This window comes from Gossypium hirsutum, chromosome D03 (assembly GCF_007990345.1).
Source record: "Gossypium hirsutum isolate 1008001.06 chromosome D03, Gossypium_hirsutum_v2.1, whole genome shotgun sequence".
NCBI lineage: Eukaryota > Viridiplantae > Streptophyta > Magnoliopsida > Malvales > Malvaceae > Gossypium > Gossypium hirsutum.
The window spans coordinates 53,424,938-53,496,669 of record NC_053439.1 but is presented as its reverse complement, the minus strand read 5'-3'; the positions used below and the strand labels follow the sequence as shown (position 1 = coordinate 53,496,669).

The 71,732-nt window shown below is 35.7% G+C and overlaps 6 protein-coding genes and 1 long non-coding RNA gene across 7 annotated transcripts; 6 read left to right on the top strand and 1 right to left on the bottom strand.

Moving 5' to 3' along the window:
- Positions 1-14,098: 14,098 nt before the first annotated feature.
- LOC107932357 (disease resistance protein RPS4) lies at positions 14,099-20,045 on the bottom strand. The gene is made up of 6 exons (XM_016864329.2): positions 19,527-20,045; positions 16,713-17,063; positions 15,751-16,629; positions 15,212-15,659; positions 14,561-14,691; positions 14,099-14,481 (listed from the first exon to the last, which is right to left on the bottom strand). The coding sequence occupies exons 1-6, from the start codon at positions 19,581-19,583 to the stop codon at positions 14,374-14,376; spliced, it is 1,974 nt and encodes a 657-aa protein (XP_016719818.2). The 5' UTR covers positions 19,584-20,045; the 3' UTR covers positions 14,099-14,373.
- An 8,277-nt stretch (positions 20,046-28,322) lies between these two features.
- LOC121215620 (uncharacterized) lies at positions 28,323-30,552 on the top strand. The gene is made up of 2 exons (XR_005911552.1): positions 28,323-30,046; positions 30,121-30,552. It is a non-coding gene; the product is annotated as an uncharacterized lncRNA (long non-coding RNA).
- Positions 30,553-33,170: 2,618 nt separating this feature from the next.
- On the top strand, positions 33,171-38,804 carry LOC107932358 (uncharacterized). The gene is made up of 10 exons (XM_041090576.1): positions 33,171-33,206; positions 33,345-33,427; positions 33,522-33,590; positions 33,867-34,116; positions 34,299-34,558; positions 37,200-37,247; positions 37,325-37,373; positions 37,484-37,568; positions 37,649-37,877; positions 38,408-38,804. Exons 2-10 carry the CDS (start codon positions 33,368-33,370, stop codon positions 38,558-38,560), a joined length of 1,203 nt encoding a protein of 400 aa, XP_040946510.1. The 5' UTR covers positions 33,171-33,206; positions 33,345-33,367; the 3' UTR covers positions 38,561-38,804.
- Positions 38,805-45,800: 6,996 nt separating this feature from the next.
- Positions 45,801-47,284, top strand: LOC121215619 (TMV resistance protein N-like). The gene has a single exon (XM_041090575.1). It carries the CDS (start codon positions 45,847-45,849, stop codon positions 46,372-46,374), a length of 528 nt encoding a protein of 175 aa, XP_040946509.1. The 5' UTR covers positions 45,801-45,846; the 3' UTR covers positions 46,375-47,284.
- A 190-nt stretch (positions 47,285-47,474) lies between these two features.
- LOC107932359 (disease resistance protein RPV1-like) lies at positions 47,475-48,848 on the top strand. The gene is made up of 2 exons (XM_041090574.1): positions 47,475-47,773; positions 47,860-48,848. Exons 1-2 carry the CDS (start codon positions 47,555-47,557, stop codon positions 48,706-48,708), a joined length of 1,068 nt encoding a protein of 355 aa, XP_040946508.1. The 5' UTR covers positions 47,475-47,554; the 3' UTR covers positions 48,709-48,848.
- A 4,595-nt stretch (positions 48,849-53,443) lies between these two features.
- On the top strand, positions 53,444-55,928 carry LOC107932344 (uncharacterized). The gene is made up of 4 exons (XM_016864313.2): positions 53,444-53,753; positions 53,837-54,284; positions 54,908-55,038; positions 55,123-55,928. The coding sequence occupies exons 1-4, from the start codon at positions 53,640-53,642 to the stop codon at positions 55,294-55,296; spliced, it is 867 nt and encodes a 288-aa protein (XP_016719802.2). The 5' UTR covers positions 53,444-53,639; the 3' UTR covers positions 55,297-55,928.
- A 7,700-nt stretch (positions 55,929-63,628) lies between these two features.
- LOC121215433 (uncharacterized) lies at positions 63,629-64,465 on the top strand. The gene has a single exon (XM_041089916.1). It carries the CDS (start codon positions 63,629-63,631, stop codon positions 64,463-64,465), a length of 837 nt encoding a protein of 278 aa, XP_040945850.1.
- The last annotated feature ends 7,267 nt before the right edge of the window (positions 64,466-71,732 follow it).

The following is a 71,732-nucleotide window of genomic DNA, read 5'->3' as shown; positions in this document are numbered from 1 at the left end:
GCAAAGCTTGTTCTTTGAAAGCTAGGATTTTAGCTTTCGGGTTTTCTATAGGGGTTGAGAGTTGTGAGGTTCTCGGGTTGTGTCTTGAGTGTAAAACACTTGTAATCTTCATCTTGTTATAGTGAAATTTCTTTTCGCCTCTGCCCGTGGACGTAGGCATTAAAGCCGAACCACGTAAATCCTTGTGTTCACTTTATTTTTCGTTCCGGTCAATTTACTTGTAGTCATATCGGAGTTCTCGAATCGATCCTTTCCGCAACAAATTGGTATCAGAGCGTAGTTGAAGGAGTGATAATATTTTCTGAATTGCCCTGTGACTGCAGCTTTGTCTGATCTTTCACATCAGGAAGAAAATATTATCATTCATTCAAAGGTTCCAAATTATGGCTACAAGTGTTTCATCGACTAAGTATGATGTCGAGAAATTTACCGGGAAAAATAGTTTCAGTTTATGGCGCATCAAGATGCGGGCAGTGCTGGTTCAACAAGGATTGCTAAAAGCATTGTCTGGTAAAGATAAATTACCAAGCACGCTTTCGGAAGAGCAAAAGGATGACATGCTAGAAAGAGCACATAGTGCTATTCTGCTATGTCTAGGAGATGAAGTGCTACGAGAAGTAGCGGATGAGAAAACCGCGTCCGGTTTGTGGCTCCGGTTAGAGAGCAAGTACATGACGAAGTCATTGACGAACCGGCTCTACCTCAAGCAAAGACTCTATGCCCTGAAGATGGAGGAAGGTACACCTGTTTCCCAGCACCTGGATAAATTCAATTCCATTATCATGGATTTGAATAATATCGATAACAAAATCGATGATGAGGACCAAGCAATAATTGTTTTGTGTTCTTTGCCTCCCTCGTATGAGAATTTTGTTGATACAATGATGTACGGTCGTGATGACCTGACTCTAGAGGAGGTGAAAAATGCCTTAAGTTCCAGTGAGTTGAGGAAGAAAATCACTGGTAAGGTGGTCGAAAACAATGAAGGCGAAGGCTTGGTTGCTCGAGGAAGATCCAAGGCAAAGGGTGGAAGTTCAAGTAAAAGCCATCCTAGATCGCAGTCCAAGAAGAGAATACAGTGCTACTACTGTAAGAAGTACGGGCACATGAAGGTAGATTGTCCGAAAAGGAAGGAGAAATCAGAATCACAGGAGCAACAAAATGATCGTGCGAATGTAGCTGATGCAGATTCTTCAAGTGATGCCGAGATCGTTCTTGCAGTATCCGACTCTTACGCTGGTGGGAGATGGATTCTTGATACGGGAGCTACATTTCATATAAGTACTTCGAAAGATGCATTCTCAACATACGAGAAGCATTCTGGTTCAGTACTAATGGGAAATGACCACGCATGTCAAGTCATGGGGATTGGCACAGTTCGTATAAAGATGTTTGACGGTATTGTTAGAACTCTAACTGATGTTCGGCACATTCCAGAAATGAAGAAAAATTTGATCTCTTTGAGTACGTTGGACAAGAAAGGCTTTCGGTACTCTGCTGAAGGTGGAGTTCTCAAGGTATTCTCGGGTGCTTTGACTGTGATACGTGGTAATTTGGAGCGGGGCCTTTACTTCCTCGATGGTTCCTCGGTTACAGGTGTTGCGGGAGTGTCATCATCAGATGATCTAGATTCTGACACCACGAAGTTATGGCATATGCGGCTCGGGCATATGAGCGAGAGAGGCTTATCGGTGCTAAGCAAACGAGGATTATTGTCTGGGCAGTGTACAGGAAAGTTGAATTTCTGTGAGCACTGCGTCTTCGGTAAGCAGACTCGGGTAAAGTTCAGCACTGGGATTCACAAGACAAAAGGCACAGTGGATTACTTCCATTCTGACCTTTGGGGGCCTTCTCCGACAATTTCTAAAGGTGGTTACAGATATCTGCTTACCTTTATCGATGATTACTCGAGAAAGGTTTGGGTGTATTTTCTGAAGAGCAAGTATGAGGTTCTCATCAACTTCAAGCAATTTAAAGCTTTGATCGAAAATCAAACAGGAAAGGAGATCAAGCGATTCCGGACGGATAATGGCTTGGAGTTTTGCTCAGGTGAATTCAATGAGTTCTGCAAAAATGAAGGAATAGTGAGACACCGCACTGTTCGTCGAACACCACAACAAAATGGAGTTGCAGAACGCATGAATAGAACTCTCTTGGAGCGAGCTCGTTGCATGCGATCAAATGCTGGGCTCGGTGAAGAATTTTGGGCTGAAGCTGTTAATACTGCTTGTTATTTGGTTAACAGATCTCCGTCAACAGCTATTGAGCTGAAGACTCCTGAGGAAGTATGGTCTGGTTCTCCTGCTGATTACTCTGGTTTAAGAGTGTTTGGCTGCCCTGCGTATGCTCATGTAAATGAGGGAAAACTCAAACCGAGGGCGAAGAAATGCATATTTCTTGGATACGGCCAAGGGGTGAAAGGATACAGGTTGTGGTGTCCTGATCCGGTTTCGTCCAAGTTCATCATCAGCAGAGATGTGACTTTTGATGAGTCATCCATGCTTCGATCCACCACAAATTCCCGGGAAAAGGAGGAGTCAGATAGAATGGGAGATCACGGTGTTGAGAAGCAGGTGGAGTGTCAGGTGGACGCTCCAATTCCTACGGAAGGTACTTCAGTCCAGGATGATCAAGTTGAGGTGCAAGATTCCGATGAAGATGAGTCACCTCAAGAAAAACCATATAGCATTGCCACTGGAAGAACGAAGAGACAAATCAAACCAAATCCGCGTTACGCTAATCTGGTGTCTTTCGCGCTCAGTGTGGCGGAGTCCATTGGTATAGAACCTTCCAGTTATAATGAGGCTGTCACGTGTGATGAGTCGGCACAGTGGGCAATTGCTATGAGTGAGGAGATAGAATCTCTTCACAAGAACCATACTTGGGAGTTGGTTAAGCCGCCAAGTAACCAGAAGATAGTTGGTTGCAAATGGGTCTTCAAGAAAAAGGAAGGCATCCTAGGGGTTGAAACAACTAGATTCAAGGCACGATTGGTTGCTAAAGGCTTCACTCAGAAAGAGGGGATTGACTACAATGAAGTTTTCTCCCCAGTCGTAAAGCATTCTTCCATTCGTGTATTACTTGCCATGGTGGCCAAGTCTGATCTAGAACTTGAGCAGCTTGACGTAAAAACGGCGTTCTTGCATGGTGAGCTCGAGGAAACAATCTACATGCGTCAACCAGAGGGTTTTACAGTTCCTGGTAAAGAAGACCATGTCTGTCTATTAAAGAAGTCTTTATATGGATTGAAACAATCCCCAAGGCAGTGGTACAAGCGGTTTGATAGCTTCATGATTCAGCATGGTTACACAAGATGTGACTATGATGCTTGTGTCTATCATCGGAAGCTCTCAGATGGTTCGCACATTTATTTGTTGCTGTATGTTGATGACATGTTAATTGCTTCCAAAAACATGTCGGAAATCAACAAGTTAAAGTCGCAGTTGAGTGGTGAGTTCGAGATGAAGGATCTGGGTGCTGCCAAGAAAATTTTGGGCATGGATATTCACAGAGATCGCAAGGCGGGCAAGCTTCGTGTGTCGCAGAAGAACTACATTGAAAAGGTTCTTCAACGCTTCGGCATGGATAAAGCGAAAACTGTGAGTACTCCGTTGGCACCACATTTCAAACTCTCTGCAGAGTTGTCACCACAATCTGATGAAGAAAAGCAGCAAATGTCTCACATTCCATACTCGAGTGCAGTTGGAAGCGTGATGTATGCAATGGTTTGCACTCGTCCAGACATTTCACATGCAGTTAGTGTGGTCAGCAGATACATGAGTTGTCCTGGCAAGGAACACTGGCAGGCCGTGAAATGGATTCTCAGGTACTTGAGAGGTTCTGCAGATTTATGCTTGGTATATGATCAGAGTGACTGCACTAGCAGTGTCACGGGCTATGTGGACTCTGATTATGCTGGAGATCTGGACAAAAGAAGATCTCTGACGGGTTATGTTTTCACTTATTCTGGAGGAGCCATTAGTTGGAAAGCTGTGTTACAGTCTACCGTAGCCTTATCTATGACTGAGGCGGAATATATGGCGTTAGCAGAAGCAGTGAAAGAAGCATTGTGGATGAAAGGTCTAGTAAGCAGTTTGGGTTTACAACAGGATTTCACTGTTGTATTTTGCGATAGCCAGAGTGCCATACATCTGACTAAAAATCAGATGTTTCATGAACGGACCAAACACATTGATGTCAGATATCATTTTGTTCGGGAACATGTTACGCAAGGTGACATTGTTATCAGCAAGGTTGCTACCGAGAAGAATCCTGCAGATATGTTAACTAAGGTGATCCCTGCATATAAGTTCAAGCATTGCTTGGACTTGATAGGTATTCGGGATTGATTAGCACCAGAGAGGCGTTTGGAAGAGGTGATCCAGTTCGAGGAATTCACTATGATGTTCAGCTTGGTAAATTTCAAGCCAAGGTGGAGATTTGTTAAGAAATGGCTTAAAATTGGTAGTGGATTGTTGTTGTTGGTAGTGGGTTGTTGGTGGTAGTGGATTAGTGGATGGTTGTTGGTGTCCATTTTCAACCACAAATCTTTGCCAAAGTTTTGGACAATTATGTCCTTGAACTCTCTTATAAATAGAGAGGTTCATTAGCCATATTGATCATCCCAAACCAAGAGAGAGCAAAGCTTGTTCTTTGAAAGCTAGGATTTTAGCTTTCGGGTTTTCTATAGGGGTTGAGAGTTGTGAGGTTCTCGGGTTGTGTCTTGAGTGTAAAACACTTGTAATCTTCATCTTGTTATAGTGAAATTTCTTTTCGCCTCTGCCCGTGGACGTAGGCATTAAAGCCGAACCACGTAAATCCTTGTGTTCACTTTATTTTTCGTTCCGGTCAATTTACTTGTAGTCATATCGGAGTTCTCGAATCGATCCTTTCCGCAACAAGAAGTTTATTCATCTCAAACCTAAAGACAGTAATTTATGGAAATTATTACCCGTAAGGGAGAAAAAAATATGCATGAAAGTGGGTGGAATGTCATGGAAAAAATTTGTTGATGCGAAGAATAATTTGTTTAAGACTGATAAATGGAAAAGGTTTGTTGATGCAAAGAATAATTTGTTTAAGACTGATAAAGTATTTGGCAAAGAAAATATTGTTAGGTAGCGTTCAGGAATTGGTTATATTATTGATTGAATGTTACATTAAATCATAATAACAACTCATATTGTAATATATTGGTCGAGTGTTCATTTTTCTTAAAAGCAATCGAGTTCGAATCATTGTACTAAATAATAATTTATAAACTTAAGTCGGTTAGTTCTTTCAAGTACTCAAGTCCATTATTTCTTTTCACCTTATAAGAAAAATGGTTATATTTTAGATTTGATTTTTTTTACTATCGTTATAATTTGTTTGTCTCTCTCTCTCTCTATGTATATATTTAACAGAGTTTATACAGGGGAAGGACGTAGATGGTGGATAGTGGTTGAAGCGATGGATCACCCCTAAGACCTGATGCAGTTCAGTCTCCCAGTCTTGGTTTGATTGTTATTTAACTCATAAAACCCATTTAATAAGAAAATATTATCAATACAGATATAGTTATTTTTTTAAATAATTTTATTATACAAATATTTAGAAAATAGAAATCATAATCAAACTGAAATTGGAATTCCTTTTCCAACAAGGAAAAGGATTGAGTCACCACTGACTCTAATAATATTATATAAACCCAACGAGTCTCCTCACTGTAAATTGATATCATTAGCGATTTCAATTCATTTATTTGTTTGGATTACAAGAAATCATGTCATATTATCAAAGAAGATATCATAATCATCGAGAAAGGTACTACAGTCTGAAATTTACTCGACCCAAACTGAATGATAACGGTAATTCATGTGAACCATTACTTGCATGGGAGAAAAAATTCTGCATAAAAGTGGGTGCAATGTCATGGAAAAAATTTGTTGAATCAAAGAATAATTTGTTCAAAACCGATAAAGTATTCGAATGGGATGATTCAACTGGTTTAAAAGCTTTCCAGAAAGCCAAACAGAGATTCTGGGAATATTATCATCGTTTTCCTTGCACAAATAAGTTGCCAAGTAATGCAGCAGATATGCATATCGATGATATTGATTGGAACTCCAAAATCGACCCAAAACTTTTTTTGGAAATAAAGTCGATTTCTGATGATGAAGAGGAAGAAAAAGAAGAAGTTAAAAGGATTGATTCGTTTTCGATTCCATTAGAGCAAATTAAAGCCCCTGGATGGGAGTACGATGAACCTACATCACGCTTACCTACCATAGTTGGATCATAGAACAAACAAATACAACGAAATTGTCTTAAACACTCAGTTTTATTTTTCATTATTATTATTCGAATAAGATTATGTATGGTAGTCATTTAATTCAATATATATTAATTTTTACAATTTTGAATTTCTAAACTCGTTTATAATTCAATTAATATATATTAATTTTTAATATTGAATATCTAATCTAATATTTATTTGACACGTTTTAAATGACATTAAAATCCCAATTTATTACCATTTTACCTATATTTATTATTAAAAATATAACAAAATTCAATATTTATTTAATCACGTCAAATTTTATTATTCATGTGTGTGAATTGTGTTTCATTGATTGTATTAAAATTTTAAAACCAAATATTTTTGTTAATTATCATTAAAAAGTAAACATAAAGATAATAGTTTAAGATTTAAGTTTGCAAGTTAAAATGCGATTATTTTTTAAATAATTAACAATAAGAAAACAACAACTTAAAAATTAGTCAAAATGGAATTCCTTTTCCAACAAGGAAAGGAAAATTGAATTACCGCCTATATAATCATATATAAACTCAAGTCCCTTCTTTAAAATCATAGTTCAATTTCATGTCATTCATCGTCTTTTTTGGATCAAAACAAACCATGTCATATCATCAAAATATATATCACGTCCACTAAAAAAATTATTGAAATTTACTAATCCTAAATGGAAATATGGCAATAATTCATGGAGACCATTCCCTGCATGGGAGAAATAATTCTGCATGAAAGTGGGTGCAAGGTCATGAACAATATTTATTGATGCAAAGAATAATTTGTATAAAGCTGATAAAGTATTCGAGTGAGATGATTCGGTTGATTTAAAAGACTTCCAAGTTTCCAAATAGAGATTCTAGGAAAATTATTATGGTTTTCCTTTCAAGAACAAATTGCGAATTACATATTAAATAGATATGGTAAGAATATTCCTTGGAAAACATTTTGCTTCTCGTGGTTCATTTATTAGGAAAAAAAATCTATTTCATTCAATAAAAGTACATAAAAACCCTTCATGAATGTTGAAAAATATTAAACAGCTCTTTGCTAGTCGCCTTTAGAATGAAATTTTTTATCAATTACTTATTATCTAATACTTTTACCAAAGACTTTTACTTATGGACAAAACTCCTTGAAATGTTAAAAGAATTGATTTCCATACTGGCTACCAATTCACAACAATTTGGATTTGACATAAATATTTAAGAGAACTCTTATAAATAAACCCATATAATAAGACAAATTAGTGTACCACTTTAAAAGAGATATAATCCCTATTCGAATAATTACACTCTTGAGTCAGGGGATCAACTAAATTTTAGTTATGGAGTCACAACTATAAAATTGATAATTAGCAGCACTAGGTTGTAGAGTTCTATATAACAAACGTCATTTGGTCGCCGAGAAAGAATTGATTTGTTGCACTATGTTTTGGATAATAGTGCTACTCAATCTAGACTTTAGACCATTAGCTTGTTAGTATTTATAGAATATTTGGTGCTTAATCTTTCTGTTAAGACTATTATTTGAATAATTAAGGTATTGTATTTTCAAGAGAAATAGATATCTGAATTTTAAAGACAACATTATTAAGAGAAATAATCATAAACCTCAAATATAAAAATATTATTTGAATTGAGTTTTTCTTAAAATATTGTGGAGGAAAAAGTTGGGGGGCCGTAACGAGGAGAGTGTTAGCACTCAAGAGCGAGTAGTACCGGATTCTGGTGGAACTAAAGAGGTGGTTGAAATGTAACGTAAGAAATGTTTATAATATATTATGACTTTTCATAGTCTACTACTCTTACCTGCTTTTTCAGATCCCATATCAACATTAGCCTTATCCCATCGTCTTCACTACTTTAAATGCCGTGAAATCGATTAGCGCACGAATTTATTATGTTGAGTGAAACAGTTCAAGCAAAAGAATGAGAAAATTTTGATTTAATTTTTTAAAAATTATAAATATATAGACTATTAAAATGGTGAAATTTTACTTTTACTATTATAAAAATATATAATTTTATTTCAGCTCCTTCAAAAAATTGTTCAAAATTGATTTCCATCATGGCTATCAACTCGCAACAGTTTGGACTTGATATAAATCTTCGAGAGGGTAGAATAAAGTAATAATATATTCTCTTAAGAATTAAATATTTAAACCAGAACAATCAACTGATATTTGTTCGAGATTCTAAGAGAAGTCTTATGAACAAGCCCACGTAGTTATAGGAATTAGTGTTCCACAAATGGTAATTAAATCATCTCCCAAGAATGCTTTTTCTCGTTTTCTCCTTCTAATATTTCATCTCTACGATCATCACCTCCTAGCTTACCATTTTCAACTTTCTTTTGGTACACTACTCTTCCCTGAAAGCGAGCTAAGCTCACATTTACTTTACTTCCATATATACAAAATCAATTAAGTCTACTAAAATAACTCCGACATCTGATTAAAAGCACACGTTAATTGAATTACCAAGAACAAGGTGCTTCATTGAAGAACTTGAGCAAAAATCAATATCGATAGCATACATAAAAGAATAAGAGATTAAATATAAGATGAAATCAGCCAAGCCAAGGCGGTAATGACTAAACCAAAATATTCATTTCCTCCATTTCAGTCCTACGATAATCAGCATTTGACTAAACTTTGCAACCTATACAAGTTTTTTTGGGCTTTTGACGAAATAAGAACAAAAGTCCCGAAAAGATACTTAAAACATTTACTCATCCATGGCAACTGACTGAAAATATATGGGTTGTCATCTAGCTCATAATCATATACAAGGTCAATCCCAAATTCTAGTACAGATAAATTTGAAAGAACCCGAAGACTAATATGATCACCAGCTTCTAGTTCATCACCCCTAAAGTTCCAACAAGTCGTCCAGTATAAGGTATTCTTGGTTTCAGGAATTCCCATGAAATGTTTGGAGTAGGTCCACTTTGTACCTTTGGTCTCGTTCACAATTTCAAGGCATGGTAAAAATCCATATGTTTTATCATTCTTGGCAGAAAAAATGATAATCAAATTTAAGAAGCAACTTATCTTTCGACTAGAGTTTGGGGGCACTGATATTGTGTTGGTGCAAGAGGCAGTAACGGCTGTTTTGTATCTTGCTCGAATAGCAAGCCTCGAGGCTTGGTGAAGAAACAAACTCGGAAGCAGAAATAGAAAATGAAACTAGCTAGTGAAAAAAACAGAAAAGAGAGAAGAAGATTGAATGAAAATGAGCTGATTTCTTTCAATAATACATCAACAAGGCATTAAGCCATTACATATATTAGTCAACAAGTAAAACAAACAAGTAATCACCTAATAACATACCTAACACCACTAAATTGCCTAGTAACTTGGTAAACTTGATTGAAAAACAAAAACTTCTACCTAAACTTGTCATTCAGCACCTAATTACATCAAAATACAGTTACCAACTTAGTTCAAAACAAACTAAAACACAAAATGTTCATTTGAGTAACCAAAAGAAACAATGCAGTTTCGGTTTGCTGTTAAAGCACGATCCCTGCATGGCCACCTTGCATGGTCACCTTGGCTACTGCATGGGGGTTGACTTCAACACTCCTCCTCAGCTTCTATGCAGCAGACTCCTAGTTGCTTCCTTAGGTTTACAAATCTCGATGCACCAAGTGATTTTGTGAAGATATCAGCGATTTGATCTTCTGAGCTGCAATGAATTAGCTTGATCTCTCGAGCTTGTTCCATTTCTCTTATCACATGGAGTTTGATGTTGAAATGTTTTGTCCTGCCATAGAAGACAGGGTTTTTAGCAATAGCAATTGCTGACTTGTTGTCACAATGTATCACAGTTGCATCATTCTGCTGTAGATTCAAATCACCCAAAATTTTTCTCAGCCACATAGCTTGATTAACAGCATTAGCAGCTGCTACATACTCTGCTTCTGCTGTCGATTGAGCCACCATTGTTTGTTTTCTTGAGCTCCAACAAATCATAGCTGAGCCAAGAGTAAAAGCATAGCCAGAAGTGCTCTTCATGTCATCCTTTGAACCAGCCCAATCGCTATCAGTGTAGCCAATCAGTTTCAACTCTTCAGTCTTTCTAAACTGTATTCCATGGTTTAAGGTACCTTTGATGTATCTTAGCACCCTTTTCCCAGCCTTGTAATGTTGCTGGTTACAGCAGTGCATGAACCTTGATAGCATGCTCACAGCAAACAGAATGTCAGGTCTTGTTGCTGTTAAATACAGCAAACAACCAACAAGGCTCCTATAAAATGATTCATTGACAGGCTCGTGTTCTTCTTGGCTCGACAGTTTTATGCCAACTGCCATAGGTGTGCATGTTGGCTTGCAATTTTGCATTGAAAACTTGGATAAAACTTTCAAAGCAAACGCCTTTTGTCCCAAAAAGATTCCTTGACCAGCTTGTTGTATCTCTATTCCAAGGAAATAAGTCATCAACCCCAAATCTGACATCTCGAACATTTCCTTCATTTTTGCTTTGAAATCAGCCATCACAAGCTTGTCTCCTCCAGTCACTAGAAGATCATCAACATATAGTGACACAATAAGCTGTGTTTCAGCTCCATTCCTTTTAACATAGAGTGTTGGCTCACTAGCACTCCTTTCAAATCCCAAACTGACCAAGTATGAGTCAATTCGAGCATACCAGGCTCGAGGGGCCTGTTTTAGGCCATACAAGGCTTTTCTTAGCCTATACACCAAATGTTCCTTACCAGGCATTATAAAACCTGGGGGTTGCTCGATGTATATCTCCTCTTCTAGGAATCCATTGAGGAATGCAGACTTGACATCCATTTGGTGGATTGTCCACTGGTTCTGATCAGCAACTGTAATCAGCAATCTGATTGTATCGAGTCTGGCTACTGGAGCAAATGTTTCCATGTAGTCCAGACCATACCTTTGACTGAAGCCCTTTACAACTAGTCTGGCCTTTAGCTTGTTTAAACTTCCATCCGCATTGTGCTTCACTCGATAGACCCATTTTACACCGATAGTCTTTCTGTTGGCAGGCTTTTCAACCAACTCCCATGTCTGATTCTTTACAATCATGTTGATTTCATCAACCATAGCTTGTTTCCAACCTTCATCTGCTTCAGCCTCTTCAAAACTACTAGGTTCTGCTATTGCAACCTGTGCCCTTTCATAAATATCTTCTAGGAGCCTTGTGCCTCTCACAGGCACATCATCAACATCCATTTCAGGTCCTAGCTGCTCAAGTTCAGCTTGATTAGGCACTAGGTCTTCTAAAATTGTTTCTGGCTCATTTTTCTCCCAATTCTAGCAGGCTTTTTCATCAAAGATGACATCTCTGCTCACTTGGACTTTGTTTGTCAAGGGATCCAGAACCCTGTAGCCCTTTTTGACTGAGCTGTAGCCTACTAGAACACCTGGTTAAGCCCTTTTAGAGAGCTTGTCTCTCTTTGCTGCTGGTATTTGTGCATAACACAAGCAACCAAACACCTTCAGATGTGCCAAGGAAGGCTTGAAACTGAACCAAGCCTCGAAAGGTGTCTCGGATGCAAGAGCTTTAGTAGGAAGCCTATTCTGAAGGTAAACAGCAGTGTTTACTGCCTCAGCCCACATGGTCTTGGGCAGTTTCTTTTCAAACAGGAGACATCTGGCCATATCCATCAGACGTCTATTCTTTCTTTCAGCTACCCCATTCTGCTGAGGTGTGTAGACATTTGTAAGCTGATGTTTGATACCAGCATCATTGCAAATGGCTTGAAACTGAGCTGAAGTGTACTCAGTGCCATTGTCAGTCTTTATCGATTTCAGCTTGCAACCTGTTTCTGTTTCTACAGCATTTTTAAACTTCACAAACACTTGAGCTACCTCAGACTTGTGTTTTAAAAAGAAAATCCAGCAAAACCTTGTAAGATCATCAATAAAGATGATGAAATACCTATTTTTGCTGAGTGATTCAGTCCTCATCGGGCCACATACATCAGAGTGCACCAGCTGCAGTCTTTCAGTAGCTCTCTAAGCTGAATTTGTAGGAAATGGCAGTCTTGCCTGTTTCCCCATTTGGCAAACTTCACACACATCATCATGCTCCACTGAGCTGGTGAAGTTCTCTGCCATGCCCTCTTTGGCCAATCGAGCCATTGATCTGAAGTTGGCATGTCCAAGCCTTTGATGCCAAAGCTTGAAGTCATCAACAGAAGTTGTGTATGCTGAGTTTGAGTCATTTGCCCAGTGAACCTCAAAGCATTTATCAGTCATTGTGACTGTCATAAGGCTTGATCCACTTGGATCAGTAATGTGGCATTGTTTGTCCTTGAACACAACAGAATAACCTTTCTCGAGCAGTTGAGCTATGCTGAGAAGGTTTCTGTCAATCTCTGGCACCAATAGCACATTTGGAATGATCTTGTTGCCTGTGGGAGTACATATCAGCACTTCTCCTCTTCCTTCAGCCCTTATAAACTGACCATTTCCAACCTTGACCTTGGTTTTATAACTTCTGTCCAAGGTTTTAAACAAGGAGGCATCTAGTGACATGTGGTTAGTGCAACCACTGTCCAGCAACCAGCCTTTTGAGCATTTCTTCTCAGCAGCTAAACAGGAAACAGCAAAGACCTGTTCTTCTTGGTCACTACTGTCCTCAGCTACTCGAGCTTCAACCTTTGACTGCTGAAATTGATTCTGCCTTGGCTTACTCCTGTTTTTGCAGACCCTTTCAACATGGCCCTTCTTCTTGCAGTGTTGGCATACTGCATCTGGCCTAAACCAGCATCTGTCTTCTGGATGGCCAGGCTTCTTGCAATATCTGCAGGGCTGGTCATTGCTCCTTGCAGCATCAGGCTTAGGCCTGTTTTTCCAAGGCTTTTTGCCTCTTTGAGCATTGGTGCTCGAGGCTTCTCTGGCCTTGGCTTGAAATGCACCTTCTTGGTGATCTTCAGCTCTGCTAGCTCTCCTTTGTTCTTGAGCATAGAAGGTGTTGATTAACTCAGTCAAAGAGATGCTAGCAAGGTCTCTTGAGTCCTCTAGGGAGGATATCTTGGCCTCATATCTCTCAGGCAAAGTGGAGAGGACTTTCTCCACAATTCTTGCCTCATCAAAGTGCTCACCTAGGAGCCTTATGCTGTTAACCACTGCCATAATTCTATCTGAATACTACTTCACTGTTTCTTCTTCCTTCATCTTCAAATTCTCGAAATCCCTTCTCAAGTTCAACAGCTGCTGTTGCCTTGTTCTCTCTGTGCCTTGAAACTCCTCCTTAAGCTTGTCCCAAGCCTATTTTGGAGTCTCACAGGCCATAATTCTGGTAAAGATGACATCTGATACACAGTTCTGAATACAGGACATGGCTTTATGCCTTTTGGTCCTCTCATCAGCATGTTGTCTGATCTGAGCTACTGTGGGATTAGCCCTCAGTGGTGCTGGCTCAGCATCTGTGTTAACAACTTCCCACAGATCGAAGGCCTGCAGGTAAGTCTTCATCTTGACCAGCCATATGTGAAAGCCTTCTCCATTGAAGACTGGTGGGGCTGCTGGTGAAAATCCTGAAGAAGCCATCAGGTTCCTTGATTTGAGGCAACAGGTCCACTAAGACCAGAGCTCTCGATACCAATTGTTGGTGCAAGAGGCAGCAACAGGCTGTTTTGTATCTTGCTCGAATAGCAAGCCTCGAGGCTTGGTGAAGAAACAAACTCGGAAGCAGAAACAGAAAATGAAACTAGCTAGTGAAAAAAACAGAAAAGAGAGAAGAAGATTGAATGAAAATGAGCTGATTTCTTTCAATAATACATCAACAAGGCATTAAGCCATTACATATATTAGTCAACAAGTAAAACAAACAAGTAATCACCTAATAACATACCTAACACCACTAAATTGCCTAGTAACTTGGTAAACTTGATTGAAAAACAAAAACTTCTACCTAAACTTGTCATTCAGCACCTAATTACATCAAAATACAGTTACCAACTTAGTTCAAAACAAACTAAAACACAAAATGTTCATTTGAGTAACCAAAAGAAACAATGCAGTTTCGGTTTGCTGTTAAAGCACGATCCCTACATGGCCACCTTGCATGGTCACCTTGGCTGCTGCATGGGGGTTGACTTCAACATATTGAAACCTCAGTCTTGCCAGCTTGATGGCCATGGTAGTGGCCAATGTAATCAAATGGAAATGGATCAAATGTTGTAATTATGCCGTAATCGTATAATACCTGTAGCATTGGGTTATAGAATAAGATTTTAAAAAATATTATATAAATATTTTTTAAAAGTTGAAACTTGTAAAGGAACCTGTGGGGAAGCAACCACTTTTGATTCTTCTATAAAATTGCAAAGTTGCACTTTAACATTTCCATAAGATTCCAAACTGGGTAAGTCTTTAGTCAGGTCCATCATCATATTTCTTGTGGTAACTTCATTTCCTAAAATATGTACAATAATGTGTTATTTATCAATTCTAGTATGCCTATTAGAATATTAAAATAGTAGTCTTAACTTGAATACACTGATGGTTAAATCTTTTGTCAGACACCTATTTAACACAGATTCAAACCGTGTGACCCCATTCCTTCCTCTTAATATTATATGAAAAAAAATCAAAAACTAATATTATTATCACTAAAATGTTAAAATGTGTTATAAGACTTGTAAATTAATCATTTATCAAACAATTAAATTATTTTAATTAGATCCCAATTGCAACATTTATCATTTCTTAAACATTTGTTATTGACATCTAAAAGGAAACATTAAAAAAATAATAGGATGTATTCACTAATATATAATCTTGTCACTGAAAACACATTAAATATTCATATAATTTATTATTTCCTTTGTCAAAAAAATTATTATTTCAATAAGGATATATCTTTAGTTTAGTAAGTGTTAATAGTTCACGGGTTAATATTCCATAAACATAATCATTTGAAGTCATAGTCATACCTGTAGATACGTGGGAAAAGCCATATTTATATCTAACTTTGTGTTGTGATTCATAAGTAACGTCAAATTTTCTTATGCTGAGATGAACAGGCACTATCATGTAACTCACAAGGTCACCACCTTCAAACTCACAATCCGTTACTGGCCAATGGATCAACCACAACATTGTGTTATCGTTAGTCTCAGGAATTCCGATGAAACTTGAGCGATATCTCTGCATGATCCTTTTGGTCTCATTGAAAATGTGGACACTTGGTAGAAACTCCAATATTTGATCACTAGCTAAAGAGAAAACAATGCATAAGCTGAACCGATGGATCTTTTCATCTGGATGAGATGGTGTTGGCAAAGAAAAAGAGATTCGGTGCTCGTTAGTGCGATGCTTAAACACAATAGGAACTTCACTTCCCACAACAAGAGTGCTTGTTATACCACATTCCTGCAAGACCTGATCCAAAAAAAACATGTTAGATGATTACGAATGTGTTCATTAAGTAATGTAAGAGAAAAAAATAAAGTTAAAATTTAAGTTGGAGAACCTGTGGGGTAGCAAGCATTATGCTGTCTGCTAGGTAGCTATAAAGTTTCAGTCGATTTCTGCTAATGGAATCCAGGTTGAATAATCTTCTAATCTCTTCTTCTTCAAAGTTTTCAATTGGTCCCAACTTGAATAGATCTTCAACTTCAGTCAATTTTTCACATCCAAAAATAACACATCGTGTGGAAGAAAAGAAGCATGGAAGAATTGCCCAATATCCTTTAAATGGAGATATTGTCAAGAACTCAAAAACATTGGGCAAGACTGGAAGCTTTGGAATTATTTGGAGTTCAGTGCAAGAAGTCAATAGAAGTTCATCAAGTTTTGTAATTTTTTTTATGCTTTCGGGAAGGCAATGAATTGGGTTTCTACTTAAATTTAAGGATTTCAATGAAGCTAAGTTATAAAGATCATTGGGCATGACATCATCAGATAATTTGCAACTTTCAAGGCTTAATTTTACCAAAGAGCACGGTAGAGATGCCCAAGAGAAACCCAATTCTTTACTTCTTTTCGGTAAGAGCCAATGTAATCCCAATCTTGTTTGACATATGGAAGTTTCATCTAAATTAAGCACCTTCAATGATTTCATATTATGCAACTCCCTGGGGACATCATCAAGTCTTGAACAACCAGATAAAATAAGCTCTGCAAGTGATATTAATGAACCAATTGTCCTTGGAAGTTTCCTAAGAGTTGTGCAATCTTTAAGGTTCAAGAAAGTAAGCATCTTTAGCTCACCAATGGATTGATCAACTTCTACCAAATTTATGCAATCTTTGAGCATCAACTTCTCAAGGCTAGGGAGTCCTGAAAAGCTTGGGGTTTTAAGAAGGCTATGTGAATGGTTGAGATTAAGGATCTTTAAATTTGGGAGGCACTGCAAAAAAAGAAAACCCTTCATTTATATATTATTGTTACACACATACACACAAAAAGAAGGAAAATTAGTATATATCATACCTCTGTATCCTTCCAAACTTGTTTAAGTTTACTGTTGCGCATGTCGAGAACAACTAGTTCATTGATATCGAAATCCACCGGAAAAGATTGCATACAAAACCCATGCCAACGTAACCATCTTAATCTTTTGGGAAAGTCTTTGAAGTCTCCTTTAAGTTTTACATAATCCAGTTGAAGCAGTTTAAGTCTCTTCATCTTTGCAAATGCTTGAGTTTCCATATCAACATCATTTGCCATGAGAAACTGACTTTTGGAATGCTTTGGAAAGTGTAGAGTTGTATTTGTCCTTTTAGCCTTGTCTTCTAGCAATCCTTTTAGGTCAAGTGTGAGGCACTTAACTGTTTTGGAACCCTGCATCAGAAAACCTTTTTTAAAAAATAAAAAGAAATTTGATAAAAAAAAAGTAGTTTACATGCATACAAGAAAAAAGTTGAGTAAAACAATTTTTTCTCTTATTACATCAAATGCGTTCTTATGCCACATTCTGCTTCGTTTCTCAATATCAGAAGATTCTTGACGAATAATTTCTCGTCCCATATCTCTAATCATTTGGTGCATCATTAGCTTGTTTTTTTCATTAATGATTAAAAGAGATCTGCCTACTAGATTTTCAATTCCAATTGTTGTATAGAAATCACAACTATCTAGAATTGTAGTCGTGTAATCTCTATCCTTCCCAATGAATAAACAAACTATGTCAAGGAATAAATTTTTGTCTTGATCGTCTTCCAAAGAATCATTGCTTATTCTTAGAATCTTTTGAATTTTGCTGTCAGGGATTTCTTCTAATTTCTCCAATGCACTTTTCCAAGAACTCACACTTTTGCTAGATAGTGAAGAGCCGAAAACTTGAAGAGCTAATGGAAGCCCACCACAATGTTTCACTAAACTTCTTGCATATGCCATTGAACTTTCACGCACAGAGTTATGACCAAAAGTATACCAATTAAAAAGTTGTAGCGATTCACTTGAAGCTAACTCTTTTACTTCAAATAGCTTGCTTAAGCCTCCACAAGTACTAGTTGATGCTTCCAAATCAAACATTTGGCTTATAAAATGTGCATTCAATAGGCATCGGTTTCTACTAGTTATGATGATTTTACTTCCCGGATGAAAAGGAATTTGAGTTCCCATTAATTTTCTTATTTTTTTCCAATTCATCAACATCATCAAGAACAAGAAGAACTCTTCTACAACATACAATTTCTTTGATCTTGTTAATTCCATTGTCTATATTGTATAATTTATGTGATTTTCCTTTAAGGATATCTGAAATAAGTAGCCTTTGCAAACGGACTAAACCATTGCAATCTTGACTTGTTTCTCTAACATCAGCAAGGAAACTATAACTTTCAAACCTCGGGATGTTTTGATTGTAAACAACTTTGGCAATGGTTGTCTTCCCAATGCCTCCAATGCCACAAATAGTTGCAATGCCAACTTTATTTGCTCCATCTTGTTCTAACCATTGATTAATTTGTGTCACGAGAGAATCTATTCCAACTAAATAAGGAGGGACATATAAAGAAATAAGATGAAGCTTATTTTGAACTTCTTTAACAATATCTTGAATGAATTGTGATTCATGCTTGCAAATTTAAAAAATACAACTCGATGGTAAAATCTTGGAAAGTGAGTAAAAGTTATTAATGTATTTTCTCTTTTTTTGCATATATTTTGATTGTTTTTATGAGATTATATGTTCAAATAAAAATAAGAAACTAATGCAACATTTTAACATATATGATAGAATTATTACATTCAAAATCAAATCAAATCAAATCAAATAAAGAACATAAAAATTAATGAAATTCATTTGAAACAACCTATACTCAAAATTTCAACTTTCTCTTTGTGAAAGTTTAATAAATTCATGTTATTTACATGAATTTATATATTTATTTTTTATTCATTTTAATATTTTGAATATGTGTAGACCTATTACACGAATAATTTGGATATGATTATTGGAAATATACTACTGCAAAATAGAATTGTTACAGGAGACCAAACTGAATGCAAATAAAATAAGAATCACTCTGTCGTAGAAGAACCATTGCATTAGAGGCAAAATGGCCTTGATCGGTGTAATCTTGCTTAAAACCTAATCTCTTAGACAAAATTTCCCTCTCGTATAATTTTGCAGAACACTAGAATTTAGAGAACATAGAGAAGTTGCTTTTCTCTTGTTGTGTTCTGTGAAAAATGAGGAGAATGACCTCCTATTTATACAGTTTTTTGAAGGGCAAAATGGTAAAATAATCATTTTAGTTTCCAAAAATAGTAGATGATTTCCCTAACTGAAAATATTCTGAAAATATATTTTCTGCAACAGTGAGAGTATTTTCCACAATTGAAAATATTCTTTTGCATTACCAACAATGACATCTTAACCACAAATAGTGTCATTAATTTCAAGAGGCTACTTCTTTTTGTTTTCAACTCGTCAAATCTAAGTTGCTCATGTGATAGGTGCATACATATTTAAAATTTAATTTATGTGTTTTAAAAACATTCCACTGCACATCAGATTCGAGCTAACATTTAATGCTTAAACTGATGACTTGTTTGATAGAAAGCCCTTATTGATACAATACTAATACTTTAACGACCCAATTAAAACATGTTAATTTTTGAGAAATAATTTAAAACCTGAGTTATAATTAACCCTTTAAAATGGATTGAAGTAACCATTTAAATTTCCAAACGCTACCTAACAATATTTTCTATTAATTTTATTTCTACTGTATCAAGTCTTAATGAAAAGGATTGAAGTAACCATATATATGGAACTTCATTATGTGTATAACGTACCTGTCTTGTAGAACCATGCCTCCTATATCCGCAACTTCTTTCAAAGCATTCCTCCATGTTTGTACCATGGACTCGAAGTTTTGTTCGTGTTGGGTAAATGCTTCTGCATAACTTCCCGTCTGGTTCTTGACTTGACTCGAATCCACATCATAGAAAACTGGCAACACAATATGTTTAGAGGATTTCTTGTGCTCCAATATCATTACAAGTTCGTTAAGACACCATGTGGATGCAGCATAATTCTTTGAGAAAACAACGATAGAAATTTTGGAGTGCTGTAGTATTGCTTTTTCAATTTCATCTTTTATGTTATTCCCTCTCTCGATTTCCTCATCATCTCTAAATGTTTGAATTCCCAAGTGCACCAAAGCTGTGTAAAGATGATCCGTGAAACTTCTGCGCGTATCTTCACCTCTAAAACTCAAGAATACATGATAACTACATCGCGAGATTTCTGACACTGCCATTGAAGAAGAAAATGAAGTCGTCCTGAATTTTTATGTAATAACAAGGTTCCAGCATATATATATATATACACATATATGGATGAAAAAGCAGATATTAGTAGCAGTCAAGTGGCAGTTCCCAATCTATGGTGGGTCAATCCTTCCACCGAAGAAATTCATGTCGACCATGTTCCTTTTTTTCAAATCTACCAACTTGGGATACTTATTTTATATTATTAATTTTGCTTGAAAATACAATGTATTAATTAACTTCATCGTTATAGTCAACACAACACGTAATATAAACAACACTATAAACAACACGTAAAGATCATCTTCAACCTAATATCAGCAATTATTATGAAGGTTTTTATATTATAAGTTAGATTTTATTTTTCTTTTTACTTAAAAAAATAAATTAATTAATCATTGTAGATAAGATCAAAGAATAAATTAGTTCTTTTGTTAAAAAAATCCATCTATTATTATTATTAAAAATTGATCTATATAATCTACATTATTATTATTATTCACGTATATTGTACGCTAAAGTAAATTTGAAAATGAGAATTGAGAGGGACACAAGAGAAGGAGAATAATTCCAAAGTATTTGGTGTGAAAAATAGTAGTACTAGAAAACGGTCCATTTGGTGCTCATTATTTGAATAGAGTTTTTTCTTAATGTTGCGACCAAAAATTGGTGGTAAACAGAGGTAGTAATAAGGAAGGTAAAGGTCAAAGTTGTACAACACAAAAAAATATTATCAAATTCAGACATTAAATAATGATTTATCAACCTCAAATTTTCAATTAAATGGGATTACACTAGATTTGTTGATTGGCTGGGTATTCACTAATAAAATTTTAGGTTCGGTTGATATGTTTGAGTTTAGTCTGACCCGAAAAATGGGTTTAAATTTTTACCTAAGTTCGACCTAGATAAAAATGCTACAATTTAGGTCCGGTCTAGATCGGCCCTTTTTATTTTTAAAAATTTTCTTATATAAAACTTTAGAAATATAATACACCAAATACACTAAAAAACATTAAAATAAATGTTTCCTAACAAATTGAAAATGATTTTTTTAAATCTTTATACTTAAATAGCATTAAGATAAGTGTAACTTAACAAGCAAATGTCTCTAAAATAATAACAAAATTAAATATAAAACAAGAGTTACACAATATCTAAACAATAACAAAAAAATAATAATAACATAATAGTGAAATGATAGTAAAATAGTGATAAAACAACAAGAAAATAGCAATTTTTTCTTTGTCTTTTTGCTAATTTGAGTCAAGTTGGGTTCGGTCCAAAAAAACATTACCTAATGCCCAACCTGTTATTAAAATGGGCCTTTTTTTTTTGCCTCAGCTCATTTTTCAGGCTTAAATTTTTTCCAAATCCTCCCACTTTTTGGGTGGATCGAATGCCCAGCCAATAAACAAGTCTATTTTATATTAATTTCTCATTTAAAATAAAACAAAACCATTCCAACATAATGAGTCGAAGATACTACTTTAAGAAGTTTTCATTTCAACATAAAAAAATGTTAATTTATGTCAAATTAAAAAAATTAAACTTCAAATTTGAATGTAATAACCAAAACAATAATTTGATAAAAAAAAACAGATTTTATTTATTTACCTATACGATGCAAATTTAATACTTAAATTTGCGACAAGTATATATATATATATATATCAATCAATCACGAGAGTGGGAAAATCTTTTAGCAACGTAGTTTAAAAAGGAAAAGAAAAGAAATATAATGTTCTTTTAAACAATTTTTGTTTTGAAAATTAAAAATATATATAATTATTTCAAAAATTTTATAAAAATATAAATCTTTATTCTATAATCATTATTTTTAAAATTACTTTAAATTGAAAAAGGTTTGTTGATGCGAAGAATAATTTGTTTAAAACTGATAAAGTATTCAATGGCAATCAATTAAACAAAGATTCTTATAAGTACATTTCGTTATTCGATTAGCAGTCATATTCTGAGATATAGGAATGTGGCAGATTCTTGTATTTCAATTCCTCTTAAGGTAAACATTGATTAAACGTAATTCAACTAGGTTACTACTGGCAGCACTACCCATAAGAACGGACTCTACAAGTAGTGTATTGTCGCATTCAATCTCCAACTGTCTGTAACCTTTTTCCCATGCAATACGTAAACTTTCAAGAATAACCCGAGCTTCTACGCGAAAGACCGTTCTTGACGTTTGTTGAATTGGCATAATTTTCATAAGTGATGGTTTTTTTAATGTATGTGATATTAAGTTGTTACTCGTGTACTTATGGCTCCAAAAGAAAGTAGTACCAAAATAAAAAAAAACAAATGTACACCAGCAAATGTTGCAGTACATTTTCCAGTGAAAAATCCATTATAAACTCGTTAAATAAGTTATTATTGAAAGTCCAACCAATTTTTAATGTATAATCGTAAGTGATAGATGATATATAACGAAGTTACTCTCATTAGAAAGATGAGTTTTAGCAGGATAGGCCTCTTGGGTGGATTTGTGGATTTCATTGAAGTGAGGCGGAGATTATTAGGGTTGAAACTTCGATTAAAATCGAATTAATTCAGTTAATCAATTGATGGTCGAATTTAATTTGGTCAAAAGTCGGTTAATGTTTTTTTGAAATTTTGGTTTCGATTAAATTGATTCGAAATCAGCTAATTAACTGAACTTAATAATTATGTAGTGTCTCAAGGCTTAAAATTCCGATTAAGTCAATTAACTTTCAAGACCAACGGACATTATCAATGTATTTTTTTATATGTTTTATACTTGTTTTGATTAAAAGAGATAAACATATAAATTTCGATTAACTGATCAAATTAGCTGAACTAATTCGGTTCGATATTATTTTTTAAGTGTATGTGTTCATTAATGGCATTTATTGATTTTTTTTTTTGGAGTCTAAATTGAGGAATGCGTAAAAATGCAGTTCCCGAATGCTTATATCGATATATGGATGAGAAAGGGTTTGGAGAAAACTCATCATAGTAACATTGGGTTAAGAGGGTGTACTTAGGTTGGGTTATTTATATCTTTCTAGACGAACTTTGATTGGCAATCTTTCGAGCTATTTTTGGACAAAGAGAGCTTGTCATGTGGGTTTTGAGATGCCTTCTCCTGCTCTGATCTAACCAAATTAGAGGCTCAAAAGTGCTCACCTATTGTGATTTGTCTGGCAAAATGTTCACATCATTTGCTTAGGCGCAACCTTTGCTTGGGTTTGGACTTAGCTATGGTGGATTTAGACATTTTAGATCAATAGTGCACAATCCCAATTTCACCTGCCCAGGCAAACAAAAACCAAACAAAAATTACCAACCCAATACACCCAAACCTCAACCCAAAACAAAACAGCAGACCCAAAAGGCCCAAATCTAAACCTAGCCCAATACCCAATTAAACCCTACAGCAGCCCAACACCAAATCAAAAAAAAAGGGGGAAACCCTAGCCACCTAGGTTTTCTGACCCTTGCCCATGTGCCGCCGCTGCCCTCTGTCAGCCACCAACTCTGCCACCGACCACCAAGCACCTGGAAAACAGAAAAGCGAGCAAAACACGCAAGCAAAGAAGGACAAAACAGTAGTAAAAATAGTAATAAAATAAAATGATGTATCAATGGCTATAAAAGCCATGAAAAATTATTGTAAAAGGGGGGATTTTTCTTTTGGGGAAATAATAAAAGAAAATTGTTCAAAAAAGGAGCAAAGATTCAAAGGTTGTTTTTTTTTGTTTTGTTTTGTTTCGTTTTTATTTTTTATTTTTTTATTTTGAAATATTAAATAGCAAAAGAAAAAAGAAGTTTTTTCTTTTTTTTTTTTACCTTTTTGCTGTTGCCGGAGCACTCGGAGGGTGAAGGGCTGCATCGAAAAAAATGGTGGCCGGCGCGGTGGATGTAATGACGACCCAAGCACTACATTCCGGTTACTCAGCCCGATGTATAACCCCAATTTTTCACTCTTAACATTCGTATCAGAGGAGTATTTTTTTGCATTCAAAAATTTGACATATGATAAAAAGTAGGCAGTCAAGCAAACTCATAATTCCCAAAAATTTCTTACCCACGAAATTTAGGTTATTGAAAAGTTTATGTGTAAAGAACTAAATAGCTAAATAGGTCAAACCATAAGTGTACCATCCCCAATTTATCAAAAGAAAAATTTTACCTTTTACCGAAAACATGCAGAAATAACGATGACAGATAAGCAAATTAGAACCAATTTATATTTCCCTCCCCCCTACTTATTTTACATTGTCCCAATGTAATTAAAAAATAAAAGTAAAGATAAGTAGGAGAAAGAAAGAAAAAGAAACTCCCCTTGTATTTCAACGTAGTGGAGGGTGGTCTCGTAGGTAGAGTGGGCCTTGGCTGAAAAAGAATTTTGTGGGTTGACATGTGGAATTTAATTTTGTCTTGGAATGTTTTCTGCAAAAATAAAAATGAAAATAAAATAAAATAGTAAAAATAAATAATAATAATAGGAATTTTTTTTCAAATTTATTAGCTAAGCTATAAACTCGAGAAATATTATTAAAAACCAAGAGTACGAGATTTAGTAAAACAGTCGTGATAAATGCACCAAGTAAGTTCCCAGGAAAGAGAGGTGAGTCACAATGGACATACTTAAGTACCAAGTCTTTCCTTAGACAGAACTAATCCTTGACATGCATTTTCATTTTCCATTTTACCAAAAATTTTATTTGCATAAAGGAAAAAGAAAATTTGGGTTGCCTCCCAACAGCGCTTTGTTTAACGTCGTTTAGCTCGACGACCTGTGTTATTTAAATTCTTTATCCTTTTGTAATAGACTGCAAAGCGGTTGCATGATCTTCAAGAAGTCTTTTATGAATCGTCTATAAGATCCGTACACCGTGAAGTCATTCATGAAGACTTCAATGATTTTCTTGACATGATCAAAGAATTTGCTCGACATGCATCTCTGGAAAGTGGTCAGAGCATTATAGAGTCCAAACGGCATTCGTCTATACGCAAACGTTTCGAAAGGGCACGTGAAAGTTGTTTTGTCTTGATCCTCAGGCGCCACCAAAATTTGGAAAAATCCTAAATATCCATCGAGACAACAATAATGAGTCTTACCAGCTAATCGCTCGAGCATTTGATCGATGAAGGGAATCGAAAAATGGTCTTTCCGGGTAGCTGCGTTCAACTTCCTGTAATCGATGCAAACCCTCCATCCATTCTGGACTCGGGTAGGAACTAGCTCTCCTGACAAATTTTTCACCACTGTCACGCCAGTTTTCTTAGGCACGACATGAACCGGGCTAGCCCAATCACTGTCGGAAATCAGGTATATCATTTCAGCATCCAACGGTTTCTGGATTTCTGATTCCATTCTGACTTTTGGATCAGAGATCTGCTTTTCCCATTCGTTGTCTTGCCCATGACTTTTGTCTGAAACTATTTCCAAAACTTTTCTGCTACGAAGAGTTATTGCACTTACATTCTGCCTAGGATTCGGCTCTATCTAAGAAGGTAATTTACCTTAAGACTCTAAACGATTAACTGCCATCGAGAGTTTACTAACTTGATTAGTTAACTCCTGTATTGATGTATCTGTCCGTTGTTGGTATTTTGCAGCATCGACTACAAGTCTTTCCACAATAGCTTCTAGAGATGTGCTCGGCTTGGGTGGTAGTTGCGGTGGTTGCAAAGGTCTCGGTTGGTATGACGGATTATATCGAAGATTAGCTTCGTAATTCAAGTTGGGATGATCCTTCCACCCGGGATTGTAGGTGTTGGAAAAAGGATCATAGCGTCTTTGTGGAGGTCTCAGAAAACCTCCGACATCGTCAACATGTGTCGTTGATTTTTCGTTAAGGATTGGGCACAAATCCGTCGGATGTTCAGATGTAGTACAAATTCCACACAGTTAGGTCCGATTCTTCTTTTCTGTAAGCATAGATTGAACAATATTAGTGAGCTTATCCAATTTATCTTCTAAGGATGAAACGTTTACCCATTAACCCGTCTTGTGGGTTCTGAATTCGGCCAATACTGTTGAGAATTTACTGCCATGGTGGATATCAGTTCTCTTGCCCTTTGAGGAGTCATATTGACAAGCGCCCCTCCACTAGCAGCATCAATCATTTTCATTTCCATAGGGAGCAAACCCTCGTAGAAATACTGAAGAAGTGATTGCTCGGTCAAACTGTGTTGAGGACAACTTGCACACAGTTTTTTGTATCGCTCTCAATAGTCGTAGAGCGATTCACTCTCCATTTGTCAAATTCCCACTATGTCTCTCCTAAGTTCAGCTACTCGCGATGCTGGGAAAAATCTGTCAAGAAAAACACGAGATAAGTCATCCCACGTTGTAATAGAACCAGTGGGTAAGTAAAATAACCATTCTTTTGCTGTATCAACTAAAGAGAAAGGAAAGGCCCGAAGTTTAATTTCATTTTCGGTTACTCCCTGTGGTTTCATGCTTGAGCAGACCATGTGGAATTCTCTCAAGTGGGTATGTGGATTCTCATTCTTCAAGCCTCGAAAAGTGGGCAAAAGGTGGATCAGGCCTGACTTCAACTCGAATGGGGTTTCTCCGACTGGATAGTTGATGTACAACAGTGTTTCCTCGTTGGGAGCAGCAGCTAGTTGACGAATGGTTCGGTTCGCCATCCTTTCTGGTTCGTCGAGGTTGTCTTCTACTTCTTTTGTTTCAGGAAGTGGTTCGGTCTTAGGATCAACCACTTCGACTTGTTTTCCACGTTGAATTGCTTCTACACGTTTAAGAACTTCCGTCTCTTTATGTTGTGCTCGTGCTGATTTTTCGATCTCTGGGTCGTATTCGAGTTCTCCGGATGAAGATCTGGTCATGAAGATAATCTAAACAATTGTAAGTGTTGCCAGTCCCCGGCAATGGCGCCAAAAATGATGGGTGTCGAATCCACCAATATAAACCTACGCCTAATTTGCGATTTCAGCACTATAGGAAGTAGGGTCGATCCCTCAGAGACTGGGTTTACTGTAAATTGTTCTTCTCTTGACCAGATTTATGTCGGGGCAGTTGTCGTGCCCAAGATATTATGGGGGAGGATAAAGTCGAAAATTTGGAGCCTGAAATAAATAAATAAAAATCGTAAAAAGTAAAAGTTGAAGACAGAATAATAAAAACAGTTAAATAAAATATGTAAAAGAATTAATTAAAATAAGCTCAGCCTTAGGCACGGATTTTCCCTTGTCTTTGAACCGATCCTCGAAATTAAATGAACTCCTCTTCTCCAATAAGCTAGTTATAGCTACCAATGACGCCTCGGACACCAACTCTTCCTTGTGTAAATTAGTTATGGAACGTCCAATAACTAACCCTTACCGATCGAACAACCACGAAATGTTCGTGATTTAGAACTCCGGCAGCTTTGCGTTCTAGAAGAGCCTAGCTCGAACCAGTGCCCTCAACCGCGTGGGGCATTTAAATTCGGTTACTACTTCCCTTGACGGAACCAAACAACAATCTCCACTTGGCACGCCAATGTGTTCACAGAAAACCGATTAGAAACGTTCCTTTCGGAATTCCAACTGTACGTCTAACCACACTAAATCAAACGACGTCTTTTTTAACTTAATGTTGATCTGACTTTGTGAGTTGACAAAATCATACTCTTAATCCGGAGAAATAATAAGTACTGGAATTTAGGAGTTAAATTGCTCGGGTTCGTAACTCACGGGTTTTGACGAGGTTAATTCTGACCTAAAGCTGAAAATGAGTTTAGTTAACTAAGGTTTGGGGCATGTTGACTATTGGATAAATTAAATAAGATAAATGGGTGGTTGGCTACTGGAAATAAAAAGGGAATTTGAAAAAGGAATTGCAAATTATTTAATTGGGTGGCTAACTAGGAATTAATAAATTGAAGAAAAAGAAACTATGAACAACAGATGCTACGTGAGAAAAAATGGAGAAAAGATTGAATTCAAAGATGAAAGTTGATTTATGAATTGATGATTAAAATGAACAAATGTAGTCTCTATTTATACTAGTGGCCTTACTAAATTAAGAGCCAACTAGTATAGAAAATCAAGGAAAATATTCCATAATATAAAAAATATCCCAAAATAATCTCCCACTAAGTCAACAATATCAGCTAATTAATATTGGAAAAATTCTACTTTGACCCTCCTTCTTTGCTTCTTTCTTCAATCTAGCCCAATTGTTTCCTTTTTCTTCTATTTAGCCCAAAATTGCATTCCTGCACAAATTCAATAAATATGGCAAAATTAGTGGTGCATTCTAATAAATCAACCAATTTAAGTTACATAAAATATGTAACTTTAGCATTTAATCAAAGGTAAATTTCGAAACCCTAAAATATCTCTACTTACAGTATCAATTACTTTATCTCAGCCTCTACGTTACTCCTCTACATTTTATTTTCTACTTTGGATTCCGCCGTATCTTGTACTCTTTCTCTATTTACTTAGTTTCGAAGAACATCTGAAAACATGTTGACGCAGCTATTGAGATCTTTAGCGGTAGCGGATGCTGCTGCTATTTTGAATTAGCGGCTGTGAAACCACTATGCCTACCCTATTTGAAACTCTGAGGTCATTCGGCCATTTGCCTTATATAGGGTAAATTTTGTTATTGGAGAACATAGATGCTATTCAGTTGTGTGGAGGAGTTCTTTTCACTTTAGGTCATTTTTGTTCTTTTCCGTTTTTGCCCGTCCGTAAGCAAAATCACTCTAGTCTTGAGTCTCATTCTCACCGTTTTGGTGTTTCCTTTTACAGATGCAAATTTTGTAGTTGTTTTTCCTTATCTGCTGATGTTTCTGTTACTAATTCTTTTTAGTAACTTTTAGGAAATAGATAGTAGATGGTAAAAGAAGCAATGAACCAACCACTGTCTTTTATATTTTGTTTTAATATATTTTTGCAGAGTTTATATAGGGGAGGATGTAGATAGTAGATAGTATAAGGAGCGATGAACCAAGATCCACAATCTCTTTTATAATCTGTTTTAATTTGTTTCAGTATTTTATTTTGCGAAGTTTATATTATATAGGGGAAGGATGTTGATAGTGGATAGTGCTTGAAGCGATGAGTCGCCCCCAAGACCCTTAATTCAAGATGCAGTTCAGTATTCCGGTGTCTTGGATCGGACTGGATTTGTTGACAAATGCATTTTTGAAGCAGATAACAAATCTAAAAATGCATTTCCAGTCAACAAATTCAGTTTGAGCCGAGATTGGGCTGAGATTTACAAACCCCTTCCTCGCTCAATTCAACAGTCTGATTCAGGGAAAGTTCTTTTCTTTTGAAATTTACTTTTAAATTTTACCAGGTAATGTTTAGTTTGCAGTCGTTTCTTCCCTCTCTTCGACATTTTTTTATCATCAATAAACATACCGTAATGTTTTTCCTAATTGATGCTCAGAGTGTATGGTCTTTTAAGCTGCAAATTGCATGCCCATATTTCTTGGCTGATTTCAACAGATAGGGACCAAATAAGCTTCTTAGCAAAGCGAATCAAGTTTTCTTTTTCCCTCGAAGAACCCAGGTCTGAAGACTATACCGATAGTATTAAGTGCGATATCTATGGCAATAGTAGATGTTGGATTTAGATCAAAATTATTAACTTAGAAGCCAGACTGATGGACGGTAAAGTGCTTCATTTATGATTTACATCAGTGTATTAGCCGTAATTTATGCAGACAGGTACCAATCATCTCGTCTTTGGGTCTCCTTTCTCTCATTTCTTTTCTTCGGATAAATCATTATTGATTGTCTACTTTGCATATCCAGGAAAATGTCTTTTGTGACCACAAGAAGGCAAGAAGAAACAAGCAACGACTTATGTTAAGATCTACGACATTTTGAACTTGGCAAATCCTTTTCAAGGACCTTGTGCAAATAGTGGATGAACTGTTAATACTCCAACCCCAAATTTTCATTTATGGTTCGTGTCTATATTTATAAATCTCAGTAATTGCTTGTGCTTCTCTAAGAAAAAGAGAAGGCAGACTGAAGCTGGCCAAGAAACCACGGCTTGACTAATTGCTACTTGTTATTGCGGTCAAGTAAGTCGAAATCTGTTTGACGTTGGAATAGAATCTTTTAATGGTTTAGTGGGATGCTTTTCTGTTTGAATCAGGAGTTTTTACAACTTGGAAGAATGGTTTGGCTTTGCTGACTTCAATTCAGAATGTGCATAGGGAAGCGAATCGGCTAGCTGATGCTTTGTCTTTCTTCAAACCAGAATGTTGGCATGCAAATTTTTAGTGTGCCGCCAGCAGGACCTGCTCAACTGAGGGGATATTCAAGGATTGGCTTTGCCAATAATGGTTTACATGGACTTTGTGTGTATTTCATATACGAACAAACTCCAATTCAATTCTAAATTTATTATTGTAGAATTCGGTGGATAATTTAATCGGTGCTGTTAAAAGCATTCATCGATTGCATTGTTCAAACGGTTGGTTCGGTTAATATTTGAACCGAATTACTTGAAATGTAAAAAGTTTTAACCGTGAACTGAATTGAAGTCTTTTCAAATACATTAATCTAATTGAAATATTTTGGTTAATTTGGTTGGTTAATTGAAATATATATGTTTTTCTATCTTTTGATTAAAATAAGTATAAAATATAATAAGAATATAGTGCTAATGTTCATTTCTTTTAATTGTTCAAAAAACTTTTAAATGGAGTTGAAAGCAATAAATAAAACTATAAAAACATTACATAAATCTTTAAAGTTAATAATTATATATAATATATATGATTTATTTCGATTAATTATCCGATTTTGAATCGAAGTAACTGATAACTGAAATTTTAAAAAATTATTAACTGACTTTTGATTGAACTAAATTCGACCACTAGTTGATTAATCGAATTAGACTGGTTAAAACGATTAATTTGGTTTTAACTGAACTATGAACATCCTTAGCTACTACAACATTAACCTTTGCATAAAAAACCCGTAAAAGATAAATATAATTTAGTGAATATTTATATTTAGAAAATAAATAATTTTTTGAAAATTTAAATAATTTTTTGATAATTTAAATAATTTTTTGATAATTTTTTTAGAATTATCGTTAAAAAGGTTGCGAAAGGATGAAATAGAATATTTTAACTAGAGTTCAAGGTCAAATTAGATAATATCTTTTGGGTTAATGTACCAAGTCACTATAACTCAAAATTGGGAAGTTAGAAAACTCTCCTTTGTGGGACATGTCACTCTTGCCCAATCAGTTGTCATTCTTACCCAATCAGTTCTCCTAGCTATTTCAAACTACTTTATGCAGTCCTTGTTAATCCCGAAAAGTGTGTGTGATGAGATAGAGAGGATAGCAAGGCAGTTCATTTGGGGTGGTTTTGCTGGGCATCCAAAAACAACTTTTGTAGATTGGGAGTCCATTTGTTAGCCTAGGTCTTTAGGAGGCCTCGGGTTTCGGCACCTCAAAGACCAAAATAATTCATTCCTTATGAAGATTGGGTTCAATCTAGTCTTTAGAAATGACGCTTTATGAGTTCGTGTCCTTTGTTCGAAATATGGGTAGAAGAATCAGCTTCCAAATTTTATCCACAAAAATCAATGCTCTCATTTTTGGCGTTCCTTTTCTAAGGCGTGACCCCCTTTTTTGTGAGAATCTTATGTGGTTTGTAGGTGATGACTCTATAATTCGTTTTTTGAAAGATTCTTGGATACTGGAAGTTGGTCCTCTTTTTTCTTATGTCCCAGCTCATGCAAGCCTCGGTTTGGAGAGCACTTTGAGGGATTGGGTTCTTCTTGATGGTTATTGGAAAGTTGATTTGCTTCGTATTTGGCTACCTGATGACGTGATAAAACGTATAGTAAGTATCCCCCTTCTCACCCTATTGGTGGAGAGGATGGGATCATTTGGGCTCGATCTGGTTGAGGGTCCTTTTCTGTTCGTAATGCTTACTGGGCTTTAAAAGAAGATTCTTGGAGTCCTAAAGATGATAGTTGAAAGTCTATTTGGAAATATCAAAGCCCACAGAGAGTTCGTCTTTTTCTTTGGTTTGTGGTCAAACAGAGGCTAAGGAAGTTACTTGGTCAAGCTTATTTGGATTAATTGCTTGGAGAATTTGGAAGAACATGAATCTTTTCATCTTCCAAAACATTAACTGGACGACTTATGAAATTGTAAAAGCCTCTCTCAATTGGGCCTAACAATTTGAACCTTTTCTAAATGAGGCCAAGCCTAGTTCACCAAATTCGGAAATTCATTCCCATTATAAAGGCAATTGGGTCTATTTATTTTCTGATAGAGCAGTGGCTAGAGCTTTCTGAAATGCATCTGTAGGTGGGGTGGTTCGTGATTAGGCTGACAATTGGATTTTGGGCTTTAATCATTATTTAGGCAGATGTTCGCCTTTGGAGACAGAACTTTGGGGTATTCTCGACGAAATTCTCATTTTATTAAATAAGGGCTACACGAAAGTCAAGATTTAGACAGATAACCTTGAGGTGGTTAGTGCCTTGTCTATAGAGGAGCAGTAGACTCCGGTATTACCTTGCTCAGAAGAGTTAAACGTATTTTGCGTTTTGAAGGTCAATAGAAATTTAAGTATGTTCCTAGAGAGTGTAATTTAATTGCAAATTAATTGGCAAAGATTAGTCTCTATTAACAGACCTCTCTTCATATATTTGAAATACTTCTTGATTTGGTGGTTACAACTATCCAACAAGATAAAACTTTTAGAGTCTTTCAATAGTTGATAATAATACATTGTATTTCTATTTATTATTTTTTCACTAAAAAAAATGTTAGTGATTAAAATATAACTTTTTATAGTTTAGTGGAATTTTTTTTTTTTTTACGAAAGTTGAGTAATTTAACTTTTTTCTTAAAGGAGCTGACATTTGCTAACGCACCCTTGGCAATACCCCTTGCAAACGAATCAACTTAATTTTTCTCAAACAGGATAAACGAGAATTATTGATAACTTCAACAGTTAATGTGAACACACAAATGGAAAATAGACTACTTTTTCAAAATTTGGGATTGAATCAATTTCTTTTTAATATTTTTTCGAATAATTCAGAAAAGCGAAATTCGCACGATCGTGCGAATGCATCAGAAATAAAAGTTTTGAGAAAAAAATGATAAAAGATTTCTGCGACGGCATAACAAGTCTCTACTCTGCAATCGTAAGCAATATTAAGCTTCATTTCTCTTCTCTCTTTGCTGGAATATAATCCAGTTTGGTTTATATTTTTCTCTGGCCTACTGGATAGAATTGAGTTTGACTTTGCTTTTTTTAGAAATATATTTTGCTTTTAAAGCAAAATTTGAACTTACAGAATATTCTAAGATCTTTTTATATCATTTTGCTTGATTCTCAGATTGTACTTCGTTCAAGGAATATATGGGGAGTTTCATTGAATTGGAATCAGATAAAGATAAGCGCAGTCGTAAAAGAATCAAGGTACCTATTCATTTTCTTTCCTTTCTTGCAATTAAGTTATTTCCTTTATCGTTTAGGGTTTGTTTAATAATAGTTACTCTCCATATATATGCAGGACCGTAACGAGCTGGTGGGAGAATTGATGCGTATGCTATTGGATGGTGATGACAGATATCGAGCTGCTGTGAGACTTTTCCTCTCTTTTTATAATTTTTATTTTGAAAAAAAAAAAGAAAAAAGAGCAAACTAATCCATGTCGATCCGACTCCCACTACAACGTAACATGTCAATCCTGCAATTTCTGACTCTTTTTTTCCAAATACCAGAAGTGTGTCCAACTTTTTACTACAAGTATCAGATTATTGTGGTTTTGTTTTTACTCAAGAATATTGAGCTAAAAAACTGAGGGTGCAAGTTCATTTATGTTTCTAATTGCTTTTAGTAACTTTTTTGAATGTAGAGGAAATGGGAAGAAAAGAAAGAGATAGTAGTGGAAGGGATGAATCGGCTTCATGACCCTCAACTCTTACTGCAACGATTGAGAAATTTGATGCAGCCCAGGATTGTCGATAATGCCAGTTCCAGTCTTAGCATCGAAAATGCATTTCAAGAGCTTGATTCATTTTTGAACCAGTCAACAAATCCAGTCCGGAACATAGAGTATGCTGATGAGATTTGCAAGGACCTTCCTCACTTAGTCTCACTCGTAGGTACGATTTTTATGTTGATTAATGCCATTTGTTGTTGATGTTCTGGAGACTGCTTAAGGAATGCCAGAGATAGACATCCTAGGCATGCTTTAATAACTCTTTTTACATATATAGATATATTAATCTTGATTTGATTTAATCATTTAAATTAAAATTTGTTATCTGCTTTCTTTATATTTCAGTAAAAGCATTGCAGGGAGAGGCTATTGTGGACCAAACAGAGGAATTAATCTCAGAGGCTAAGGTCTTTAGCATAGTGGCAAATATAGTAAACAAAGTTTTGGCTTCTTTTTTAGTAATGCTACAAGATATTAAGAACCAAAAGCTTAAAAATCCTGTTAGTATTCAAGATCTTGTGCAAATGGAAGATGAACACTTAATATTCCATTTTCCTCTAACCCCTGATTGTACCAGAGGTGCTAAGATTCACATCAATCTACAGGTAAACATTTTGAGTAGAAGCACCCAATTTGTCATTAGTATTTTAATCAATGGAGCTTTAGATTTTACTTTTATCATGAAAATTATTGTAGAAAACATGACTCTGTAACTTAGTAGTAGCGGCATGACTTTTCTTTCTTGGTAATTTGTTCTTGCATTATTAAATTTTTAGAGTTGATGTGGTAAGTTTATTTAGAAACGGTCTGTTATGCGCCTTAGCGTAGAATCTAGTCATAGGTCTAGATGAAAAAGAATTCTTGCCTCGACCTATGGTTACTGAAAAGGCAGATTCGTCCTTGATTGAACCCCCTCTCAGAATAAGGTTTCTTTTTTTATAGAATAATTGCTTATCTCTTTATTTCAATTGAGAACCTTTTATAGACTGTTAATAACAAAAGAAAGAGTCCTAATAGAATTCCTAACTTAGAGTGTATGAAGTAAATAAAAACCGAATATAATAGAGAAAATAAGTAAAACTAAAACTCTTAGTAAAACTTAATATAATAAATAAATAAAACTAAAACTCCTATTGTAATAAAAACTTCCATATCATTACTCCCCTCCTTGGAGTTGAGCTTGTCCTCAAGCTCATCATCTACCTCATCATCATCTTGCTTGCCTTCAACATCTGGTATTTCTATCCAAAATAACCTTTTACATTTGTGTCCCATGGAATAGGACTCGTCACAATTATAACACAACCCCTTAGCCATTCTTTCCACCATTTCTGTCTGTGTCAATCTCTTAATAAATGGTGCAGAAGAACCTATTTTGCCGTTGTTCCCTGTTGGTTTTGTTGTTTGTCCCCCTCTTTGCAATGCTCTTAGTTGTTGGAATGATTGAATTGCTGCCAGTGTTTTGGGAAGTTAGCCAGTTCAGGATAGCTCGAGATGACAGTTTAGAAAAAGACATTTTGTTTACGTTCCAATGTTCGAGCCATATTCATTGCAACTCCAAGGTTTTCCGGTTGTTGCATCTTAATATCAATTCTAAGTTCCTCTACCAACCTGACAGTAAAGAGGTTTATTTGTTGTCGAGGTTTAAGATCAGCAGTCCTAGCCAATGGTGATTGAAATTGGCATTGATATTCCTCTACAGTCCCAGTTTGTCTCAAGTTGACAAGTTCCCCCAAGGGGTTATTACTCATGGGTGACCCAAACCTTACATGACAACACTCTTTGAAGTGTCCCCAATCAATATTTGCCTTTTCTTCCATTTGATCAAACCACAATTGTGCCTCTCCTAAGAGATGGAATGAAGCTAAGCCTACTTTGTCTTCTTCGTTAGTTTGTTGATTGTCAAAAATAATTTCGTATCTTTTCAGCCACCCTAAAAGATCTCCAACACTATCATAACTGGGAAATTCCATCTTAGAGTATCGTGGAACCATGCACCCACCACGTTGCGAGTCTGAATTCCTTTTCCCGCCTCTGCTGCTGTCCTGTTCTTCATTATTTTTTTTCTGAATCCCCTTTCGTTATCTTTTGGACCGAAAGAGCTAATATCACCGCCTGCTCCTCTAATGCTTGTTGCCTTGTAACAATTTGTTCCATCAAAGCCTCCATCTTGGTTGTCAAAGTCTTTTCATCACCCATGACAGCTGGCTCTGACACTAAGTTATGCGCCTTGGCGTAGAATCTAGTCACAGGTCTAGACGAGAAAGAATTCTTACATCGATCTATGATTACTCAAAAGACAGATTCATCATTAACTGAACCCACTCTCATAATATCGTTTCTTTTTGATAGAATAATTGCTTATCTCTTTATTTCATATTTGCAGCATTTTATAGATTGTTAATAATAAAGGAAAGAGTCCTAGTAGAATTCTTAACTTGAAAATAAAAACCTAATATAGTAGAGAAAATAAGTAAAATTAAAACTCTTAATAAAACCTGATATAATAAATAAATAAAACTAAAACTCCTATATAAAAGCGTCCATATCACAGTCTTCTGGAGGTGTACACAGAATAACTTGTCTTTTGGCTCTCATGTTCTGTTCTGTTCTTTTTTTTCACTTAGACCCGAATTTTGATTTTTGTTGAGCAAATTATGACTTGAATAGGCAATCATGTATTGTCGACTAGTTTTCTATTCAATCCTTTCAATAAATGATGCAAAAATCAAGTTTAATCCTCTGTTGTAATAATAGATTCTCTCTAAACCAATGAAAATTTTAACCCTTCTCAGCCATTCCTACTATCATATAAGTACAACTTGTCATCCCTTTAATTTCTTTGACGGGCAGTTTATTTCATCTTTTGCAAACTATAAGGTGATACAACTAAAAATATAACTTCTTTTTATTAATTCTCTGGCTTACATATATATATATTGGCCAGAAATGTTTGTTACTTTCTTTGTAAGCAATTGTTGAACTCAGATTATTCTACCTGAACATTAGTTAGCAGACAGAAATATTTGTAGTTTAAATATTCGGATTTTTATGTCTTATGATCCTTTTATGTCCTTTTTCTTATGGTTCTTAGATTGTACGTTCATTCAAGGAATACATGGATGATTTCAGTGAATTGGAATCAAATCCAGATAAGCGCAATCATAGAAATATTAGTCAAACACACACAAAAGTCCTGAGTCTGAAAAGACGCATTATGTTGTGTACTTCTCTCCTTATTTGCAGGGTTATCATGAAGTAGACTCGCTAGAAAAGGGGCTTAATGTTGATCCAGTAAGTTTTGGCCTGTATATATTTTTTAAATTCAAATTGCTTATTTTTGGATCAGATCTGATTCTCTTTTTCTACAGGATCTTCTGTCACTGCCGTTTTTTGATGTTGAAGACTTTCTTCTGTCAGGTAATTGCTGCAAGTTGATAAATGATCTTATAAAATCCTCAGCTTTTTACTTGTCAGTTGTAAATATTAATATCCTTTATGTTTCCTACCTTAATAACTTTGTTTTCTAGACGACAAGATATACAATGATCTGACTGAAGGCAGCGGTGATGTCAGAGCAAATCAAGACGATATGAAGCTGTCAACTGTCCAAGGGTATACAATATTTATGAACTCAAGTGCTCACTGACATTTCAAAAGCACCCTTATACTGATAACAATTTTTGTTTATGTAGTCATGCAGATGTTCAAAGGATCATTATGAACTCACTAGCTGAAGTTTACCATAAAATAGAAAGTAACCCAGAGATACTTGAGCTAAAAGTCATCACAACTATGGAGGCAATGGTGCAAGACATCATGAATAAGTTGATGAAGGCTCGTGAAATGGAGTATGAAGCAGAGGAGAAGAGATTTGAGAAGAAGAAAGCTAATGTTAGAAAAGACAAACTGAAGCTGGAGAAGGATTGTTAAGTTTAGTTCCCATGCAAAGGTGGCCATGCACGATATGCAAAGGTGGTCATGCTCGAAGAAATAGCAGCAAGCAGTGGTGCCATGGTGTGCAGCAACTGAAGTTTGAAGCTGCCAATCCACTTGCTATTTTTTAGTTCTATTTTGACTGTTTTGTAATCTAGTTCATGTTGAACTAAGTAGGTAAATGTTTTGATATTGATTGACTGAAAAGTCAGCAATGCAAGTTGTACAAGCTAATCTTGTAAGTTTCAATGCAAATTAGTGGAGTTAGGTAGTTGATTAGGTGATTACTTGTTTGTTTTACTTGTTGACTGAAATATGTAATGGCTTAATGCCTTGTTGGTGTGTTAATGAAAAATATCAGCTCATTTTTCATTCAATCTTCTTCTCTCTTTTCTGTTATTCACTAGCTAGTTTCATTTTCTGTTTTTGCTTCTGAGTTTGTTTCTTCACCAAGGCTCGAGGCTTGCTATTCAAGCAAGATACAAAACAGCCTGTTATTGTCTCTTTGTTCCAACAAGGATGAAGCTGACTTAAAAGAGAAGAAATTGAAGCTGGATCAGGACGAAGCTGACTTAAAAGAGAAGAAACTGAAGCTGGATCAGGACGAAGCTGAGTTAAAAGAAAACCAACTGAAGCTAGCCAGGTTGCAGAAACAGCCACGGGTTGAGTAATTTGCTTCTTTGAAATACAATCTCAATGGTTTATTGGGATGCTTATAAACTGAAGATACTGCCAGTATGCATTTGTGTGATGGTTGTGTTTGAATGTCAATGGTTTATTGGGATGTTTATGAACTGAAGATGCAGACAATATGTGTTTGTGTGATGGTTTTGTGTTTGAATCCCAATGGTTTATTGGGATGTTTATGAACTGAAGATACAGACTGTATTTGTGTTTGACTTTTCTGGTTATTGTCAAGAGTCTAAAACTTCAAAGAATATTATGAACTGCATGTTCATGGTATGCGTTTTTATTTTTGTGGGTTTTGATCGTTATTTTCAGTGGAACTTGATTATTCTAATTATAGGAATTCAATACTTCCCATGATCTCTGACAAGGTGAGGGTTCCCACTTGTTGTCATCTATAGTTTCTACTCAACGTTTCACTAACAGATCTTTTTTTTTTTATTTTTTATGCTCTTGGTTTAGAGTAAGTTTGGTGAGACCGAGAAGGTTCCGATTTATTTTAATATCAGTTGTAACTTAAACAGCTTGAAATTCATATAATTAAGGTTGTCTGAATCGAATCAGATTGACTGATCAAACTAGTTGAATTGGAAATTGATTAAAGAATCGATTCAGAGAGAGTATTAAACTTACAACTCTTCAAACTAATAAAAAAGTTTTATTCATAAGCCACTTAAAGAATATCTAAAAATTAATCATATTTTGCTAATATCGTTTGAAGTTTAAACATTTTCCCCTATGCATCGGGTTGAGTTTGGGTTAGAATTAAGCATGATGATAACACATATTTTGGTTGTCAAGAAACCAGACCTAGTCTGAAATATGTACCTAAAATTTGTTTAAGTTCATCGACACTTGTAAATAGTTAACCCAAATCCATTTTAAATCCACCCATATTATTTTTTTTAAAATTATTTATATTATTTTTAATACTATTTAATAATTTATATATTTTATTTATTAAACTTTTATATATATATTCATCTTAATGTTTTTTAATGTTTACGATATTATATATTACTATAGATTTAATTTTTGTATTATATATTACATAATATATAAAAATAATATAATATAAAAATTACAAAATTTAAAAATGGGCCGAGCCTAGTTCAGACCATGAATGTTCATATATGAGTTTAACTCATATTTTAAATAAACTTAAATTTTTTGTCTAGTCCTATTTTTACGGTTTAATATTTTTACCAAAACTCTTTCAAAATTTAAACAATCTTTTAAGTTTGGATCAATAACTCAACCCATTAATAAATCTAAATATGAAGTAAATAAAGGAGAAAGAAAACTTAAAGGATTGAATCTTGAAGGTTATTTATGTCTTATTTATTCAATATTATTATTAATCAATATAGTAATTTGGAGATGTACACTGCTTGATGGAGACTTGGTGTTGTACTTTGAATTTCATCTTATTTTCAGATGATTTTTACTATCATTTTTTTTAAATCAAGATACAAAAATATTATTACCAGCTCATTCATTCTACCCAACCAAATTATCATATTTCACTCTAACGAACTAAACGTACCATAATTATAAGTAATTTATGTATTACTATTTTATTGAATTTTATTTTTTACATATTACCTTTTGAAAAACAGCCACGATAAAAAGATTAGTCACCACTGTAAAATCAGATACCTTAATTCCGTAAATTTTTTTTTTTATAAAAACTATCTTTTATACTGTGCGCAAAGATTGTTGCTCATATATAGGAAAAGACTAACAACCATCTTTTATTTATTTTTTAGGGGCGGTTTGATAAAATTAAAAAAAAACGGGTTTTAAAAAAAAGAATAATCTCATTTAAACTATCAATTAAGCTTTGACTTAAACATTTAAATTTTAGGCTTAATTTACTTCAATCTATTTTTTAAGAATATTTTAAATTATATAATATATGGTATAACTCCAAAAAGAACTTGTACCAAAAATAAAGCACAAATGGACACCAGCATAATTTGAAAATTTTGAGTTTATAAGATACCCAAAACTTTTGTTAGACGACAATTTCATAACTCAAATTGATTAAATATTTTTATACTAACATATTATTTTAGAAATATGTATATTTGTGGCATAGTTAATTAAATCGGAATAAATAGGATTAGTCGACCAATTGAATCAAGAATTGACCAATATATCAATCCGTAGTGGTGGAGCCAATATGTTAATCTTGGGGGCCAAGCTAAAATTAGATGTGCTACGTAACAATTGATCTAAACATATAAACAATCGATTCAAAAGAAGTAGTATTTTAACATAACAATCAATTTGAACATATAAACAGTTGATTCAAAAGCAACAGTATTCCAACATAACAATCGATTTAAACATATAAACAATCGATTCAAAAGAAGAAGAAGAAGTATTCCACCATAACAATCGATTCAAAAGAAGCAATATTCTAACATGACAATCAATTTAAACATAAAAACAATCTATTCGAAAAAAGCAGTATTCACAAGTTATTTTTGTGCAAGTATTGATAAGGGACAAATGTTGTGCAAGTATTGATAAAGGTCCAAATGAACATCAACAGTAAATTTATGTTGGAGTTTGAATTGATTCAAACAATAATGAATTGATTCAAAGTGTTAAACACTGTTACTTTGCAACTGGATTCATATGAAAATCATGCAGATAATGAGGTGGAAGACCCTTCCTAATGAATTGATTTTATTTTTTTGCTTGTGTTATGGTCGTTGATTTGGTTTGATTGTTGATATAATGTATTATTGGGTTTGATATTATTAACAACTTATATTTCTTAAAAGTGAAAAAATATCGATTATGCTTTCATGGTGTTTTGTTAAGTTCGGTTTCTTTCGAACAGATGAATATATGGGAATAGATGGAGAATGGCGACGAGGCCCTTTTTAGTTTCACTACATAAGAATATATGATTCAAGTTTGGATCCTAAATCAACATATCAATGATTGTGTGGATGAGTAGTTTTTAGTATATCGTTTAAATTAAAAATATGTTTTATTAATAAACATAACACATAGTATAGGAAAATACTATATAATGATTTCTCGATTTAATCTAAACATTTGGTATCAATGAGTTATCAATACTTATATACACCGGCGTAAATTAGTTCTTTTCCCTTAAACTTTCTATTGAACGTGTCAAAAGTAAAGGGAGATTCCCTCAATATTCGGTTGAGGGCAAATATATAAATACACTGTATAAAGTATGAGGAATCATTTCTTTTCTAGAGTAAGAACAACCGTAAATATACCTTTGCTTGCTTCACACGTACAACAAGAGGTTTGAGGGAAAAAGAACTTACATACACCTGTGTAAGTCAATATTGATAAGGGACCAAATGAATATCAGCAGTGAATTTATGTAGGAGTTTGAATCAATTCAAACAATAATGAATTAATTCAAAACAACAAACAATCAATTGAAATAAGCGAAGAATCGATTCAAACTCCAACATAAATTCTTTGCTGATATTCATTTGGTCTCTTATCATTTTAGGAAAAGAAGGGATTTAAAACAACCAACAATCAAAGAAGTGGAGAATAAAAGGAAATGCTACGCAACAATCAAAGAAGCAAAGAACAAATTAATTAGATGTGTTATGTAACAATCGATTTAAACATATAAACAATCGATTCAGAAGAAGTAGTATTCCAACATAACAATCGATTTAATCATATACACAATCAATTAAAAAGAAGCAGTATTCCAACTTAACAATCAATTTAATCATATACACAATCGATTCAAAAGAAGTAGTGTTCCAACTTGGCAATCGATTTAAAGATATAAAGAATCGACTCAAAAGAAGCACTATTCCAACATGATAATTGACCCAAAAGAAGTAGTATTTTTGGAAAATTGCAAAAATCTTAAACCTTGGGGGGCTACTTATATGTTTGGGAGGGCCATAGTATATCTACAAAGGGCTAAATTGCAAAAATTTTAATCCTTGGGGATGCCATGGCCCCCTGGGTCTCTATTAGGTTTCGCCATTGTCGATTTGAATAGAGATGTTAAATTAATTGACCCACAAATTGTTTTGAGCCTGATTGAATTGAATTTTTTCCCAAATTTCTTAACATTTTATATAGACATCTTAACATTTTTTAATGTTTACATTATAGTATCATATGTATTACTATAGATTTATTTTTTGAAATAAATTATATAATTTATAAAAATAACATAATATAATTATATTAGAAAATTAGTAAATGGCTCGGGCCTTGAATTTTTATGCCCGAGCCCGACTCGTATTTTTAATCGGACTAACTTTTTGTCCAAGTCCATTTTTCGAGCTTGATAATTTTGTCTAAATCTTCCCAAATCTCGAGTGGGGATTAGATGAGTAGCTCGACCGAGAAGTTAAAAGGTTAAAATATGCCATAAGTTCTTGTACTTTTAAAAATTTTGGAGTTTAGAACACGCACTTTCATTTCCAGAAATTTAGTCTCTTTACTTTCCGATGGTTAACATTTTAAATTTTTTTGTTAAATGTGTTAGGGTGGCATTTTGAAAAAAAAAACTTATTTGGTAACCATGTAATTACAAAAATGATGTTGTAATTAACTCGAATTTAACAAAAAAAATTAATAGTGTTAACAATTAGATTTAAGTTTTGAAATCTCAAAAAATAGAGAGACTAAAATCCTTAAAAATAAAAATATATGGCTACCAACTCACATCAGTTTGGATTTGACATAAATCTTCGAGAAGGCATAATGAGATAAGAATATATTCTCTTAAAAACTAAATATTTAAATCAGAACACCCAACTGATATTTGTTGGATATTTTAAGAGAATTTTTATGAACAAGTCCATGTAATAAAATGAATTAGTGTTCCACCATAAAAGAGACATGATCCTTATACTCTTGAATGAAGGGATCAGCTAAATTTCAGTTATGGAGTCACAACAATAAAATTGATAATTAGTATAGCACTAGGTTGTAGAGTTCTATATAACACACGTCGGAGAAAGAATTAATATGTTTCACTATGTTCTGGATAATAGTGCTACTCGATCTAGACTTTAGACCATGAGCTTGTTAGTAGTTATCAAATCATTTGGTGCTCAACCTTTTTGTTAACATTATTATTTGAATAATTAGTAAGTGTTAGACATAATGGTAAGATATATTATACTTTTAAAAAATATAAATTTAAATTTTAAAGATGATATTATTGAAAAAAATTTAAATTTTAAAGATAATATTATTGAAAAAAATAATCACGAGAAAATATTATTTGAATCGAGTTCTTCCTAAAATATTGTGAACCAAAAAATTTGAAGGCTATAACGAGGGATTCCACTTTGCATTACCAACAATGTAAACCTTAAACTTAACCCATCCTCTTCACTACTTTTATTGCATTGAAATTGGTTAGCCCACGAATTTATTATGTTAGGTGAAACAGTTGGGGCCATAATTTTGTTGAAGCCACTCTTTAATTGCTAATGGTCTAAAGTCTTGGAACGTAAGCATGACTCCAAAATGAAAAGTAATTGAAACGCGTTTTCTAGTACCACTATTTTCCACACCAAGTACTTGGGAATTATCCTCCTCCTCTTATGTCCTCTATATTAAATGTGACAAAATTCAATATTTATTTAAGTGTGTTAATTTTTTTTAAATTACAATAGTAAGTAAAGCTTGAATAACCAACGCAAGTAGCGCGATTCAAATTTAGGCCACATTTAGGGTGATGAACAACCTTAATCATCAAGCTATCACATGAAGTTTTCTAAGCACGTCAAATTTAATGATTCATATATGTAAATTATTTTTTATTAATTATATTAAAATTTTAAAATAGATATGGTAAGAATATTCGTTGAATTTTCTTTTTCTTCACTTGGTGCTTCAATTAGGAAAGAAATCTATGGCATACCACAAAAAGGATATGAAGATCCTTAATGAGTATTGGAAAATATTTAAACAATTTTGTGCTAGTTGCCCTCAGCATGAAATTTTGGATCAATTACTCAACCTTACCCTTATCCCATCCTCTTTAATTGCTAATTTAAGGCCCATAAATCATTGCTTAAGGTCTGATAACATATATATTTTTTTAGTGTACAAGTTGACGTTTTCCTTCCTTTCTACTACCTCTGTTGAAAAACTCTATTCAGAATACTTTTAATAAAAATGGTGAGCACCAAATGGACGGTAAGCACGACTCCGAAATGAAAAGCGATTGAAACGCGTTTTCTAGTGCCACTATTTTTCACACCAAATACTTCGGAATTATTCTCCTTCTCTTATGTCCCTCTCAATTCTCATTTTCAATTTACTTTAACGTGCAATATATGTGAATTTTTATTATTTTTTAATTTTTAAAAATTATTTACTTTAGATAACACGAACAAATTAAATAAAAAATTGACGACCTGATCAATTTAATTACCAATTCTTTTTCAAAAACAATTAATTCTTCATTAATGCATAGATACTAAAATTGTTTCTTTACTATACCGAACTTGAATGTTTAATGTGATGTCTATGTGATATATTGTGGTTGCGGTTTAATTATTGACTGTATCCACCAAGGTATTAGCCGGTAAAAGTATCATGGAGATCATTCTATTGAGAGTGAAATTGTATTTAACCTATTTTATTTTAAAACAAGCAAATTAGTACATATACATTAGATAAAAAAATAAATTTATCATTTCTATTAAAAATTTCATCCATTTTTGTTGTTAAAAACTAACGTGAATGACGAAATAACCAGATAGTTGCATGTGTCGTGTCACATGTATCTCATGTTGATTCTATGGACCAATTTAATAACAATGGATAATTTTTTTTAACAAAAGAACTAATTTACTTTCTAATCTAATATACAAAGAGTACTAATTTACTATTTTTTAAGTAGAGGAAACAAAATATAATATGACTTAAAATACAACAACCTTCATAGTATTTTTACTAATATTAGCCTGAAGATGATGTCTATATTACGTGTTGTGTTAGCTATAACCATCAAGTTAATCGATACATTGTATTTGTCAAGCAAAATCAATAATATAGACTACGTAACCCAAGTTGGTAGATTTGGAAAAAAACAACATGGCCGACATGAATTTCTTCGGGCAGTTGTATGAACTGGGGGAAGGATTGACCCACCATGGATTGGGAACTGCCACTTGACTGCTAATAATATCTGCTTTGCCGTTCATATATATATATATATATGCTGGAACCTTGTTATTACATAAAAAATTACAGGACGACTTCATTTTCTTCTTCAATGACAATGTCAGAAATCTCGCGATGTACTTATCATGTATTCTTGAGTTTTAGAGGTGAAGATACGCGCAGAAGTTTCACGGATCATCTTTACACAGCTTTGGTGCACTTGGGAATTCAAACATTTAGAGATGATGAGGAAATCGAGAGAGGGAATAACATAAAAGATGAAATTGAAAAAGCAATACTACACCACTCCAAAATTTCTATCGTTGTTTTCTCAAAGAATTATGCTGCATCCACATGGTGTCTTAACGAACTTGTAATGATATTGGAGCACAAGAAATCCTCTAAACACATTGTGTTGCCAGTTTTCTATTATGTGGATCCGAGTCAAGTCAAGAACCAGACGGGAAGTTATGCAGAAGCATTTACCCAACATGAACAAAACTTTGAGTCCGAAACCAACATGGTACAAAGATGGAGGAATGCTTTAAAAGAAGTTGCGGATATAGGAGGCATGGTTCTACAAGACAGGTACGTTACACATGATCAAGTTCCATATGGTTACTTCAATCCTTTTCATTAAGACTTGATAGAGTAGAAAGAAAATTAATAGAAAATATTGTTAGGTAGCGTTCGGAAATTAAAATGATTACTTCAATCCATTTTAAAGGGTCAATTATAACTCAGATTTTAAATTATTTCTCAAACATTAACATGTTTTAATTGAGTCATTAAAATATTAATATTGTATCAATAAGGTCTTTTTATCAAACAAGTCATCAGCTTAAGCATTAAATGTTAGCTTGAATCTGATGTGGAATGTTTTTTAAAACACATAGATCAAATTTTAAATACGTTGGCACCTAGCACATGAACAACTTGAATTTGACGAGTTGAAAACAAAAAGAAATAGCCTCTTGAATTTAATGACACTATTGGTGGTTTTCTAAGATGTCATTGTTGATAATGCAAAAGAATATTTTGAATTGCGGAAAATCCTCTAACTGTTTCAGAAAATATTTTTAGAATATTTTCAGTTAGGAAAATCCTTTGCTATTTTTGGAAATTAAAACTGTTATTTTACCATTTTGCCCATCAAAAAATAGTATAAATAGGAGGCCATTCTTCCACCTAACACAACAAGAGAAAAACAACTTCTCGATGTTCTCTAAATTCTAGTGTTCTGCAAAATTACACGAGTGGAAAATTCTGTCTAAGAGATTAGGTTTTAAGCGGGACTGTTTGTGACCCCTTTAATCTTTCTTGGGAATTGAACTTTTTTTCTGGGAAGAGTAATGTCAATCGTGTTCCACATTCTTTATTTGGGTGTATTGTGTTGGGGTATTGTGTTGGGGGGTAATGTCCACTACACGATTACACCGATCAGGGTGAATTTGCCTCTAATGCAGTGGTTCTTCCACGACACAGTGATTCTTATTTTAGTTACATTCAGTTTGGTCTCCTGTAACAATTCTATTTTGTAGTAGTATATTTATAACAATTATATCCAAGTTATATATTCAAAATATTACAATGAATAAAAAATAAATATATAAATTCATATAAATAACATGAATTTATTAAACTTTCACAAAGAGATTTCTTGTTATTTTTAAAAAAAGTTTTTCTCGGGCTCCAAAACAATTAAGTGCCTCGCACTTGACTTAAAAGGATTGCAAAAAAACAAGGCTAAAAGGACAACTACAACTCTACATTTTCCAAAGCATTCCAAAAGTCAGTTTCTCTTGTTAAATGATGTTGATATGGAAACTCAAGCATTTGCGAAGATGAAGAGACTTAAACTGCTTCAACTGGATAATGTAAAATTTAAAGGAGACTTCAAAGACTTTCCCAAAAGATTAAGATGGTTACGTTGGCATGGGTTTTGCATGCAATCTTTTCCGGTGGCTTTTGATATCAATGAACTAGTTGTTCTCGACATGCGCAACAGTAAACTTAAACAAGTTTGGAAGGATAGACAGGTATGATTTATACTACTTTTCCTTCTTCTTTGTGTCTGTGTGAAACAATAATACATTTATAACAGAAGGGTTTTCTTTTTTTGTAGTGTCTCCCAAATTTAAAGATCCTTAATCTCAACCATTCACATAGCCTTCTTAAAACCCCAACCTTTTCAGGACTCCCTAGCCTTGAGAAGTTGATGCTCAAAGATTGCATAAATTTGGTGGAAGTTGATCAATCCATTGGTGAGCTAAAGATGCTTACTTTCTTGAACCTTAAAGATTGCACTAGTCTTAGGCATCTTCCAAGGACAATTGGTTCATTAATATCACTTGAAGAGCTTATCTTATCTGGTTGTTCAAGACTTGATGATGTTCCGAGGGAGTTGCATAATATGGAATCATTGAAGGTGCTTAATTTAGATGAAACTGCCATATATCAATCAAGATTGGGGTTGCATTGGCTCTTACTAAAAAGAAACAAAGGATTGGGTTTCTCTTGGGCATCTCTACCGGGCTCTTTGGTAAACTTAAGCCTTGAAAGTTGCAAATTATCTAATGATGTCATGCCCAATGATCTTTGTAACTTGGCTTCCTTGAAATCCTTAAATTTAAGTAGAAACCCAATTCATTACCTACCCGAGAGCTTAAAAAACCTTACAAAACTTGATGAACTTCTATTGACTTCTTGCACTGAACTCCAAATGATTCCAAAGCTTCCGGTCTTGCACAATGTCTTTGCGTGCATCCTTATTTCTGGAGGCAATTCTTCATTTCAAGGATATAGGGCAATTCTTCCATGCTTCTTTTCTTCCACACGGTCTGTTAATATCTTTGGATGTGAAAAATTGACTGAGGTTGAAGATGTATTCAAGTTGGAACCAATTGAAAACTTTGAAGCAGAAGAGATTTGTTGGTGCAAGAGGCAGCAACAAGCTGTTTTCTTTCTTGCTTGAGTAGTAAGCCTCGAGCCTTGATGAAGAAGCAAACTCGGAAGCAGAAAACAGAAAGATGAAACTAGCAAGTGAAAAACAGAAAAGAGAGAAGAAGATTGAATGAAAATGAGCTGATTTCATTCATTAACTCATGAACAAGGCATTAAGCCATTACATATATCAGTCAATAAGTAAAACAAACAAGTAATCACCTAATAACATACCTAACACCACTAAAATGCCTAGTAACTTGGTAAACTTGATTGAAAAACAAAAAAACTTCTACCTAAACTTGTCATTCAGCACCTAATTACATCAAAATGCAGCTACCAACTAAGTTTGATCCTAACTAAATACAAAGCATTCACTTAAAGAAACTAAATGGATAGCTTCAGCTTGCTGCACCAATTTTGCTGTTGAAGCACGTTCCTTGCATGGCCACCTTTGCTGCTACATGGGAGCTGACTTCAACACTCCTCCTCAGCTTCTATGCAGCAGACTCCTAGCTCCCTCTTCAGGCTTAGAAATCTTGATACACCAAGAGGCTTTGTGAAGATATCAGCAATCTGATTTTCAGAACTGCAATGGATTAGCTCGATCTCTCGAGCTTGTTCCATTTCTCTTATCACATGGAGTTTGATGTTGAAATGTTTTGTCCTGCCATGTAAGACAGGATTTTTAGCAATAGCAACTGCTGACTTGTTGTCACAATGTATCACAGTTGCTTCATTCTGCTGTAGATTCAAGTCGCTCAAAATTTTTCTCAGCCACATAGCTTGATTAACAGCATTGGCAGCTGCTACATACTCTGCTTCAGCTGTCGATTGAGCCACCATTGTTTGTTTTCTTGAGCTCCAACAAATCATAGCTGAGCCAAGTGTAAAAGCATAGCCAGAAGTGCTCTTCATGTCATCCTTTGAACCAGCCCAATCGCTATCAGTGTAGCCAATCAGTTTCAACTCTTCAGCCTTTCTAAACTGTATTCCATGGTTTAAGGTACCTTTGATGTATCTTAGCACCCTTTTCCCAGCCTTGTAATGTTGTTGGCTACAGCAGTGCATGAACCTTGATAGCATGCTCACAGCAAACAGAATGTCAGGTCTTGTTGCTGTCAAATACAATAAACACCCAACAAGGCTTCTGTAATCTGTTTCACAGACAGATTCATGTTCCTCCTGGCTCGATAGCTTTATGCCAATAGTCATTGGTGTGCTCACTGGTTTACAATTCTCCATTGAGAATTTAGCCAGCACTTTCAAGGCAAATGTCTTTTGTTTCAAGAAGATTCCTCCTTCTATTTGATTGACTTCCATTCCTAGGAAATATGTCATCAATCCCAGGTCTGACATCTCAAACATTTCCTTCATTCTTGCTTTGAAATCAGCCATCATAAACTTGTCTCCTCCAGTCACTAGAAGATCATCAACATATAGTGACACAATAAGCTGTGTTTCAGCTCCATTCCTTTTAACATAGAGTGTTGGCTCACTAGCACTCCTTTCAAATCCCAAGCTGACCAAATATGAGTCAATTCGAGCATACCAGGCTCGAGGGGCCTGTTTTAGGCCATACAAGGCCTTTCTTAGCCTATACACCAAATGTTCCTTACCAGGTACTATAAAACCTGGGGGTTGCTCGATGTATATCTCCTCTTCTAGAAATCCATTGAGGAATGCAGACTTGACATCCATTTGGTGGATTGTCCACTGGTTCTGAGCAGCAACTGCAATCAGCAATCTGATTGTATCGAGTCTGGCTACTGGAGCAAATGTTTCCATGTAGTCCAGACCATACCTTTGACTGAAGCCCTTTACAACTAGCCTGGCCTTTAGCTTGTTTAAACTTCCATCTGCATTGTGCTTCACTCGATAGACCCATTTTACACCGATAGTCTTTCTGTTGGCAGGCTTTTCAACCAACTCCCATGTCTGATTCTTTACAATCATGTTGATTTCATCAACCATAGCTTGTTTCCAACCTTCATCTGCCTCAGCCTCTTCAAAACTGCTAGGTTCTGCTATTGCAACCTGTGCCCTTTCATAAATATCTTCTAGGGGCCTTGTGCCTCTCACAGGCACATCATCAACATCCATTTCAGGTCCTAGTTGCTCAAGTTCAGCTTGATTAGGCACTAGGTCTTCTGAAATTGCTTCTGGCTCATTTTTCTCCCAATTCCAGCAGGCTTTTTCATCAAAGATGACATCTCTGCTCACCTGGACTTTGTTTGTCAAGGGATCCAGAACCCTGTAGCCCTTTTTGACTGAGCTGTAGCCTACTAGAACACCTGGTTGAGCCCTTTTAGAGAGCTTGTCTCTCTTTGCTGCTGGTATTTGAGCATAACACAAGCAACCAAACACCTTCAGATGTGCCAAGGAAGGCTTGAAACTGAACAAAGCCTCGAAAGGTGTCTCGGATGCAAGAGCTTTGGTAGGAAGCCTGTTCTGAAGATAAACAGCAGTGTTTACTGCCTCAGCCCACATGGTCTTGGGCAGTTTCTTTTCAAACAGGAGACATCTGGCCATATCCATTAGACTTCTGTTCTTTCTTTCAGCTACCCCATTCTGCTGAGGTGTGTAGACATTTGTAAGCTGATGTTTGATACCAGCATCATTGTAAATGGCTTGAAACTGAGCTGAAGTGTACTCAGTGCCATTGTCTGTCCTTATCGATTTCAGCTTGCAACCTGTTTCTGTTTCTACAGCATTTTTAAACTTCACAAACACTTGAGCTACCTCAGACTTGTGTTTTAAAAAGAAAATCCAGCAAAACCTTGTAAGATCATCAATGAAGAGGATGAAATACCTGTTTTTGCTGAGTGATTCAGTCCTCATCGGGCCACATACATCAGAGTGCACCAGCTGCAGTCTTTCAGTAGCTCTCCAAGCTGAATTTGTAGGAAATGGCAGTCTTGCCTGTTTCCCCATTTGGCAAACTTCACACACATCATCGTGCTCCACTGAGCTGATGAAGTTCTCTGCCAAACCCTCTTTGGCCAATCGAGCCATTGATCTGAAGTTGGCATGTCCAAGCCTTTGATGCCAAAGCTTGGAGTCTTCAACAGAGGCTGTGTATGCTGAGTTTGAGTCATTTGCCCAGTGAACCTCAAAGCATTTATCAGTCATTGTGACTGTCATAAGGCTTGATCCACTTGGATCAGTAATGTGGCATTGTTTATCCTTGAACACAATAGAATAACCTTTCTCGAGCAGTTGAGCTATGCTGAGAAGGTTTCTGTCAATCTGTGGTACCAACAGCACATTTGGAATGATCTTGTTGCCTGTGGGAGTACATATCAGCACTTCTCCTCTTCCTTCAGCCCTTATAAACTGACCATTTCCAACCTTGACCTTGGTTTTATAACTTCTGTCCAAGGTTTTAAACAAGGAGGCATCTGGTGACATGTGGTTAGTGCAACCACTGTCCAGCAACCAGCCTTTTGAGCATTTCTTCTCAGCAGCTACACAGGAAACAGCAAAGACCTGTTCTTCTTGGTCACTACTGTCCTCAGCCACTCGAGCTTCAACCTTTGACTGCTGAAATTGATTCTGCCTTGGCTTACTTCTGTTTTTACAGACCCTTTCAACATGGCCCTTCTTCTTGCAGTGTTGGCATACTGCATCTGGCCTAAACCAGCATCTGTCTTCTGGATGGCCAGGCTTCTTGCAATATCTGCAGGGCTGGTCATTGCTCCTTGCAGCATCAGGCTTAGGCCTGTTTTTCCAAGGCTTTTTGCCTCTTTGAGCATTAGTGCTCGAGGTTTCTCTGGCCTTGGCTTGAAATGCACCTTCTTGGTGATCTTCAGCTCTGCTAGCTCTCCTTTGTTCCTGAGCATAGAAGGTGTTGATTAACTCAGTCAAAGAGATGCTAGCAAGGTCTCTTGAGTCCTCTAGGGAGGATATCTTGGCCTCATATCTCTCAGGCAAAGTGGAGAGGACTTTCTCCACAATTCTTACCTCATCAAAGTGCTCACCTAGGAGCCTTATGCTGTTAACCACTGCCATAATTCTATCTGAGTACTGCTTCACTGTTTCTTCTTCCTTCATCTTCAAATTCTCGAAATCCCTTCTCAAGTTTAACAGCTGCTGTTGCCTTGTTCTCTCAGTGCCTTGAAACTCCCCCTTAAGCTTATCCCAGGCCTATTTTGGAGTCTCACAGGCCATGATTCTGGTGAAGATGACATCTGACACACAGTTCTGGATACAGGACATGGCTTTGTGCCTTTTGGTCCTCTCATCAGCATGTTGCCTAATCTGAGCTACTGTGGGATTAGCCCTCAGTGGTGCTGGCTCAGTATCTGTGTTGACAACTTCCCACAGATCGAAGGCCTGTAGGTAAGTCTTCATCTTGACCAGCCATATGTGAAAGCCTTCTCCATTGAAGACTGGTGGGGCTGCTGGTGAAAAACCTGAAGAAGCCATCAAGTTCCTTGTTTTGAAGCAACAGGTCCACTAAGACAAGAGCTCTCGATACCAATTGTTGGTGCAAGAGGCAGCAACAAGCTGTTTTCTTTCTTGCTTGAGTAGTAAGCCTCGAGCCTTGATGAAGAAGCAAACTCGGAAGCAGAAAACAGAAAGATGAAACTAGTAAGTGAAAAACAGAAAAGAGAGAAGAAGATTGAATGAAAATGAGCTGATTTCATTCATTAACTCATGAACAAGGCATTAAGCCATTACATATATCAGTCAATAAGTAAAACAAACAAGTAATCACCTAATAACATACCTAACACCACTAAAATGCCTAGTAACTTGGTAAACTTGATTGAAAAACAAAAAAACTTCTACCTAAACTTGTCATTCAGCACCTAATTACATCAAAATGCAGCTACCAACTAAGTTTGATCCTAACTAAATACAAAGCATTCACTTAAAGAAACTAAATGGATAGCTTCAGCTTGCTGCACCAATTTTGCTGTTGAAGCACGTTCCTTGCATGGCCACCTTTGCTGCTACATGGGAGCTGACTTCAACAAGATTAGAAGATTATTCAACGTGGATTCCATTAACAGAAATCGACTGCAACTTTATAGCTACCTAACAGACAGCATAATGCTAGCTACCCCACAGGTCCAATAGTTCACCAACTTAAAATTTAAATCTATTTTTTCTCTTATACTACTTAATCATCTAACTTGTTCTTTTTGGATCAGGTCTTGCAAGAATGTGGTATAACAAGCACATTTGTTGTAGGAAGTGAAGTTCCGATTGGGTTTAAGCATGGAACTAACGAGCATCGAATCTCTTTTTTTTTGCCAACACCATCTCATCCAGATGAAAAGATCCATCGGTTCAGCTTATGCATTGTTTTCTCTTTAGCTAGTGATCAAATGTTGGAGCTCCTACCAAGTGTCCACATTTTCAATGAGACCAAAATGATCAAGCAGAGATATCGCTCAAGTTTCATTGGAATTCCTGAGACTAACGATAACACAATGTTGTGGTTGATTCATTGGCCAGTAACGGACTGTCAGTTTGAAGGTGGTGACCTTGTGAGTTGCATGGTAGTGCCTATTCATCTCAGCATAAGAAAATTTGGCGTTACTTATGAATCAGAACACAACATTAGAAATGAATATGGCTTTTCGCAGTTATCTACAGGTATGAGTAGACTTCAAACAATTATATTTTAGTAAATACATCCTATTATATTTATTTTATATGTGACTAACAAATGTTCAAGAAATGATGAATGTTTCTCTAAAAGACTTTCTAATACAATAAAAATATTATCAAGAAATGTGACAATTTAATAGATTATGAGAGAAATTTAGCTTAATAATAAAGTGATAATTATAAAGTTATGCTGCAATTGGGGTCTAATGAAAATAAGTTAATTGTTTGATAAATGATTAATCCAATAGTACTAATAGAAGTGGAAACTAAAATAATGGATAAAATTATAAAAGTGGTGTTTTGATTAACATATTTAATAGATTTAAAGTTTATATTTTATATAAAAATGAAAAATAAAGATATAATTGATTATTTCTTACAAGTCTTATAATACATTTTAGTGATAATAACATTACTACTTTGATATCTTTTATTTCATACAATATTGAGTATAAGAGATAGGTCACGATTTGAATTCGTGTCAAATGGGTGTCTGATAAAAGCTTTAATCATCACTCCATTCAAGTCAATACTATTACGTTCTAATAAGCATATTATGTTGATGATCACTAAAATTGATAAATAACACATTATTGTACATATTTTAGGAGATGAAGTTTCCACAAGAAATATCAAGAAGGACCGAACTAAATATTTGCTCAGTTTGGAATCTTATGGAAATGTTAAAGTGCAACTTTGCAGTTATATAGAAGAATCAAAAGTGATTGCTTCCCCACAGGTTCCCTTTACAAGTTCCAAGTTTTTAAAATTATTTATATACTATATACTTTTTAATAACTCATTCTCTAATCCAATGCTACAGGTATTATATGATTACAGTATAATTACAACATTTGATCCATTGCCATTTGATTACAGTGGTCATTACTATGGCCACCAAGCTGGCAAGACTGAGGTTTCAATATCAGTGCCAGGGATTCATACCGTACCGAAAACCGATATACTGCCGAAACCGTATACCCGCAATACACAATAAGTAATGTAAAATTCACGACCGCGATACCCGCAGTGACCGCAATAGCGTCCGTTATGTCCGCGACCGCGACAAACGCGACGCGACCGAAAACGCGACCGCGACCGCAATTTAAATCCCTGATCAGTGCCCCCAAACTCTAGTCGAAAGATAAGTTGCTTCTTAAATTCGATTATCATTTTTTCTGCCAAGAATGATAAAACATATGAATTTTTTCCATGCCTTGAAATTGTGAACGAGACCAAAGGTACAAAGTGGACCTACTCCAAACATTTCGTAGGAATCCCTGAAACTAAGAATACCTTATACTGGTGCACTTGTTGGAACTTTAGGGGTGATGAATTAGAAGCTGGTGATCATATTAGTCTTCGGGTTCTTTCAGATTTATCTGTGCTAGAATTTGGTATTGACCTTGTATATGATTATGAGCTAGAGGACAACCCAAAATTTTTCAGTCAGTTGCCATGGATGAGTAAATGTTTTAAGTATCTTCTCGGGCTTTTTGTTTATATTTTGTTGAAATCCCAAAAAAACTTGTATAGGTTGCAAAGTTTAGTCAAATGTTGATTATTGTATATGATTATCAATTGCATAGTCACTTTATATATTTAATAGACAAAAAGTTTCTAGCTGTATCTTATCAGAGTTGTTGCTATATAATTAAAGATACTCAATTCGTGTGAAGAAAAAAAATTGAACACGATTAGTATTGGAAAAACAGTGTTACAGATGTTACGAGAGAAATAATTATTTGTGAAGATCAATAAATGTGAATTTTAATTTCAAGAAATAAGTTTTCTAAACATTTTATTAACAGCAGAAGATATTTGAGTTATTTCGAATGAACTCCTGATAAATGTGAATTAGGGAATCTCTGAGAAATGATATAGAAGTGTGTAGTTCTCTAGGATTTATTGTATACTACAGATGATTTGTTCAAGCTTGTCGATAATAGCTCTACCATGACGAAGTTGCTACAGAAAATGTTAGTTATGTGCGATTGAATAATGCCAACAGAGATTCAAACAGTTGAAAGCTATGATAACAGAAGTTCCAAAATTGAATTTGGAATAGTATTGAAGAACATTGTTCTTGGTAATTCAATTAACTTGTGCTTTTAATCAGATGCCGTGGAGTTATTGTTAACTATTACTGGGCTAAATCCTTAGAGAAAATGGTGATTTCAGTTTATGTTTCTAATCTTCCTTCTTGTTTTCATTGGAAGGGACCATGGAAAATCTCTGAGTTCCATGGCAAAGTGTTGGACGCGTTTATTCCTAACAAGAGGCATCGAAAAGGTCTACGTTTTGTTTTAGTAAGATTTGCAAGCATTGTGGATGATAAGAGGGCAATTAGTAAACTTAATGGATTCTGTATATATGGAAGTAAAGTAAATGTGAACTTAGCTCGCTTTAAGGGAAAGTGGTGTACTGGAAGAAAGTTGGAAACGGTAAGCTAGGAGGTGATGATCGTAGAGATGAATTAGGAGGAGAAAACGAGAAAAAACATTCTTGGGGGAACACCAATGGGTGAAGAGATCAGATAGTCAATGAGGATTCTAGAGAAGCTAGGGATGTAACGTATCAATTAGAGGGAAACGAATCAATATAGATTTAGTTATTTTTTTAATAATTTTATTATACAAATATTTAGAAAATAGAAATCATAGTCAAACTGAAATTAGAATTCCTTTTCCAACAAGGAAAAGGATTGAGTCACCACCGACTCTAATAAGATTATATAAATCTAACAAGTCTCCTCGCTGTAAATTCATATCATTAGTGATTTCAATTCATTTATTTGTTTGGATTACAAGAAATCATGTCATACTATTAAAGAAGATATCATAATCGCCCAGAAAGGTATTACAGTCCGAAATTTATATCGTCCCAAACTGAATGATAACAGTAATTCGTGGGAACCATTACCTGCATGGGAGAAAAAATTCTGCATAAAAGTGGGTGCAATGCCATGGAAAAGATTTGTTGAATCAAAGAATAATTTGTTCAAAACAGATAAAATATTCGAATGGGATGATTCAGCTGGTTTAAAAGCTTTCCAGGAAGCCAAACAGAGATTCTGGGAATATTATCATCGTTTTCCTTGTACAAATAAGTTGCCAAGTAATGCATCAGATATGTTTATCGATGATATTGATTAGAACTCCAAAATCGACCCAAAACTTTTTCTGGAAATAAAGTCGATTTCCGATGATGAAGAGGAAGAAGAAGAAGTTAAAAGGATTGATTCATTTTCGATTCCATTCGAGGAAATTAAAGCCACTGGATGGGAGTACGATGAGCCTACATCACGCTTACCTACCATATTTGGATCATAGAACAAACAAATACAACGAAATTGTCTTAAACACTCTCTTTTTTTCATTATTATTATTTGAATAAGATTATGTCCGGTAGTCATTTAATTCAATATATACTAATTTTTACAATTTTGAATTTCGAAAGTCATGACTAATTATAATGTCTAATTCAATTAATATATATTGATTATTAATATTGAATATCTAATCCAATCTAATATTTATTTGACATGTTTTAAATGACATTAAAATGCCGGTTTATTACCATTTTACCTATATTCATTATTAATAATATAACAAAATTTAATATTTATTTAATCACGTCAAATTTCATCATTCATATATGTGAATTGTGTTTCATTGATTGTATTAAAATTTTAAAACCAAATATTTTTGTTAATTATCATCAGAAAGTAAACATAAAAATAATAGTTTAAGATTTAAGTTTGCAAGTTAAAAGGCGATTATTTTTTTAAACAATTAACAATAAGAAAACAACAGCTTAAAAATCACAATTAAAGTCAAAATGGAATTCCTTTTCCAACAAGGAAAAGGAAATTGAATTACCGCCTATATAATCTTATATAAACCTGTACAAGCCCATTTGCCCGGGCCTAACAAACAAAACAAAAATAATTAAACCCAACTAGCCTAACCCAATACCCCAAGCCCAATATCCAGCCCAAACCCCAAAATTGACCCAAGAGGATTAGTCAAACTAGGGTTTCAGAACTGAAACCCTAGCCTAGCACCGCAGCCACCAACATCATTACCTGCCCCTTCCGCGCCGCACCTACCACCACCTGCTCCCATCACCACTGGCATCTGCAAAGGAGAAAGAAGCAAGGAAAATATATCAAAAACAGTAACAAAAATAGGCTATAAAAGCCGAACTTGTAACATGAAAAGGGACTTTTTCTTTAAAAAAAGAAAAAGCTATTTATGTAACACAAAAACGGATTAAACAAAGATCTTAAGTTGATTCCTTATTTTTCTTTTCGTATCTTTCCCTTTAGATCTGTTTTTTTTTTACTTTTATACATATAATATACATATACTAATAAAAAAGAATAGTTGATATTCGCAAAAAAAAATACCTCTTTTGAATTTTCCGGCCACCGCACGTGACGCCGGCGCGACGGAGGCACGGCGGTCACCTTCGCCGGATTCTGGGTTTCTGCCGGAGGAGGGGAAATGTTTTGAGAGAAAAAGGGGTGAAGGGTTTTTTTTTAAGAAATGAGAATTTGAATGTTTTTTTTAGTTTTTTTTCACTTAAATATCATTAGTAAAACGACGCCGTTTTGGGTGAGGGGATCCGCGTGTTGACCCGACCCGCACCCAAGGATCCGCATGTTTTCATTTAAGGGTCTATTTGCGCGCGCAGTCCCTCCGACTTTGAAGCGCATTGCAATTTGGCCCTCTTTGCCTTTTTTGTTATTTTTAATTTAGCCCCATAATTTTATTTTTTTGCTTCAATCTGGTCCTCTTCAACGCTGCGTTTTGGGGCTTTGGTTTATTTACTATTTTGGTCCCTCTATGTTTGGCGCGTGTTGCAATTTAATCCTTTTAGTGTTTATTTATTTCGAAATCGCCCAGTATTTATGTTTTTATTTCGAGTTAATCTCTTTTTAACAATTTTATTGTTTAATTAATTATTTTAGTGTCATTATTATTATTATTATTATTATCATTACTACTATTATTAATTATTATTGGCTTTATTTTCTGTTTATTTAATTTGTTACTATTATATTAATATATTAAGTAGTTTATAATATTTTCAACTTCATTTTTATTTTTTTATATATATATTTATGTATTATGCTTGCTCATATTTTATAATAGCTTACTTTTATATATGCATAAACGTATATATGTAAATATTTTTATATATTCTATAATTATATATCCATATGTATTGGTAAATCAATATATATTTTCTATACATTTTATAAATACACGTATATAAAATATGCTTTCATACACTTTTATTATATATATACATTTACATATACTTTATACGTCCAAAATATATCTTGTACATATTCTTTACGTTTTATGACTCATATATACCTACACATATGTATTTTTATATATTTAATGATTATTATATATGTATATATGTATGTACATACATTTACATGACTTTTAAATGTATAATAATTCCGAAACATGTACACTTACACACATTTTTCATATTCTCATTATTTTATTTATATATATGTGTTTATATATCTTTCATATTTGCATAATGTTGTTAATTTTGTTGATTTATTTGCACGTTTATTACTGTTTGTTCTCTTTCTTTAGTTCCTAATTATTTGTTACCTTGCCCTGATTATTTTTATTATTTATTGTTTGGCTTGTATCATTTTATTTACATTGTCACCATTATTATTTTACATCCATTTTACTCGAATTTATTAAGAACAAAAAATTTCAAAATAAAAGCAACACTCGGTATTTGGGATCTTCAAGAGAATCAAGCCCTAACGTATTGGGTTCTGATTTTCTTTGCTGAATCTAAATAATCGAGGTTACTTTTTTTTAAAAAATAAAAGCTCATTATCGGGAATTCAATATGTCGTGTTCTAACGTATTGGATGTGACATGTTGCTTTTTCGAGATGAGGATTTTCTTAAAAACAACCAAGGCAATGTTCAATGTTTGAAATGTTGAGAAATTGTGCCCTAACGTATTGGGTTGCAATTTCCTCATCTAACTCGAACAATTGAATATCCTTTTTTCAATTTTTATAGTAGGAGTTTTTATAAGCAACCTATTTTATACAAGTCATTTTAAGATAAAGGATCGTATTTTAAATTTCTTTAAATTTTTTAATTTTTGACATTAAGATATTAAGTAATCAACTGGGTACCAATTTTGGGCGTATCGGGGGTGCTAATCCTTCCCCGTGCGTAACCGACTCCCGAACCCGTTTTTTCTAAATTTCATGGGCCAGACTTGTTGTTTTAATAAAATCAAACCGTCTATTAAAAACAACCACTTTTCGAGGTGATCCAATCACACCTCATTAAAAAAGGATTGGTGGCGACTCCCGTTTTTTTCGTTTTCGTCAAAACCCAAGTCGACCCCGTTTTATCCAAAAAAATGGTGTCAACAGCTTGGCGACTCCACTGGGGACTTTAAATAAGAGAGTCAAGCCACAAGTTGATTACTTTTTGTCTTTTTGTCGAAAATTGAAAATTTGGTTTAAATTTACGAACCTTTCATTGCATTTCATTCTTTATAGTTTTCATCATTGTGGTTTATAATTGCTCTGTTTGTTTAAATTTTGGTATCTTTTGCATTGCATTGCATGACCGTTGGTCACACCCTTTAAGTGGGAGTGAGAAGCTAGTCCTTCATGAGGTTTTCACCTCCGTGCAGGATAGTTGATCGCTTTCGGGATACATCCGTACCTATGTCTTCGTGAGATTTTAATCTCCGTGCAGCCATAGGGAAATGTATTCCCCTGAACCGAACTCGGTCCATATGAGCCTATAATGGGTGAGGATCGAGGAATCTGCTGGTTCGGGTACCTTTACTTTAGAAGCCAAACCACATATAGTGAACTCTAGGAATCCACCCTAGGTAGAACCACTTCCAACCCCTAGTAGACACCTAAATAGGCGCTTTATTATTTATTGCTTTATTGAATTTTATTCTTATACTGATTTATTATGTTTTGTTTTGACTGCATGGCATACATGGCATTTCATTATAAAAGGCGTTGATTCACATTCGGTTACTAGATAGAAAGCTAATCATGGAAAGTGAATTTCTTGATAAAGTGGAAGATAATGCGATTGTCCGAATATGGTCAGAAAAAACGTAACTCGAGAAAGGAGACAGCTTGACGGAAGGATACACGTCAGAGTTATCAGACTTCACTTACATCAATGTAACTCAGAATAATTTTCAGGAGTTGAAGGAAATATGGGCCCAGTGGGATGATGAAGTCAAACAATTGTTTTACTCTAATTATGGTGACTTGCCTTATTTGCTTGATATTAAAGTGGACGAGCATTTGTTTCGAGCCCTGGCCCAATTTTGGAATCCCGCTTATTGCTACTTTACTTTTGGGGAGATAGACTTGGTGCCTACCATAGAGGAATATACAGCCTTACTGCGTTGCCCAAGGTTTCAGGCAGATAAAGTCTATTCTAAAGCCGTCAATGTCCCGACTTTTATGAAAAAGCTAGTGAACATCTTGGGAATGAGTGAGCAATGGGCCTCAGCACGGGTCAAACAAAAAGGAGAAAACAAATGTATTCCCTGGAGAAGTCTGTGTGATTTGATTTTAGCTCATCCTGATACGAAGAAAAAAGTCGATGTTTTTGCTTTGAGCATTTATGGGCTGATGATTTTCCCTAGAGCGTTGGGGTATATAGACGAGGCAGTTACTGATTTGTTTGATCGACTGGACAAGAGGGTCACACCTGTTCCAGCAATTTTGGCCGAGACATTTAGATCTTTAAGTGCGTGCCGAAGCCCGGGGGAGGGAAGATTCATTGGATGTACACAGCTCTTGTTAGTATGGTTCCACAGTCACTTCTGGAAAGTGGATAAAGTCTCTTACCGAGTATTTTCCAAGAATTATTCTCCATTAAAGGAATTAGTAGCCATGCCGAGACGTGACAACATTACCGTGGAAAGATGGATAGTGATTCCTCAAAATCTCAAAGATGAAGATGTTGAGTGGAAAGCTCCTTGGATGGTGCCCGATGAAATCTTGTATCGATGTGGGAATTTCGACTGGGTCCCTTTACTTGGGATTTGGGGAGCTGTTGGCTATGCGCCATTGATGGTACTGAAACAATATGGGTCAAGACAGTTCGTGCCTACCACCTAAGGACTAGCTCAGTGCGAGTTTTCGTATAAAGATGATGGTTACAAGAAGAAGATTCGAGAGATGACCAATGCTTGGAGGCAAACTCATCGGATGAAACGATTTACTGTGGGAGCGATGACGACCCCCGAGTATCATGGATGGCGAAGTAAGAGGATTAATGATAATATCCTCGGGCCAAGAGAAGATTGCGTTTGATCCATAGAGGAGCATTTGCAAATAGTTCCATCAGAATTAGAGATCATCAAACAGGACTTTGAAAAACGAAGTTTGGAATTGGAAAGGAAGATAGAGCAGCTAGAAGAGGAAAAGATGCGTTTGGGACTAGATGTCGATATCCACAAGTTGGAAGCTGAAAAGTTGAGGAAAGGGAAGAACAAGGCTGAAGAGGATTTAGATAGTCTAAAAACAGATTATAAGAAGCTGCGTTTGTCACTGAGAACTGCGGGTTTAGGTAAAACATCAGAGCAATGGTGACGAGAGGTAAAAGAAGAAAAGGCCAAAGTTGTTCAGTGGGAAAAGAAATTTCAAGATGCTCGAGCTCGAGAAAGCGTTTTGGAGGAAAATTTGTTAGAATGCCGAAATGAAGAAGCAAGATTAAAAGCCCAGATAGCTGAGTTGGAAAGGTCGCTTCACTTGTACCGTAGTCGTAACTCTATGATCGAGCTGAGAGCAAGTTTGAGCAAGATTAAAGAATTGAAGAAAAAGATAGAAGAACTTGAAGACGCATTGCGAAATTCTGAATTACGAGTAGAACTTCTTGAAAGACGTAATGAACAGTACCAGGAGCAGCTCCATCATCTTCAAAGTCAGATTAGAGATAAAGATTACGTTACGGGCGAAGCTGTGACTCAAGTGCGGGAAGTGGCTGACCATCTGCAAACCTTAGCGGTTCAGGCTGATATACTGAGTTTGAAATATGAATCAGAGTCAAGTCGGGGTCGAGAGTTAGCTTGGCTCCTTAAGAGGGTTAAGACTTTGAGCATAAAGGCAAAGCCGTATATGTAATCCACTTTATGTAAAGAAATTTGTTTTCTAGTCAAGTTTTTCTAATGAAATTGAATTAGAATCAATGCCTTTTCTTTGCTTTCATTCATCTGCATTTCATTTTATCATATGCATTAAAGTTTCAAAAATAATAATAATAATAATAGCTCTAATTAATGACAGTTACCTTGGAAATCAACGAAAATCTGTCAACTAGATATCATTACGGTACTCGCCGGAGAACCAAAGAAATGGATCAAACACTAGAGAAATTAGAGCAATTGCAAGAACAGATGCAAGCTCAGATGCAAGCTCAGATGCAAGAAAAACTAGCCAAACTGCAGCAAGATATGGAAGCATCCCAAAGAGAATTATTGAATCAATTAAAACAGTTAACGGCTGGAGGGCACGATAAGGGGAAGAGCCCCGCGGTAAATTTTGGGGATGATCACGAAGACCCTGCCTACCCTCCAGGTTTCGCCCCAACTAATGTCCAGACGCAACCAGGGGTGTACCCACAGAGGGTACCTGTCACCATTAGATCCCAATACCAAGTTGGTGCCCCAGTATCGATGAACTTCCCAACAGGTTCAGGCTCTAATCCCGGGGATAATCCTATTAATCCTGTGGTTCTAGATCTCGACGACGCGGCAGAAATAGAGAAGACAAGAATAGACCTGCCAAAACAATTAGAAGATCGTTGTAAATGGTTAGAAGAGAAGTTTCAAGCCATGGAAAATGCTGATTACCATCGAGGAGTAGACGCTAAAGATTTGAGCTTGGTACCTGATCTGGTGCTCCCTCCTAAATTTAAAATGCCGGAGTTTGAAAAATACAACGGGACCAGTTGCCCTGAAGCCCATATCACTATTTTTTGTAGGAGGATGACGGGATACATCAACAATGACCCATTGCTGATAAATTGCTTCCAGGACAGTTTGATAGAGTCAGCGGCTAGATGGTACAACCAATTAAGTCGGGCTAACATTCATTCATGGAAGGATTTGGCGTAAGCCTTTATGAAGCAGTATAGACATGTGATGGATATAACACCCGATCGAATTGTATTGCAAAACATGGAAAATAAGCCTAATGAGAGTTTCCGGCAATATGCTCAGAGATGGAGGGAAGTGGCTGCACAAGTTCAACCACCACTGTTAGAGAAAGAGATAACTATGCTTTTTATCAATACTCTAAAGGCTCCATTCCTCGGCCACATGTTAGGCAGTGCCACTAAAAGCTTTTCAGACATAGTGATGTCTGGAGAAATGATAGAGAATGCCATAAGATGCGGCAAGATAGAAGCGGGAGAAAGTACTAAAAGGTCAGCACCAAGAAAAAAAGAGCATGAGATAAACAATACAAGCATATTTAACAAGGACCATTCTAACACAATCACGGTGGGACAAGCCAGGGCAATAACCGCTAATCGGCAAGGTTATTTGAAACAGGAATCTAATCCAAGGCCAAATGTAGAGAGACTTCAATTCACACCCATCCCAGTGACGTATAGGGAATTGTACCAGAACTTATTCGATGCACATGTGGTATATCCATATTACCTGAAACCAATGCAACCCCCATACCCTATGTGGTATGACGCAAACGCCCAATGCGAGTATCACGCGGGGACCAAGGGGCATTCGATTGAAAACTGCACTGCATTCAAGAAGTTAGTTGAAAGACTTATCAATTTGGGGATCGTAAAGACAGGTGACTCATCAGGACCGAATGTAGCAGAGAATTCGTTGCCCAACCATGATAATAAAGGGGTAAATGCGATAATTGAGTATGAAGGAAGGAGAGTCAAAGCCAACATAGCAGAGATAAAGACCCCCTTGAATGGGTTTGGAAACAAATGATGAAAAGAGGTCTCATCAAGCAAGGTTCAATAGAAAGGCCTGAAGGAGCAAGGAAGTTTTGTGAATTCCATGAAGAAGAAAGCCATGACATCCAAGAATGCACCGAGTTCAGAACCATGGTGCAAAACTTAATGGATAACAAAGAATTGGAATTTTATGAAGAGATTAAGGGACTAGAAGAAGGAGAGGTTTATGCTACAGAAGAAGGATCTACGGGGAAAGCCCAAAAGGCTAATCACCCGGTGGTGATTATTGCAAAACCAATGAGCAGAGAATCTGGAATACAAATAGCACCAAAGGTCATAATCTAGAAACCTGTATCCTTTCCCTACAAGGATAGCAAAAAGGTTCCTTGGAATTACGACTGCAATGTAACAATCCTAGGAGAGGAGAGCTTGGTAAATGCTTCAGGAGAGGATGAAGGATTCTATACACGAAGTGGAAACGCTATGATCCGGCAAACGCAAGAGTGGAATCTGGAAAAGGAAAAGCCTTAGCGGTTGAATTGGGAAAAGCAAAAGCAAACAAAATTGAGACGCGTGTCAACCAGCCGGTAACTGAAAATGAGGCTAAAGAATTTCTAAAATTCTTAAAACATAGCGAGTACAGCGTGGTAGAACAATTACATAAGCAACCAGCTCGTATCTCGGTGCTTGAATTGCTTCTAAGTTCAGAGGTACATCGTAATGCGTTGATTAATGTGCTAAATGAAACTTATGTCGCTAGCGATATCTCAGTGAATAAGTTGGACCGTTTGGTTAACAATATCAGTGCCGACAATTTCATTTTCTTTAATGATGATGAAATACCACCGGGGGGAAGAGGAGCCACCAAAGCATTACATATCACTGCTCGCTGTGGGGAGTATACGTTAGCGGGAGTGCTAATTGATAATGGATCAGCCTTGAATGTTTTACCCCTATCTACCTTAAATAGGTTACCGGTGGATAGTTCCCACATGAAATCATGCCAGAATATAGTGAGAGCATTTGATGGTACCGAAAGGAAGGTGATGGGAAGAATAGAAATACCCCTCTTGATTGGCCCGAATACATACGAAGTGGATTTCTTAGTGATGGATATCAAGCCTTCGTATAATTGCTTCCTGGGGAGACCATGGATTCATTCAGCAGGGGCAGTGCCTTCATCATTGCACCAGAAGTTGAAATTAGTGACAGAAGGCCGGTTAATTACGATCGACGCTGAGGAAGACATTATTGCATCGGTAACCAGTGACGCACCATATTTGGGAACAGATGAGGAGGCGATCGAATGTTCCTTTCGATCCTTAGAGTTCGCAAATGCGACCTCTGTTATTGAGGGAAAGAGGATCCCAATTCCCAGCGTGTCTAGAGCCACGAAGATGGGATTACAAATGACAGTTGGGAAAGGAGCTGTGCCTGGAAGAGGACTGGGAAGATGCCTTCAAGGAAGAATAGAGGCACCAGTGGTGAAGGACAAATAGGACCGCTTTGGTTTAGGATTTAAACCAAATGCTAAGCAAAGAAGGAAAGAGTTAGAGAAAAGACAAGAGAGGAGGAAGGCGCATTTGAACGGAGAAGAAGTTGATTGGGAACCTATGTCTTTCCCCCACATATCTAGGACCTTCGTATCGGGAGGAACCATGTATTCTGGACTGAGGACTCCAAGAAGGAAGACCACAGAGGAAATATTAGGAAACCTGAACATCAATGCCATATTTGAAGAAGAATCTGAAGAAGGAAGTACATCAGGCATCTATCCCTTTGAACCTGGGAGTGTTTTAAACAATTGGACTGCAGAAGAAATACCTGAAGTTTTTAGAGCTTTTCCAGAGTAATATTCAAAACATACTAATTGTTTTAAGCTTAGAGAAAATGAAAACCTTTTGTGAACTGAAATGGGCTTATATTTGAACATTGTGACTTCAATGAAATATATCTTCACATTTTTTTTTGAGTATATATTCTTTTAAAATTCTTTTCATTCTTTCGTATGAATAGTCATCTTAGATGCTTATATTCCAAATCATTCTTTCATTCATGGCCATACTAAATAAGAATCCTTAAATTCATACATTCCCTGTACATTCTTTGGTACTTATAACAGGTTCTAAGATATCGATGACATGAGTGACTCTACTATGAACTTAGAGAACCCTTTTGAACGAGATATGTGTTTAGAGGAATCTCAAGATTTTGAAGATAACATAAATCGCAACCTGTCTCCGGACTTGTTGAGCATGATAGAGAAGGAAGGGAAACAAATCTTACCTCACGAAGAGACGATAGAGACGGTGATCTTGGAAGAAGGAAAGGTGGTGAAGATTGGCACATGCATAGTTGAAGAAGTAAAACAAGACCTCATTGGATTGCTTCGAGAGTTCAAAGATGTCTTCGCATGGTCGTATCAGGATATGCCTGGCTTAAATACAGATATTGTAGTTCACCATCTTCCTATAAAGGAGGATTGCAAGCCCATTCAGCAAAAACTTCGAAGAATGAGGCCGGATGTCGTATTAAAAATAAAAGAGGAAGTGCAAAAGCAATTCGATGCTGGATTCCTGCAAGTAGTTAAATACTCCGAATGGGTAGCCAAGATCGTACCCGTCCCTAAGAAAGATGGGAAGGTACGAATGTGTGTAGATTACAGAGACTTAAATAAAGCTAGCCCAAATGGTAATTTTCCCTTGCCTCATATCGACACTCTGGTAGATAACACGGAAGGACACTCACTATTTTCTTTTATGGATGGCTTCTCGGGATATAACCAAATTAAGCTGCATCCTGACGATATGAAGAAAACTACATTCATAACCCTATGGGGAACTTTCTGCTATAAAGTGATGCCATTTGGATTGAAAAATGCGGGAGCCACATACCAAAGAGCCATGGTGACCCTTTTCCATGATATGATGCATAGAGAAATAGAAATCTATGTGGAGGACATAATTTCAAAATCTAGAACAGATGAGGAGCATGTACAAGTCTTAAGAAAACTCTTTATACGGTTAAGAAAGTTCCAACTAAAGCTTAACCCAGTCAAATGTACTTTCGGAGCTAGATCGGAAAAGTTGCTAGGGTTTGTAGTCAGTGAAAGAGGGATTGAGATTGACCCAGAAAAAGTCAAGGCCATACAAGAATTGCTTTCTCTGTGCACTCAGAATGAAGTTAGTGGTTTCCTAGGAAGATTGAACTATATTGCTAGGTTCATTTCACAGTTAACGGAGAAATGCGACCCCATCTTTCGTCTCCTTAAGAAACATAATCCGAGAGTATAGATGAGAAGTGCCAAAAAGCTTTTGACAAGATTAAGTATTACTTGTCCAACGCCCCAGTGCTGATTCCACCCTGCCCAGACAAACCGCTCATACTGTATTTGGCAGTGTTTGAAAATTTCATGGGATGCGTGCTTGGTCAACATGATGAATCAGGACGAAAGGAAAGAGCAATTTACTATCTCAGTAAGATGTTCACCGAATGCAAAACAAGATATTCACCAATCGAGAAATTATGCTGTGCCCTAATCTAAACAACTCGGAGACTGAGACAGTACATGTTGTACCATACGACCTGGTTAATCTCCAAATTGGACCCTCTGAAATACTTGATGGAGTCAACCGCTCTGAATGGAAGAATGGCCCGATGGCAAATTCTTCTATCTGAAGTTGACATAGTCTATGTGAACCAGAAGGCAGTCAAAGGGAGTGCAATAGCAGAATTCCTAGCAAGTAGGGCTCTGGATGATTATGAGCCATTGAACTTCGATTTCCCAAATGAGGATTTGATGTATGTTGCAACTGTAGAGAAAGATTTCCAAGAAGATGGTCCTTGGAAGTTGAGTTTTGACGGAGCTTCAAATGCTATAGGCAACGAAATTGGGGTAATACTCGTGTCTCCTAGTGGAGATTATTATCCTTTCACTAGCAAATTGGACTTTGACTGCACAAATAACATGGCTGAGTATAAAGCTTGCATTATGGGCATCCGGGCAGCCATAGAGCGGAAAATTAAGGTGCTAGAGGTATACGTGGACTCTGCATTAGTAATTTACCAACTCAAAGGGGAATGGGAAACAAGAGACCCGAAGTTGGTCCGCTACCGAAAATTGATTATGGAGTTGATTGAGGAATTTGATAATGTCACCTTTAGTTACCTCCCACGAGATGAAAACCAGATGGTAGATGCTTTGGCCACTTTAGCCTCCATGTTTAAAGTGAACAAATTAGAAGATATGAAGCCTATCCAGATCAGCATCTATGAGGCCTCAGCCCATTGTTGCAACATTGACAATGAAGAGGAAAATGATGATCACCCTTGGTACCATGACATATTGCGATATGTGAAGAGTCGTGAGTACCCTGACCATGCGACAGAAAATGATAAGAAGACATTAAGGAGATTAGCCATTGACTATGTCCTAGATGGGGAAATTTTGTATAAAAAGGGAAAAGATCAAGTATTGTTGAGGTGTGTGGATGCTGTCGAGGCAAAAGAAATTTTGGAAGAAGTGCATGAAGGTATCTGCGGAACGCATGCCAACGGTTTCACGATGGCCAGACAAATTATGAGATTTGGGTACTATTGGTCCACCATGGAAGGGGATTGCATTAGTTACGCCAAAAAGTGTCGTAAATGCCAAATTTATGGTGACAAAATGCATGCACCACCTTCACCCCTTCACGTTATGGTTTCTCCATGGCCGTTTTCCATGTGGGGAATGGATGTCATCGGGCCAATATCTCCAAAGGCTTCTAATGGGCATCGGTTTATCTTTGTGGTTATTGATTACTTCACTAAATGGGTGGAGGCTGCTTCATATGCTAATGTTACAAAGTCAGCAGTTAGTAAATTCTTAAAAAAAGAGATTACATGTCGGTATGGGATGCCAGAAAGGATCATATCTGAGAATGCGCTGAACTTGAACAACAACTTAATAGCGGAAGTTTGTAGTCAGTTCAAGATCAGACACCATAATTCATCACCATACCGCCCAAAAATGAATGGGGCCGTGGAAGCAGCAAACAAAAATATCAAGAAGATTGTAGGGAAAATGACTGAAACCTATAAGGACTGGCACGAGAAACGACCTTTCGCTCTCTTGGCGTATCGTACCTCTGTTAGGACTTCTACTAGGGCAACACCGTTTTCTTTAGTCTACGGGATAGAGGCAGTTTTACCCATAGAAGTTGAAATCCCTTCTCCCCGGGTATTAACTGAACTAAAGTTAGATGAGGCCGAATGGGTTCAATCTCGATATGATCAGCTGAACTTGATAGAAGAAAAGAGACTAAAAGCTATTCGTCACGGTCAGATGTATCAAAAACGAATGATGCGAGCCTATAACAAAAAAGTTCGACCCAGAGAATTTCACGAGGGGGACCTAGTGTTGAAAAAGATTCTTCCTCTACAAAAAGATTTTAGAGGAAAATGGATGCCAAATTGGGAAGGTCCTTATGTTGTAAAGAAGGCCTTTTCTGGAGGAGCTTTGATCTTGAGCGAAATGGATGGTAAAAACTTGACAAATCCTGTGAACTCAGATTCAGTCAAGAAATACTTCACTTGAAGGAGGAGGACCAAAGTGAAAACCCGTAAAGGGCATTCAAAAAAAAGGGGGGGAGGCTAAGGTGAAAACCCATAAAGGGCGCTTTGAGACTAAAGGGGATTTGAGTTGAAAACCTGAAAAGGCAGCTCAAATTTTGATCAAGATCTGGGGTATGTGGTGGTCTCGATATACCTGAATCAACAAGGAAAGGGTAGACGACATCTTGGGGTATCGACAAAACCCTGTAGATTCCCTAAACACATATCAAATTCAGAATGGTTTTCAGAAAGCTTATGCAGGGAAACTCGTGCTGCGATATCCTGGGCACCTGTCGTCATCTTATTCATTTTGAATCTTGGCAAAATTTGTTGTCTCGATTAATGTATTCATTTCAAGCTTTGCTCCCCAATAAATTTTCATTTTGTCTATTGTCTTATTTCATTTGCTATCTTGATTAACCCATTCATTTCGAGATTTGTTCTCAATAACATTTGTTTGTTCGTTGTGATAATCTTTTTAAAAAAAAACATTTAGAATAACTATTAATGAACTGAATGTTCAAGCAAATGGAGTTTTGCATATTACTCTAGAAATTTCTAAATAATGAAGGAACCTGAAACAAGACTGTTGTTTAGAGCACACCAAATTCAAAGTGCCTACAAGGGAAAAGTCTAAGTCAGGACTATCCTTTCAAACTTTGTTGTCCAAACAATGATTGAACAAAATGAGGAGATGTCATGTTGGTGACAAGGCTTCAATGATTACCGAATGATAAGAAGAGGTTCTTCGGACAATTATGCATAAACTTTTGGTACGACGCCCTAGAAATGGTGTAAGTAGCCAAGGAAATTCAGATCCTGTAACTCCTAATTTACAGGAGGAGGAGGATGGTTTT

Coding starts and splice junctions, on each gene's coding strand:
- LOC107932358 (XM_041090576.1), top strand. CDS start 33,368: ATGGGGAGTTTCATTGAATTGGAATCAGATAAAGATAAGCGCAGTCGT. Junction 34,117..34,298: donor TCACTTAGTCTCACTCGTAG/GTACGATTTTTA, acceptor TTTATATTTCAG/TAAAAGCATTGCAGGGAGAG. Junction 34,559..37,199: donor AGATTCACATCAATCTACAG/GTAAACATTTTG, acceptor CCTTATTTGCAG/GGTTATCATGAAGTAGACTC.
- LOC107932359 (XM_041090574.1), top strand. CDS start 47,555: ATGGAAACTCAAGCATTTGCGAAGATGAAGAGACTTAAACTGCTTCAA. Junction 47,774..47,859: donor AAGTTTGGAAGGATAGACAG/GTATGATTTATA, acceptor CTTTTTTTGTAG/TGTCTCCCAAATTTAAAGAT.
- LOC107932344 (XM_016864313.2), top strand. CDS start 53,640: ATGGGAGCTGACTTCAACAAGATTAGAAGATTATTCAACGTGGATTCC. Junction 54,285..54,907: donor CTTTTCGCAGTTATCTACAG/GTATGAGTAGAC, acceptor TACATATTTTAG/GAGATGAAGTTTCCACAAGA. Junction 55,039..55,122: donor AAGTGATTGCTTCCCCACAG/GTTCCCTTTACA, acceptor CCAATGCTACAG/GTATTATATGATTACAGTAT.
- LOC121215619 (XM_041090575.1), top strand. CDS start 45,847: ATGACAATGTCAGAAATCTCGCGATGTACTTATCATGTATTCTTGAGT.
- LOC107932357 (XM_016864329.2), bottom strand. CDS start 19,583: ATGGAGGAATGCTTTGAAAGAAGTTGCGGATATAGGAGGCATGGTTCT. Junction 16,630..16,712: donor AAGTTTGGAAGGATACAGAG/GTATGATATATA, acceptor CTTTTTTTGCAG/TGCCTCCCAAATTTAAAGAT. Junction 14,482..14,560: donor AAGTGGTTGCTTCCCCACAG/GTTCCTTTACAA, acceptor CCAATGCTACAG/GTATTATACGATTACGGCAT.
- LOC121215433 (XM_041089916.1), top strand. CDS start 63,629: ATGACAGTTACCTTGGAAATCAACGAAAATCTGTCAACTAGATATCAT.